The sequence below is a fragment of the Misgurnus anguillicaudatus genome, chromosome 15, assembly GCF_027580225.2.
Source record: "Misgurnus anguillicaudatus chromosome 15, ASM2758022v2, whole genome shotgun sequence".
Lineage (NCBI taxonomy): Eukaryota > Metazoa > Chordata > Actinopteri > Cypriniformes > Cobitidae > Misgurnus > Misgurnus anguillicaudatus.
In genome coordinates, this window is record NC_073351.2 from 18,796,152 (window position 1) to 18,868,240 (window position 72,089).

Consider the following 72,089-nt stretch of genomic DNA (forward strand, 5'->3'; position numbering starts at 1 on the left):
ATTTATATTAAACCTTTACAATGTAATCAGATGTTGTGCAGTTATATTAAACCTTTACTATGTAATCAGATGTTGTGCAGTTATATTAAACCTTTACAATGTGATCAGATGTTGTGCAGTTATATTAAACCTTTACAATGTGATCAGATGTTGTGCAGTTATATTAAACCTTTACAATGTGATCAGATGTTGTGCAGTTATATTAAACCTTTACAATGTGATCAGATGTTGTGCATTTATATTAAACCTTTACAATGTAATCAGATGTTGTGCAGTTATATTAAACCTTTACTATGTGATCAAATGTTGTGCAGTTATATTAAACCTTTACAATGTGATCAGATGTTGTGCAGTTATATTAAACCTTTACAATGTGATCAGATGTTGTGCAGTTATATTAAACCTTTACAATGTGATCAGATGTTGTGCAGTTATATTAAACCTTTACAATGTGATCAGATGTTGTGCAGTTATATTAAACCTTTACAATGTAATCAGATGTTGTGCAGTTATATTAAACCTTTACTATGTAATCAGATGTTGTGCAATTATATAAAACCTTTACTATGTAATCAGATGTTGTGCAATTATATTAAACATTTACTATGTGATCAGATGTTGTGCAGTTATATTAAACCTTTACAATGTGATCAGATGTTGTGCAGTTATATTAAACATTTACAATGTGATCAGATGTTGTGCAGTTATATTAAACCTTTACAATGTGATCTGATGTTGTGCATTTATATTAAACCTTTACAATGTAATCAGATGTTGTGCAGTTATATTAAACCTTTACTATGTGATCAGATGTTGTGCAGTTATATTAAACCTTTACAATGTGATCAGATGTTGTGCAGTTATATTAAACCTTTACAATGTGATCAGATGTTGTGCAGTTATATTAAACCTTTACTATGTGATCAGATGTTGTGCAGTTATATTAAACCTTTACAATGTGATCAGATGTTGTGCAGTTATATTAAACCTTTACTATGTGATCAGATGTTGTGCAGTTATATTAAACCTTTACAATGTGATCAGATGTTGTGCAGTTATATTAAACCTTTACAATGTGATCAGATGTTGTGCAGTTATATTAAACCTTTACTATGTAATCAGATGTTGTGCAGTTATATTAAACCTTTACAATGTGATCAGATGTTGTGCATTTATATTAAACCTTTACTATGTAATCAGATGTTGTGCAGTTATATTAAACCTTTACAATGTGATCAGATGTTGTGCAGTTATATTAAACCTTTACAATGTGATCAGATGTTGTGCAGTTATATTAAACCTTTACAATGTAATCAGATGTTGTGCAGTTATATTAAACCTTTACAATGTGATCAGATGTTGTGCAGTTATATTAAACCTTTACAATGTAATCAGATGTTGTGCAGTTATATTAAACCTTTACAATGTGATCAGATGTTGTGCAGTTATATTAAACCTTTACAATGTGATCAGATGTTGTGCAGTTATATTAAACCTTTACAATGTGATCAGATGTTGTGCATTTATATTAAACCTTTACAATGTAATCAGATGTTGTGCAGTTATATTAAACCTTTACTATGTAATCAGATGTTGTGCAGTTATATTAAACCTTTACAATGTGATCAGATGTTGTGCAGTTATATTAAACCTTTACTATGTAATCAGATGTTGTGCAGTTATATTAAACCTTTACAATGTGATCAGATGTTGTGCAGTTATATTAAACCTTTACTATGTAATCAGATGTTGTGCAGTTATATTAAACCTTTACAATGTGATCAGATGTTGTGCATTTATATTAAACCTTTACAATGTGATCAGATGTTGTGCATTTATATTAAACCTTTACTATGTAATCAGATGTTGTGCAGTTATATTAAACCTTTACAATGTGATCAGATGTTGTGCAGTTATATTAAACCTTTACAATGTGATCAGATGTTGTGCAGTTATATTAAACCTTTACTATGTAATCAGATGTTGTGCAGTTATATTAAACCTTTACAATGTGATCAGATGTTGTGCATTTATATTAAACCTTTACAATGTAATCAGATGTTGTGCAGTTATATTAAACCTTTACTATGTGATCAGATGTTGTGCAGTTATATTAAACATTTACAATGTGATCAGATGTTGTGCAGTTATATTAAACATTTACAATGTGATCAGATGTTGTGCAGTTATATTAAACATTTACAATGTGATCAGATGTTGTGCAGTTATATTAAACCTTTACAATGTGATCAGATGTTGTGCATTTATATTAAACCTTTACAATGTGATCAGATGTTGTGCAGTTATATTAAACCTTTACTATGTAATCAAATGTTGTGCAGTTATATTAAACCTTTACAATGTGATCAGATGTTGTGCAGTTATATTAAACCTTTACAATGTGATCAGATGTTGTGCAGTTATATTAAACCTTTACTATGTAATCAGATGTTGTGCAGTTATATTAAACCTTTACAATGTGATCAGATGTTGTGCATTTATATTAAACCTTTACAATGTAATCAGATGTTGTGCAGTTATATTAAACCTTTACAATGTGATCAGATGTTGTGCAGTTATATTAAACCTTTACAATGTAATCAGATGTTGTGCAGTTATATTAAACCTTTACAATGTGATCAGATGTTGTGCAGTTATATTAAACCTTTACTATGTGATCAGCTGTTACCTGTCATGCAGTTATATTAAACATTTACTATGTGATCAGATGTAACCTGCCATGCATTTATATAAACCTTTACAGTGTGATCAGATATTATCTGTAAGGAATTTCTTAAACCATATGTGAGCTTTGTAGATTCCACTTAAAAGAATTTAAGTCTCCTGATTTAAAGGAATAAGTGTTGGCAAGTTTGCAAATGAATTCTATCATGGTACCACATAAAAACGAAATAGTTATTGGACTGGCTAAGGTGCACATTTGCTTTAAAAAAGACGAAATCACTGTGTAAATATTGGTAGACATACTTTTAATAATTTTCAATGCTGCTCCATCAACTCCTGACAGGACGAGGTAATTAAATATGCCAGGTTACTTGCCGCGGCCGCTTCATATCGTCTAACCACGAGACGATTGATGGGACAATAAAAGACTATCCGAGCGTCGTATGAAGTTTTAACCGTGCTCCTAATTTAAAACATTTACAGCAGTAGCGATATTTGTCATTTCGCTAAAGTTATAGTGAACTACAAACAATCTTCTAACCACCAAACTAACCACTGAATGCACTGTGCCATATTAGCAGCGGAAGTCGGTTGACAAAATGCGGAAGAACGAAGAATTAAAAAGGGGCGTGGCGGAATAAGGTGAATATCATTAATTATTCACACAATGACAGTGCCTGTCGTAACGCTTTCGCTGCAATATAATTATTCATAAGCTTGTGAGCGAGCACTTACCTAATAGAGACAGAGCGCAGTTATGCAAATTTGAGGGCCGCGCCCACCGGGGGGGAGGGCGATCCGGCCGTCTCCATTGACTTTGTGTTGCGGGAGGCCGCCTCGTTCTCATTTCTGGCTTATAACAAAAAACTGAATAATGCCTAAAAGCTGCTGTGTGACAATATGTACAGCTAACAAGCCAAAGAACCCAGAAATAAGTTTTTATAAGCTGTCGAGCCGTAAAACCCAGTCTTTAAGGAGAATAAAGTGGATCGCTGACTGCGTTTCCCCCTAGTGGACGCAGTTCTACTAATGGAAGTGCTGTGAGGGGTTGCCTGTGTCCATTTTTGTGTCTTTAAACGCTCGTTTTTTTGGGGTCGACAACGTATAAAAACTTATTTACAGATTAAACTTAAAAACAGAATAATACCTAAAAGCTGCTGTGTGACAAGGTGTACATCTAACACGCCAAAAAAATAAATAAATAATTTTTTATAAGCTGTCGACTTCAAAAAACGAGCATTTAGACACAAAAATGGAAACAGGCAACTTTTCATAGTACTCCTATTAGTAAAACTGCGTCCAATAGGGGGAAACGTAATCGGCGATCCACTTTATTCTCCTTAAAGACTGGGTTTTACGGCTCGACAGCTTATAAAAACTTCTTTCTGTGTTCTTTGGCTTGTTAGCTGTACATATTGTCCCAAAGCAGCTTTTAGGCATTATTCAGTTTTTTGTTATAAGCCAGAAATGACAAGGAGGCGGCCTTTTGCAGTGCAGGGTCGGTGGAGACGGTTGGATTGCTTTCCCCCCCGGTGGGCGTGGTTTTCAGGTTGTGACGCGCTGCGCTCTGTCTCTATGCTTACGATCATAGATATGTATAAAGGCTAGATGGCTCGTCTGCGCTGCTGGCCAATTGAGGGCAACGTCCGCATTTTGGCGGCCATCTTACGACAGGGCGCTCGCTCACTCGTAGCATTGAGTTTTAATGATGCAGTTACTTTTAAATGACCATAACTTGCTTAATTTTTTACCGATTTTCAAACAGTTTGGTTTGTTATAAACGTCAAAGATGTACCTATGACACTGCATACCTATACTAAAAATAAAAAATAAATTCATGAAACATGTTAAAGCATCCAGAATTATAGCCACGTTAATAACGTTTGTAAAAACCCAAACCGTTTGAAAATCGGTAGAAAATTGAGCAAGTTATGGTCATTTAAAAGTACCTGCACCATTGATGGAGTGTGAAAATAATGATCTGCCTCTTCTATATCCTGTTATATAACACACTATTCTTAATAAATCTCAAACTGCATTTGACTTCCTGATTTTGGATCTTCATTTAATAAGTTGGCTATAGTCAGGGATGGGCAGTATTTCAAATACATGTATTTAAAATACGTATTTGAAATACAAAATAGTATTTTGTATTTTAAAGCCTTTGAAAAAAATGAAATGTAATTTGTATTTAAATACATTTAAGATGAGTATTTTTGTATTTTTAAAATACTCAAAATACTTTGAGCCAGTCAACCAGTCAGTGTGCTGTTTTCATGCATCAACTACTTCAGACCAGACTTAGAAACAGTATATTTTAAGCACATTTTGAAAGTATATGGGGTGTACAAATGTATATTATTTTATGGAGAAATAACGTGGGCTTAAAATTACAAGAGAGCTGTATGTTCCGTTACATTTTATATTTGTAGATGTATACATTTGTAATATACTATTAACATAATAAGGTACACTTTAACTTCACTATAGTCAACCATGTTTTTAAATGTTCTGCCATTTTCTCACTCTCTTCTGAGACATTGGCGGAATGGCCGTATATGGCAGACAACTGGACAGTGACAACTACAGCAGCGGCAGCGGAGGTCGTTTGACGCACACAGAGGGATTTGATGGTTTTTAAAATATCGATAGATATTTTTGCACAGCCCTATACAAAATGTGTTACGTTTTTTTTTAATTGATATTTATTGATATCAGTTTTCGTGAGGTAATCTTGCATATGCTGGGCATATGACAGCTAAATATGAGAACACATCCTGTTTTTAAAGGTGATGTATGCATGTTTCTTTCAATGCCGACATTAAAATATATGTTATTTACAGTTTAAACATTTTGGAGATTGTGTGTTCTTGTGGCACATTTACTTGTAAAAGCTGAATTGCTTATTATTTTTGTCTATCTCTTGTACTGTAGGTGGATCATGAGTGAAGATCTAAAAAGTTGGATAGCTACAGGTCGGCCATGGGCTTGATAATTTTAATAAATTGATTAATTATGAATAAATGTTTCACCAAGCATTCACCTATTTACTGACAAAACAGTTAGCTTGACCACAATCATATTAAAACTTCTGTCAAATCATGTTTTATAATATGTAAGCAAACTCCAGGTTAATATTAACTTGTTTTGTCTCCATGTCTTATCCTTTCACCCATGACCGACAGCCCCAAATCTGGTTCGGTCTGATGCTCAACCTTGTACAGTTTACCAAATGATGACCACCAACCTGTCTCTCAATATCAACATGACAATAGCAGATCATACCCTTATCTGACATCACTGCCACAAAACGTTTTGATGTAGCATATGTCATGATTTTAATTATTTCATGTAATTGTTGTCTTTTTAGAATGATTGTCTTTGCTAAATTTTATTAATTTATTTAATTTTAAAGCTGTTATTTAACATCCATATCTCACATAGTTGTGATTTGTTATATTTGCATAATAATTCATATATTTATTTTAATGTATATTTGTAGCTTAATAATGTGATTTTAATACACATATTTATTATTGTATGACACCTCATGTAATGATAAAGTAAAAAATAAGTCTTTTTCTGATGTCTTACAGTTCTGTTTTTAAACTGTTAAACCTTATAAAGTGCTACAAATAAAAAAGTGGATAAATAACAAAAATAACCCTCCTGAAAGCTGATAAATTAAAGATTCTTTATAGCACCGCTGAGGTTCTATATAGCACTTTTCAAGGCAATGTTCTATATAGAACTATCTAAAGAAGGGTTCTACATAGCACCAAAAAGGGTTCTGCTATTGTTACAAAGCTGAAGAACTCTTATTTGGTATTATTTAGAACAATTTTTCTTAAAGGGGACATTCCATAAAAATTAGACTTAATGCGAATAATGCGAAAATTATTGTGCCTGTTTAAAGCAACGCTATGTAGTTTCCATGTAAAAATTACTTACAGCTCCCCCATGTGGTTGAAAAGCGCAACAGCGCCTGGTATCAGACACTCTTCTGCAGGCAGGGGGAGGGGCGGGCTGTGTTTCCTACCCTCCACCGCCACTTTCAGTGTGTGTTTGTAGCAGCTAGGAGGCTGCTCAGGTTGCAGCAACAGTACAATTTGTCCAGTTAAAAGTTGTTCTATCACTGAAATAATTTTAGAGATATTATTTAAAGGTCAAAAAAATACTAATTAATTAGTGTTGCTTTAAAACTGGTAGCATGAGACCTAAAAGTCTATTTTTATTCCACAATGTTCCCCATCTGCTGATAAACATGTATTTAGTATGCATGAAACAAATGATGGATTTTTAAACTTGTTCAAATATATAATGCTGAACATCGCTTACTAACTTCTTTCATGAGAGAATCTCCCTCTTGATGCTCTGTATTGTCTACAACGCCAGTGCTTGAGACTCTGCCCACCTGAGCAGCTCATTTGGATTTAAAGGGATACATAAAGAAATGGTGCATTTTTGCTCAGACACATAAATTGCCTATTTTAACATGCCACAATAAATTACCTATATGGTATTTTGAGTTAAAACTTCACATATGTACTCTGGGGACATCAAAGATTTATTTTAATATCTTAAAAACATCTTGTGGAATGTCCCCTTTAAGCATGTAAGTTTCTAGTAAAAGCAAGCAGACCTCTTCTTGTCTTTTATAAGTTTTACTAATACAATTTAGTACAAAAACAAGTTTTTCCAATTACGTAAAAATAACAGTATAAACACCCTAATTCAAAGTAGACAAGCAGACTGTCAGACACCAACTCCAGGGGCCTCATTTATAAACCGTGCGTACGCACAAATTTGATCGTAAAGTGTGCGTAGGCAAAAATCCACGGCAAAGTCCATATTTATAAAAACTGTCTTTGACGTGGAAAAGTGCTTAGCGCCACGTCAGGGTCTGGGCAGACGTACGCACTTTTGTTGTCTGATTGCTGCAGGTTTTTGGAAAATAAGCCAATCTTGCTGCTCGAAAATTGGGTTTAAACATTGAGAAGTGCTCTTTTATATGTCTGTGACATTAATTAGGCATCGTTTAAAGGTGGAGATCTGAAACTGCTCAGCTGCGCACAAGTTCAAGTTCATTTGCGATTGATAGATTTGAAAGGGGTACGCGCGTTTTCTGCGCGTACTCGTCAAAACTTTTATAGACGAGTTGCCAAGTCTAAATTCCCCTTCGGTGACATCACAGTCCTTGGGGAAGACCTTCAAGAGAAAAGTATAAAATGCCTGTATTTTTTGTTCTCAGTCTTTGTGCTCGCCTGCACTGCATTCTTCACTGTCTGTAAAATATCCCATCTGATGGTAACTCATTCTTTGTTCCTTTATTTATCTTTTATAGGTTAAATGCATTATTCTTTCTAATAGATGTTTTTCTCTCTACTTTATTGAACTGTTAATACGATATATACTTTTCAAACTCAGTGTTTACAATACTTTTTGTGTAAAAACTACCATTTAGTTTTGGTGGGGACCAAGATAGTGGCGGAGTAGGTAGTTGCGTTTTTGAGAGCTCTCTCCAAGGCCGCAGAAATTTTATGATTATCTAATTTACTCTACCCAAATTGAAACAATGAATATTCAGCAGATTCTTAAACCAGCAATACTGCAACCGGCGACCTCTTCAAAGCCTGCAATACCTGAAACACCAAAGGATGGTGAGCATAGCTATAGTGCAATGGACGTAACTATGCAATCTAAGCGGGAATGCGGACAAGACTCGACACCGCCAACTCCAAGTAAGTCCTTAAAAGAAAAGAAGGCTAAGCCAAACATTGAAAGTGGTCATCCACAAACTTCAAATAACAACATTTTGAAAGCAATTTTGGAGTTGGGTAAACGCCAAGATTGTTAGTTTAACCAAGACTGTGCAGTTCAACTCGGAAGAACTAAAGGAGGTTAAAAAAGAAAGTGTTGGAAGTGGAGAGGGATAATAGCCATTTAAGGGAGGAAAATAAAGAATTGAAAAAGAAAGTGATAGAACAGAAACGATATAGCATGAAACCATGTTTTCGGGTGAGGGGACTAAAGGGGAAAAAAGATGAAAACCTAAGAGCGACCATGATTACAATACTGAAAAAAATTTGTTCCAAAATATGCTGCAGACATGGAGCGCGCGGTGGATGTTGTTCATAGACGTGGCAAAAGAGAGGATAACCACACCAGACAAGTCATTATTGAGACATGTGAAAGATGAAGTATGGCTGAAAACAAAAGACTCGCCAATTTGCAGGCTGGATGGTATCAGTTTTGCGGAGATGTTACCTAAAGGGGATCTGGAGGCACGTAAGCGTTTGTGGCCACTGGTTGACCAAGCAGAAAGGCAGGGAAGCAAGCCTTTTTCCGGGGGCCCGACGCATACATTGAAGGACGTCGAGTTGAGGACAACGGCCTACACTCTCAGAAATAAAGGTACAAAACTGTACCTTTTCTGTCACTGGGGCTGTACCCTTTCAAAAAGTACAGCTTTGCACCTAAGGATTTCATTTAAGAACCTCAGAGGTACATACTGGGACCAAGGAGAGCTTATTAGTACCTCAAAAAAATATATTAGTATCTCAAAGGTACATATTGGTACTAAATATTTACATATCTGTACCTCATGGTCCATACAATTACCTTCTTAAAGGGTGCTGCCCCACTGACAGCTAGGGTACATATTTTGACTTTTTTCTAACAATGTAGGTCCTAAAGGTACGGTAATCTACCCAAAATTGTATTCTGTTTTTTATTCATGTAAAGGTACCAAATGGAAACTTAGGGTGCAGCCCCAGTGACAGAGGGGGTGCAGTTTTGTACCTTTATTTCTGACAGTGTACAGACTTCTTCAGGATGATATAATATTAGGCAGATTTTTTCAGGATGTCACAATTTTGGGCTGAAAGTGGACCCGTTACCGGAGGCCGTAAGATTTCTTTGTTGAACGTCATATTGAGGACAATGGTCTACAGTTTTGTTTGCAGCCAAGTTTTTTATGGTGGAGACTTAATAAGCAGTTCGAGAGCTCTAACATGTAGCATTTTCTTTTCTAGTAACGTAAATAAGTATCATGTAACTTTTGTTTTCCTTGTCTTGTTAGTTCATGCTTAATGTTAAAATTTCTTTTGGTTCTTTAAATGTTAGGGGCTTGAAAGAACTTGCATTGTTTTTATTTTGTAAAGGGCAAAAATCTAATTGTTTTTTTTACAAGAAACTCATTCCTCAGAAGCTTATGTATTGTTCTGGTTGAATCAATGGGGCGGAAAAATCCTGTTTAGCCATGGCTCTTTAAGATCCGGAGGAGTAGCGATTTGTTTCAATAACTTTCCGGGAGAAGTTATCACACATCGGACGGACTCAGAAGGACATTGGTTGACAGCTGTGGTGAAAATTGAAGGTTCTTTCATAATTCTGATTAACATATATGGATATAATAATGATAACCATAATAAATCAATGTTAGAAGATATAACAAAGGTGATTTCTGAACTTAAAGCTCCACTGTGTACTTCTTTTAGTTAATTCTTAGCAAAAACACATGTTTTCTTTCAAAAGTATGTGCTCATTCATGTGTAATTACTTCCACCCCACTAATCAAAGTATTCTCGTAAGTGTAGAATCTGCTATTTAAAATACATACCGCCGTATCTCTCTCTGGCTGAATCCATGTGGTGCCTCCATCTTTGAAATACATTCGCCGACGAGGGACATTCCTGAAATTCAAGCTCCCCCTTTTTGCCCTTTCAGACTACACTCACGCTGGTTGCACGGAGGTTGCATGTGTAGGCGGTATACGTCATCAAGACAGACTTGTTTCAGAATATTAACAATTATAAAGCTGACAATTATTCTTAGTTAATTGTAAATTGATGTAATATGCTTATGACTTGCGAATGTAATGCTCAGTTAATTTAAATAAACCAGGCTTGATGACGTATGCAGCCTGCGACCTGCGTAGACTGAATCCTTCGGCCGCACGCCGTGATAAACCTGCGATATAATGCTTTGATTTAAAAGCCTGTTGAAGACATATTCTCGAGGACATTAAAACAAGTCGCCAAGGAAGCGAAACGGGGATTTTAAACAACGACGTGACAGGAAAAACATCAAGACCAAAGTCAATATTGGAGTTAGTTTTCCAAGATGGGGCTCAAGGGACACTGAAGTTGCTAAGTTACTTTCTATCTTCACCACAGGTAATTCAGCATATTCGTTTACATCTATACAGTCTATGTTGTAAACTTGAAGTTTTATAGTTCCTTGGCTAACTATAGCATGGTTATGCAGTTAGTGTAAACACGCATGTGGTTTTGTGTGCTCGAACAGCCACACGCCGTCTCTCCGCCCATTTATGTAATCTGAGGTACTGAGATAAATGTTTTTCATATTTTCTGACCTCTAGCACAAACACACGGTGACAGCGCTATTTTCATTGATAAAACGCCGCTGATCTGCGCGTCTTTCGTTTCATTTTACAAGCGTGTTAAAGTTGTGCAATCTTATTTCACCAATATCAGAGAAAGCTCTTACATATACACGGACATGTAACATGTTTATTTAAAACATAAGCATTGGACTCTGACATATTAGTTTCGCATCCATTTAAACCTGTGATTACGCCAGCTCATGATTAAATGACAGGAGAGGGACTCGTCCACAGACCATTTCTTCAGTAATCTGGAAAGAAGCGGTCGAAATGGACAAAAAGAGACGGATTTAAACACCAAGTGTAAACGTAATGTGTCTCTCTCGTCCACTTGTGATCTGATCGACGAAATCACATCTAAATACCAAGTGTAACAGCCCCTGTGATATTTTTCCTCGCGTGGATGAAAAAGGAGTGTCTAAGCTACGTTTATGGTAGGGTGACCATACGCGCCATTCCTCCCGGACGCATCCCGACCAGGACCTCGGGTTCGTCCTCCGGAAGTCGTATTTGTCGACCGCATACGTCATAGAGGATTATTATTATTATTACAGAAAAGCAACCGTTATCTTTTAAGTTAAGAATTTGTATGATTGTATGTCTTATGTTTTTAACTGAATGGCGTATCCAGTCAACAAATACGACTTCAGAAAGACACACCGAAATCCTGGCCAGGACGAGTCCGGGAAAAATGGCATGTATGGTCAGCCTAGTTTATGGTTGTTTTTTGTATGTGATTTTAAGCGGACATATCATGACAATCAGACTTTTTACATGTTTAACATAAATCTTTGTGCTTTGACGGATCACACGATTGCAAATTGTTCATTTTTTTCATTGCTTTAGCTACTGGAAGCCATGTTAACCTTGGCATGACAGGGCCACCGTACTAGTTAAAACGCGTTCCGAATGGTGGGGGCTAGAACGTAATAATCAGTTGGTTGTCATATAGAATTTTACCGCTAGATGGGAGTAGATCCTACACAGTGGGGCTTTAAAGGTTGATATCTTACAGATTATATTTTATGTGGTGAAGACTGGAACATGACTCCAGATGAATGGCTAGATAGATGGCCAGCTAGAGTAAGAAAGCCTCAATATAATAGTTTAATTAATACATTTATGGCAGATAATAATGTTAATGACATTTGGAGAAAAATTTATCAAGGAATAACAGGTTTTTCATGGTTTAGACCAAATTGTTAAATCAGGTCTCCACACCATAGACAAAATAAAAAACGATCCAGCCCCAAATGCCAGATCACGTCAGAAAATATAAATTTACTTGTTTAACAGGCTTCTGTGAGTTAAGAGGTGGATCAGTCGTTGCTAGAGAAGAGCACAAGCAGAGGACATGAGACGAAGGTTTAGATGATAAAATAGAACAGAGTTTTATTGATGCACAGCTTCAGTTGCATATGTCTCAATGTTCAAACCTTGTTCAACCCATGTCCATCAAGCACGAATTTAACATGCACTGTGATACCAAAATGCTTAATAGCAACATTCCAAAAACCTTGAGCTTCCATAAACATTCTCTATCTATCTCTGTTTATAGAGAGACAGGACAGCTTGTGAAACTTCACAAATGTGAGACCACTATAAGACTGAATTAGCAATAAAATCAATAAGACATATGAAACATAGAAATATAATGAATGAATAATATAGTAAAATATAGAAATATGATGGTCAAATGCATGAATGTAAATATAATGATAAAAATAATAATAATGAAATGGATAATAATAAAAAATATTTTGTTGAAAAATCAAATAAACAATTATATGGATAACTAATGATTGTAAAATGATTATGATAATTATGTAAATAAATGATTAGGAATAAACTAAAAAACAAAATAATACAAACATTCTGCATGGTCCTTTAAAATGGAAGCTGTAAATCGAGAATTGATTATTGGTTGGTTACTAACAGTATAATAAGTCATGTTACAAAGATATCTATGTCAAATGCATCTTTATCAGGTCACTGTTTCATAGAACTAGTCTTAGAATCTACAAATAAATGACCATTTAGGAAAGGCTTTTGGAAATTTAATGCCAATTTATTACAAAATGAAGAATATGGCTATAAAATTTGAGAAACAATTTCTGAAATTCAAAATGATGACTCGATTATTGGTCATAGTAACAAATTTGAATTTGTTGGAAAATTATTACAAGAAATACATACATGCTGTAGCAACACTAATTTAACACCCAATGAAAGAAGCAGACTAATCGAGATGCAGAACATGTTAGATCAACTTTACATTGACAAAGTACAGTGAGCATTTGTGAGATGGAGAACAAAGTGGATTGAATCAAAAGAACTCCTCTCATTTTTTTAATCTAGAAAAAGCAGACATATATATATATATATATATATATATATATATATATATATATAAGGGGTTTAACTTTACGTGTTTTCGGTACCCAGCTTTCGGCACGGTCCATATGTGAACCGAATGGCCGAATGCAATCTTTTTGTGTGCGGAACATAGGTGCAACATTATATGTTGTGTGCGTTTCCAAAGCAAAGATTAGGAGAAACGTGCAAAAGATAAAAGATGTCTATGTATACAACTCACTCGTCTCTATATGAGTGTATAATAAGTATATCATCATTTTTATACAGAGATGGTATATAACCAATTCAATACTGTGACTTAAAAAAATCCAATAAATCAAACAGAAGCATTTTTTAGTGGCAAAATGTAGGCTAATAGTTCATAAATGTATTCAAAAATTGAATTTGTTAGTTTAGTGCAAGGTTTTAGTAGAAAAAGTTTAAGAGAAGGTTAAGAAGAGTTACCTACTGTTATAAAATAATGTAAAAAGTATGTTATTTAGTGGAGAACTTTGCAGCAGTATTTTATTTATTCTTTTTATTATTTTATAAATTACATTTTAATAAAAAGTGTTTAAAAAGGTGTAAACAAATTGTTAAAAAAAGGTTTATAGTAATAAACAACCTGCAGTTTAATGTTTGCATTTTTCCCCTTACTGTACCGAAAATGAACCGAACAGTGGCTTCAAAACAAGGGTACGCACTGAACCATTACACCCCTAATACACACACACACAAAACAATTAAACAGTGCACACACATATATTTAGCAAAAAAAAACTTATTTTGTATGCGATTTTGTATTTTGTATGATCATTTGATATACTGTATGTTTATATATTTAACTCTTTCCCTGCCAGGATTTAAAAAAAGTTGCCAGCCAGCGCCAGCATTTTTCATGATTTTCACAAAAGTTTATTGCCTTCCAGAAAATGTTCTTCTTTAAATATATAAACAAATAATATCTCAAATGAAAGATTAGACCCTCTGCTTTCAAAAAAAAACTTTCATCCTGCCTTCATTAGTTCTCTTTTTATCACCTCTCAATGATGGGTAGGTTTCTTCAAAAACACCCAATTTTGAGCAAAAGGCTGAGATAATTCCATTTTTGTGAAGGACTTTTGATAGAGATCAGATGCAGATCGATCTTTAAAACATACACAGAGTTCTTTCTCTTTCACGTGAGGCGATACCCTTACGAAAATTAACCATGGTTTTATTGTGGTAAAAGTGTAGTAACCATGGTTTTTTGGTCAATTGATTTCTATGAGCAAAACCATGGTTTTACTACACTAACCATGGTTTAACTATGGTTTTTGAAAACCATGGTTGTCAAAACCATGGTTATTTTGTGGTAACTGTCACCGTGACTATGATAGGGCGGAACCAAAAGCAGCGAAGATTGGTTCCGCCCGAAGATTGTTTCCGACCAGACCAATTTTCACAAACACCTTTTTACTTCCTGGTTTCTGTGGCAACACAATCGGGGCTTATGAGAAACAGGTGTGCGGAGTTAATGTGGCAACCGTGTGATTGGAGGATTTGTTGAAGATGAGACCTACAAATAGATCTGTAGAAAACAGAGAAGCAAGTTGATTTCGGGGTGAGCTCCTTTACACCTAGGGCGGACCAAACCACATGCTCCTTCCTTGGAAGAGCCGGAAAGCGCCGTTGATCCGGGGATCGCTTAAAGCGAGTGGAAAGAGTGCGGTAGCCGAAAGAGGCAAAAAGGAAGGAGTTGTGGCCATTAAAGGAGCACCACGGAAAAGGTGCTTTGTTGCTGTAGTGTTGTGTTCTGTTGGCGGTGTCCAGTGCCGGTCCTAGATGCTGGGGGGCCCTAAGCAAAGCTTTGTGAGGGGCCCTCTGTCAGTGCATTCAGACCCTGATAGCACACATACATCTCGGAGACGTCTATTTGATGTCTGCGTTTACATCTGCAAGATGTCTTATTTAGATTGTTTTCTCATCTGCAATACGTCTGTGAGACGTCTCCTTAAAGATGTCATATAGACAGACATATTGAAGATGTCTGCAAGACGTTTTTGATTTAGAATGTATGTAAAGCAGCTCTTTTCCTTTATAAGATGTTTTTACACACCAGATGTATTCCAGATCTCCAGATCTTTACCAGACATCTTACAGACGTACCTGTGCTATCTGGGTAAAACCCAGTCAATGTTGCTGTTAGTTAGTTGTTAACTAACCACATAGTGTATTATCTTATAGCTGTATATTATTCCCATATGCACATTACTTTGAAACCCTGACTGATAAACTTGCTGATTATAACATGAAACATGTATTTGCTGATAAGTTGTTTTGATTTAAAATGTGTTGTGAGAAGTACTAAAAAATTAACCTGATCTAAATGAATGTAATGAATCAAATTAAATTAAATATAAATACATACTGTTAATACACAGGGGTTAAATTGAGATTTGTTATGGGGGGGCTCTGTGGGGAGGGGTACTTGGAGGGGTAACATGTTTAATACTGATGACAGCAAAGCCACTGGTGTGTTTCAATGACATTCTGGACCTCTGATAGGATTTGATAAGTTTCAGCTTTAAAAGAGCATTTCACCCATTGAAACATTAATCTTTATTGAAAGTGTGTCATATTTGTAGTGGAAATGTAACATACATTTAGAATTTGGTGCCTATTTTACAGAGAAAGGGGGTGTTTGTAATCTCACTCCCTCAACAAAGATATTGCACTTCCTTCTTTCAATGATGCAAAATGATTTTTACATCATTGAAAGAAGGATGTGCAACACTGAAATCTGTATTTGTCCTGTCTCAGCGGCAACTGAGGAAATGATGCACGACCATTCAAAAACATGACTGGGGTTCTAACTATACAAAGCTTAATGCAAATGGGTGAAGTGTCCCTTTAAAGCTGTCACAGACGTTGACCCCAAATATTTTAAAAATAGTGTCTGATTTTAAATATTGCAAATCTATGAGTTTGACACTCTATATCCATTTGTTGCACATGTCATTATGCACACAGTCCCGGCGCCATGGGCGGGCTTTAGGGGGCCGGGCCCGCCCTGTGAGTCACCAGTGCCCGCCCTGGACGAGCCTGCAGTCTCCCTTCACCTGTTCACCAGCTCCATGTTTTTATCAATAGGCCACTGTTATTAATAAAAGTTATTGTTTTGTACATATATAACTCCTGAATAAAAATGAAAATTAGTTTGGTCTGATTTAAAAATATAAATATTTAAACGTATTTGATTGGTTTGTCAATAGTGAGCGCGGATGTGTTTGGTTGTTTGCTAAGCGCGCCAGCGCCACCGCTTATTGAGTGCTGCCTGCAGTGAGACTGACACGTTATGGTTCTGCTGTTATCTTTCACTATTTTCGCTGCTGAAACAACAAAAACAGTCAACATTGCGTCTAAAATGTAAGTGGCTTAATATTAATTATTTGTAGTGAACTGTCATTAAATCTGTCACATTTTCAACCGTAATGTGATGCTGCTTAACTGTATCATGTTATTAAAAAATCCACATTTTTTACCGCAGTATGTTTAACCCACTTTGTTAACTCGCTTTGTGTTTGCTGTGCTTATTTGTGTAACTTTGCGTTATTACATTATGCACTTTCAGTCGCCATTGAGACTAAAGGATGCAGAATCATTATCCTGTTTTGGTGATTGTTATTGGCGTTTTTAATCAGACTAGGCTACTTGTTCGGTCGAGCAAGTAAAATTCTCTTTCACTTGGCCTTTTAAAAAAATCCACTAGTCTCTGATATTAAGCGGACAAGCGTTGATGTCGAGCCCTGCGACGTGTTTTATTTGCGTTTAGATTGCTTCAGTTAGCTAGGTCCAATCTTTACGACTTCTCCGTTGTATTGCGTTAATGGAGAGGTATGTTAGTTCTTCCTCGCTTTTTTGTCCATTTAATTCATAATTAATGATATTATGCATTGCATTGAGGTTGCTCTCATTTGTGCCCCCCCTGAAAAAATGAAATGCCCGTCCGTGAATTTGTGTCTGGCGCCGGGTCTGTATGCACAATTGATCAAACTTTAAAGGAAGTTAAAAGAATCAATCTCCTTAAATAATTCTAGGCATAAGATGCCCAAAAAGACTCAATTAACAAGATAAGGTACAACACACAGTACTGTATCAGCAACATGTCTTATAGAGATTCCCTATGCTGGTCAGCAGCTAAAACAATCATATAGTTAGGTTTGATTTGTGTAATCAAAATACATTATTTTAATAAACTATACAATGAGTTATATCCAGTGTTATCCAGTTAACATACTGTAATTAAACGAGTGACATAGGACTTTAATCCTTTACAAATTTCAAGTCTTCTAATAAGTTTTCTCAACGTGGGCACCATTCTTACCTCTCTCTCTCTCTCTCTCTCTCTCTCTCATGATGTCAAATTATCCTGCGCGAGAGCGCGTTCTTGAAGTTCAAAGGGAAAAGCGCGTGTTTTCGCGGCAATTGCGTCACCCAATTCGCGTCATTTGCATCGCCCCATGCTAGGACGCGTGTGGATGCGTCTTTGCATTAACTTTGTATGTAATCTGCTTGCTTCACGTTTTTCCCCTTTATTCTGCCCCAGACCGATAGCTTTGCCTTTGTTTTAAATCAATGGTGGGCATATATAATGCGCATCGTTACCAAATCACCCTTCTGCGTCATGCACGCGGCCGTTTCTAAATTTGAAGGCTGCAACCTCCGGATGTCGCATATGCGCGCTGCATACGTCATCAAGCCTGATTTATTTAAGTTAAATAAGCATTTCATTTGCAAGTCATAATCATAATATAACAATTAACCATTAACTAAGAATAATAGTCAACATTATAATTGTTAATATTCTGAAATACGTTTTTATGACGCATATGCAGCCTACAAATGTGACCTCTGAAGGCTGCAGTCTTCGGATTGAGAAACTGCCTGCATGTTGTTGTCCGAGTACATATCGGTGATTTAAGAAATCATTAAGTATTTTTAAAAATTCGGAAGTTTGCAAATTATTTAAATTATAGCGTCTTGTTTTCATTAAACATAATAATAATTTTTCTTTGATATAATGGTTTTAAATAATTCTGAGATCAAGGGGGCCCTCTAGTGGTGCGGGGCCCGTATGCAAATTGCGTAATTTACGTATAGGAAAGACCGGCACTGGCGGTGTCGTGTTGTGCTGTCGTGCTGTTATTGCCACGGAGGAATCGGAGTTGGATGAACTGAGCGAAGAAGCGTGGGCGAGCCGGGGAGCCACGCTGGAAGTAAAGAATATATGTGAGTAGCATTGAAGTCTGTGGTGTATTGTGAATGCAAAAGTATTACCAGATCCTGTGTTGTGAGTTGTCACGTAGCGTTGCGGCCCCACTGGAGAGAGAGGCGTGGGCGAGCCGGGAAGCATCAGAATCACCACAGGGGGTCCTGTGTCCATCTCATATCCACTTCTTCCCCTCCACAGGGGTGCAAACTCCTCAGGGGTGAAAAAGGTGACAAAGATACAATTGCTATATATATATATATATATATATATATATATATATATATATATATATATATATATATATATATATATATATATATATATATATATATATATATATATATATATTTATATATATATATATATATATATATATATATATATATATATATATATATATATATATATATATAATTTGTATTTTCATTTTCATTTAAATTTTATTAATTATTTATTAATTGTAAATCTTATTAATTTGAGCATTTACTTGTCATGACCTGATCTCTCTATTTCTCGTCTTATCCGAGTTTGAGAGATTAGGTTGTGACAGTACGTGTCTGCCCTGAGAGAGTTGTGTGACATGCCCTTCCGCGGTCCACGTTTCTCTCAGGGTTCGTCAATTGTTTCCCGCTCCCTTATGTTTGATTAAGCTCCAGGTGTCTGTTATTAGAACTCCCTATTTAATACCCTTCTGTCCTGTCCTCCGTGCGTTGGTATTCTTCTGTGTTCCCTGCAAGTTTCCCTGAGTGTATTCCTGTTCCTGGTATCCTGTGCGAGTTTATGTAGTTTAGTGTTCTCAGTGTTTATGTAGTTAGTTTAGTTCTTGTGTCTGTTTATTGTATGTTTTACCCCCTCGTGGGTGTTTTTGGTTCTGTGTCTTTGTATATATTAAAGTATTCTTCATTTTAGTCTGCGTTTGGGTTTCCCTCGTCTCCTGTGTTTCCCGATCGTGACAGAATACCAACGCCTAACGAAACCCAGCGGACTATGGACCTCAACCCGAATATTGACTACGAGGCTTTTCGTGGTACAACACTGGTTCGACGCGGGGGAAGCAACGCGTGGACAGATGCCACGGCCAGAGGGGCATTCCAGGGAGGAAGGACCTCTTTTCCAGCCCCTCTGGCAACCATCCCGGACTCATGGGAGTGTTCTCTTCAGACAGGCCATTCTCGTCTCTGCCACCCGTGTCCTGTCCACCCAACAGTCTCAGGGGGAAACGTGATCTGGCTCGAGTTCTGGCTCTGTCCATAGTTCACGAAGTGTGTGTGTAGTGCTGTGGGTTGAGTTTTGTCTTCATTTGTGTGTGTACACCAAAAAGCTTGCAGTGTCGTGCTGTGCTCATGTCGACAGAAGCCACTTCCAGGCCAGAGGAGTCGTGAGGAGATTCTAGCCGTTGAGGTCGGTGGAGTGTGGGTTGAAGAAAATTGTAAGTTGGGATTTCCTTGAGCGTGAAGTGACGAAACCTTCCCTTGACGAGTGGATGGGCGGTGGTGAAGCATCTGGGCAGTTGAAGTGAGTAGACCAATTTATGATCAATGCTTGCGACGAGTGGTTGTTGGGCTGACGACTGTGAGAAATAACTATCTTTGTGTGGAGCCTCTTCAAAGGTTCGCCCCTGTTCCGTGTCCCTGATACTGTGAGTGGAGGAAGAACAAGGGAAGCGTTCGGCTCTACACCGTTGTCCTCGACGTCCCCTCCCCTGCCCTTTTGGAGGCCGTAAGACAAAGCACATCGTGCAAACCTCCATGTTGTTAAGTCCACCGCCCTCGAGTAAAGAGGAAATAGTGAAGAAAGCCCCAGTCTTGTGTAACACTTACCTTTGCTTACAGCACGAACCTAGAAAAGGAAGAAAAAGCCCCAGCCTTGTGTAAAACTTACCTTTGCTTACAGCACGAACCTAGAAAAGGAAGAAAAAGCCCCAGCCTTGTGTAAAACTTACCTTTGCTTACAGCACGAACCTAGAAGAGGGAAGAAAGCCCCAGTCTTGTGTAACACTTACCTTTGCTTACAGCACGAACCTAGAAAAGAAAGAAAAAGCCCCAGCCTTGTGTAAAACTTACCTTTGCTTACAGCACGAACCTAGAAGAGGGAAGAAAGCCCCAGTCTTGTGTAACACTTACCTTTGCTTACAGCACGAACCTAGAAAGGGAAGAAAGCCCAGTTTTGTGTAACACTTACCTTTGCTTATGGCACAAACCTGGAAAAAGGAAGTACGCGTCTCTGCTCGCAACACGAACCTGTAGGAGAAAGGAGAAGGCCGGTATTAGTATTGGTATACAGTGTAGTAATTACTTTCTCTGATTTTGCCTCCAGGAGAAGGGGAGAGCGCCACAGGTTCAAGAGAACAAACCCCAAGGACCCAGTCCCCCTGTCCCCGTGGAAGCCCCGCCTGGAGGCGCGAAGGAACTATTGTTTTAAATTGTCCTTTCCCCTTCCCCCGTTGATTTTAAGTAATTTAATAAAGATTTGTTTTAATTATAATTCATTCCTTGTGTGTCTGGTCATTGGGGTGGCTTTGGGACCTCCTCGAGGTGAAAACTAGGAAGGGGCGTGGCTTGTTACATTCTGTGGTCCGCCCCGACCTGTGACATAACCATGGTTTTACTACAGTAACCATGGTTTTTTGGTCTTAACTGTAGTAAAACCATGGTTAATTTTCGTAAGGGTACTTCCGGGTTGTACAAGTTGCGGAAGTGCACCACCTGGTGGATAATAGCGGTATTGCGGAAAGCCGGAAATTCTCGTTATTGGCAGGGAAGCGTTTTCTCTTAATTGCGAGTTCTCTCGTCAATGGCAGCAAAAGAGTTATAGAAGAAAATTTTCTGGAAGGCATTAAAAAATGCTGCCAGTGGCTGGCAACTTTAAAAAAAATGCTGGCGGGGAAATAGATAAATGATTTAAAAAATGAACCAATTTAAACATATCACACATCAGTGTTGGGTAAGTTACTCAAAAAAAGTAATTAATTACTAGTTACTAATTACATCTTGAATCATGTAATTAGATTACTTTACAAATTACTTTCTCCAAAAAGTATTTAATTACTTATTACTAATTACTTTCTAAATCCTATTCAATATATGATACAAGAATAGGCTTGAAATGGGTCAAAGAAATAATATATAAATGTACATCGACTATTCTTGTCCCACTTTATGGTCCAATTCTCTCCAACTACTGCTTATTAATACTAAAGAATTTGTTAATTTTAAGTATTGGTAGAAATGGGGAGGGTTAAGGATGTAGAATAAGGTTTTGCAAAATCAGTCATTAATATGTGCTATTAAGGATTAATAAACAGCCAACATCTCATTAATATTAATGCTAATAATCAACCAGTTAATAGTGAGAATTGTAAACTAAAACCATGTTAAATCCACTATCATATTATAGTATACAAAGTATTTAGTTACATCAGAAGTAACTGTAATTAGATTACAAGAAAAATAAGAGTAATCCCTTACTTTACTTTTTCAAGGGAAAAGTAATTAAATTACAGTAACTAATTACTTAGTAACTAGTTACACCCAACACTGTCACACATCAACCTTTTTCCCATACGACTCCTTGAATCTTGACAAAAGGTAATCAAGTGAATTAATAGGAGGATATTTGTCCGATCCATCACAGCAAGTAATAATGGCATCATTATCGGGGTGAACAAAGAATGTCATAGACTGACGTGTTTTGGAGTTGCCTTCAGGGGGCAGCAACACCCTGTGGACCTAAGGGTCAAAAATGAGAAATAAACATCACCAAACAATTACAATAAATGCCACAAAACAGACCAGTGAAGAGACTTACAGAGGACACAAAAACGTCGCTGGTCCATCTTTGCATCAGATCTGCTATGTTAATTAAAATTGTTCCAAGAATGGGAGGGGCTGAAATGTACTCTCCAGTCCGACTGAGAACCTGGAGAAAACATACACATCCATACAGTAACCAAAACAACTTCATATATATCTTAAATGATAGAGGACTAATATATTTATACTAATATATATATGGCCACTAACCTGCAGTCCACCCTCTAGACTTTGAAAGACAAGAGTGATACTGCCATAGTCCGAGTGTTCACCACAGCGCACCTGATCTTGTTTCACACATTCGCTCTTTACTGGAGGGTAGTACAAAGTCCGCAAAGTGGTTGGATTCACATCAGCTTAAAAACACACATAAAGTCTGATTATACAACTGTTAGGTCACATATATTATTAGGTTACTGTCTCTGAGCACAAACTGGTTTCTGCCTCTAATCTATACATAAACTTAAAGACATAAACAAATGCTTTTATTAGAAAAAGAATACTGTGGAGATTATTTTGTTTGTATGTGCCCTGTCAAGAACAGAAAGATTTGAAGTTCGCCTGCTTTTTGAAACACGTCTCTCCATGTATGCACTATTGAGTGCACTTAAACGTGCGCGCACACACAGATAGAGAGTGAATTTCAAATGGCACAGCATAAAGCTTTGTTTATACTAGTGCTTTGGCAACGTGAGCCTCCACTGAACGCAAGCACGTCTCAACCATCGGAGGAGGGTTTATAGTTGACACTATAAGACAAAGATTCTGAATTATATGTTGAATAATTTGTGTTATAAACTGCAAAGTTTCCATACTTTACTTTAAGAGTGTCAGATAAAAACTGTAGTATATGCATTGTTTTGCATTAATTGATCAAAGAGATACGTCACAGGCTTGCCTGCTCGGACAGAATCGCCTCGAGTTCTGTCATTTTTAGATGCAGAGCCATGCGGGTGGTTACAAAAATTGCCGGGCACACCTCCACGCGAAACGGGGTCTCGCACACACAACGCACACGACCGTCCACTATGTGAATGTACTTTTAGTTAACGCAACTCTCTCTGAAGTTTACACATCAAGATCAGACCTGAAGGGCATAGGGATGATCATGTTTGACTGAAGTTGGACCGGACAATTTCAATAGAAAACTGCTCACTTTATCGCCTTTTTGTGGTTAAATTGTTTAAAATCACTTGAATGTTAACATTTGCAAGCCTTTGATACACATGCAAATGATAAACTTTCCCTATTTAAATTTGCATATTAATCTGCAAATTGCATGCAAGCCAAACAGTGGGTAAACTGCGATCCATCACATCAATACAAAAAATAGGATGAAAGGAAAAGATATATACAAAATTTATGTTAGTAATTAATATTGCTGTGGTTTAGAATTAGTAAAAGGTGTTCAGAAAAAAGTGATCAAAATATTGATGTACCTAATAATTCTGCACACACTGTAATTGCTCTTGTGGTTCTGCTACATTGTAACATTTATCATAGGTCAGTTTATGCATTGTGCACCCTGGCTAAAACAATTAGCAGATTTTTAAAACCTGCAAAGACTTTTACAGTGCTTGTATTATGTTATTCTAATGTCACGTGTCAGCTCTTATACTTTTCTACTTGTTTATTATATGTATACGAGCGTTTAGGACACTCAATGGGTTCAGGTGAAAATGCACTCAAGATGGATGTGGATGTTTCCGGTTAGAGAAACGGAATAATGAGGCATAGTTCAGCTTTTGAATCAAATGAAGATCTGTATATGTTTATTCACACATGGTCTATAATAAACAGAAGAGAAACAAATAAATAATGTAAATATATCAGAAGATACACAATGTAACATTAATAAATAAAATATACACATATGTATGTATATATATATATATATATATATATATATATATATATGTAAACATTGCCATTGTGCGTTGTACATATTACTAATACTTTAAACAAACAATCACAAACAAACTGCGTGATCATTGCATATATTGACGGTCACAATTAAATAATTAATGTAAACAACTTAACAACACTGTAAAAACCGCGTGAGGTAGGTCATACTATTATATTTGTAACTTAAAGTTTAATATGGATGAAAACCGTTAGTTTCGGTTTCTGTTTGTGACGCAGTTTAACAGGCGATCACATGGACAATGAATAATATGCAATATGACCAATATAAGAACAGCAAAATTAATAACAAGTCAAATTACATATATAAACTCACGCCTAATCAAGTACACACGGGAAAAACATATACAAATATGCATAAACCATCCCGCTAGCCTCCTTTCACTCTCAGTTGCCGAGTCTGCATGTCTGAACCATAGACCGTAAAAAAATATGGACGTAGTGTCCGTGACGTCACCCATTGGTTTGTGAAGATCGCTTTTGAAGCTTAAAGTAGGCGTTGCCTGCCGTCGCCATCTTGGCCGCGCGTCCCCACGAATTACTCGCGGAAAACCGAAAATGGGTAAAGAGGCGGGACATAGGTGAAGCTGAGGTGAAACCACGCCCGCCTAGTGCGAGTCTAGTGACAGCAATGGCTGTTCAACCGACACTCAAGCGGCCACGCCCTTAATTATGCAGAAGTTTAAGGCTTAATATAATCTAAACGGATGAGTTACCAAAAAATTCACCCCCCTCACAGTTGTCATGTAGGGCAAAATTAGCTATATAGACCAAAAACACTTTTTGTACCAGGCTGTAAACATATTATTTTCTACTGTAAAATTGGCCATTTTTAACATGGGAGTTTATGGGAATTGACTCCCTTTTGGAGCCAGCCTCAAGCGGCCAGTCGATGAATTGCAGTTTAAGTCACTTCCGTGTTGGCTTCATTAGAGAGATCGGAAGGTTGCCCCTCGGTCTAAACATGTCTCCAATAGAGACAGAGCGCAGCGCGTCATAACCTGAAAACCACGCCCACCGGGGGGAAAGCAATCCAACCGTCTCCATTGACTTTGTATTGCAAGAGGCCGCCTCCTTGTCATTTCTGGGTTATAACAAAAAACTGAATAATCCCTAAAAGCTGCTGTGTGACAATATGTACAGCTAACAAGCCAAAGAACCCAAAAATAAGTTTTTATAAGCTGTCGGTGTTTATAAGCCTTTAAGGAGAATAAAGTGGATCGCCGACTACGTTTCCCCCTATTGGACGCAGTTTTACTAATAGGAGTACTATGAAAAGTTGCCTGTTTCCATTTCTGTGTCTAAACGCTCGGTTTTTGAAGTCGACAGCTTATAAAAATGTATTTATTTATTTTTTTTTGGCGTGTTAGATGTACACCTTGTCACACAGCAACTTTTAGGTATTTTTCTGTTTTTAAGTTTAATCTGTAAATAAGTTTTTATAAGCTGTCGACCCCAAAAAACGAGCGTTTAAAGACACAAAAATGGATACAGGCAACTTTTCATAGTACTTCTATTAGTAAAACTGCGTCCACTAGGGGGAAACGTAGTCGGCGATCCACTTTATTCTCCTTAAAGACTGGGTTTTACGGCTCAACAGCTTATAAAAACTTATTTCTGGGTTCTTTGGCTTGTTAGCTGTACATATTGTCACACAGCAGCTTTTAGGCATTATTCAGTTTTTTGTTATAAGCCAGAAATGACAAGGAGGCGGCTTCTCGCAATACAAAGTCAAAGGAGACGGTTGGATTGCTTTCTCCCCCGGTGGGCGTGGTTTTCAAATTTGCATAACCGTGGTCTGTCTCTATGCGTGCATGACGTACTACGCAAGGGGGCGTGGTTAGGGCTTTCTCACAATATGGCTTTCAGTTGGTATACTATACATTGTCTAGGTTGCACAAAGATGGGTGGTATTTGTGATCCTATGTAGTGGGCCGTTCTGGGCAAAAAGGGCAGATTTTTTTGTCCCAGTCCAGCCCTGGGTCCAGTTGATGTACGATTAAAATGATGGTCAGCAATATTTAGTTTTATTATGACTAAGCGAGAGCTTCATTATAGTAAGGGGAGAAAAATGTGCCCCCTCTTAAAGAAAAACAGCACTGTTTTTCAATATTTTTACGATGATCTTCCCTCGTCTTAGACGAATTAATACAAACCTTTCTTTTCTCAATGCATGGACTTAATTGTTGTACAGGGCGTCATGAATATCATTGCAGCACTTCAGCCTCTGTCCGTGGCTGCAGTAACATCAAGTTTAAGCAGGAGGCAGTTGTCATGAGTGATGATGTTACTGCGCCTGAGGTCGAAGTGCAGCAAACTTGCGCCTGTTTCACACATAATCTATATGCAGTGTTGCAGTATGTATGCTGTCAGATCCGTCAAGCCCTGTTGTGCACAACATTTTTATAACACGATCCCACAGTGTTCGTGCGAACTTTAGAGAGACAGAGCGCAGCGCGTCATAACCTGAAAACCATGTCCACCGGGGGGAAAACAATCCATCCGTCTTCATTGACTTTGTATTGCGAAAGGCTGCCTCCTTGACATTTCTGGCTTATAACAAAAAAAAGAATAATGCCTAAAAGCTGCTGTGTGACAAGATGTACAGCTAATCGTGTTATAAAAATGTTGTGCACATTTCACACATATCTGTTTTTGGATCATTAGAGAACTTTAGAGAGACAGAGCGCAACGCGTCATAATCTGAAAACCACGCCCGCCGGGGGTGAAAACAATCCATCCGTCTCTATTTACTTTGTATTGCGAGAGGCTGCCTTCTTGTCATTTTGGGCTTATAACAAAAACATAATAATGCCTAAAAGCTGCTGTGTGACAAGATGTACAGCTAACAAGCCAAAAAAACCCAGAAATAAGTTTTTATAAGCTGTCGACCCCAAAAAACGAGTGTTTAACCCCCTGGGGTCCAAAAACGCGTTGCCGCGTTTTGACGTGTTTTCTCTTTATCATGGCAGAATCAACTTAAAACACTCCATCATTAATAATCATACACTTACGTGTTAGACATCATCTGAAACTGTAAAGGGTCTTCTTTAATTTGTGTACATTCACAATAACAACAGATCTTTGTGTTTTTGTCAAATAAAGAAAATAAACAGGGTGCACATCCAGACATTTCTGTCTCCGCCAGCTGTCTCTCAAATCATGTTACAAAAATCGTTGAAACTCTGCGAAAACTCGTCACACAAACATGATACACATATCCAAAGAAAGCCTGAAATGTCTATTTTTAAACAAGCTAATTATAATCGAAAACAAATATTGCCGGTTTATATAATTTGCATTGAAGTAAAGAGAGTACCGTTATTCTTGGCTGACTTTATTATCTTTAATGCGGTCAGACCCACAGGCGGTACATGCTGTTGACATGGTAATGAATAGACGAGCATTTTATGCCATAACAAGCGAAGTGTAGAGTTTTATCGGATTTAAAGACTTTACCCCATGTTTGGATGATAAACTTTATACACACACGTGAGGAAGATCTTCATTTATGTCTGGACATTGAGGAAGAGAAGCGTTTATGTTTAACATTAACGTTACCTAAGAAGAACAATGGATGTCGCACTGGAGGAGGATATATACTTGAAGTAAGTAACAGTTAATCTATCCTCATTTATATTTGCTATCATGTAATATGCTTATGGCTTGTGCAGTTCAGCCTACACAAGCGACCTCAGCAGACTGCACGCTTCGGATTGAAAAACGTTTGCATTCACTGTAAAAAAAAATAATTTTAAAAAATTGTGGAAACTGAAAGTTAAGTATTGACTAAACATATTGCTTTCAAATAATTCTCCCCAAACAAAAATATGCATTGTGGTAATTAAAACCCATGGTATTGGGGTAAAACTAAAATATATGAAGAGTTTGGTTCCAAAACGCAATAAATCCATTTTGACAAATTTTGGTAAAAACGTGTTTTCTATACCAAGAAAGTGACAAGATGAAAACAACTATTTTCTGTTACAAACTTTCACACAGCATCTTTAGGTTATAAAAACATAAAAAATTCAAATCCATAAGTTGATTTTCAAAGATTTATTATAAAAACGGATTATTTTTTCCACAAAATGCAATAAATCCATGACAAGTTTTTATTCAAAATGCTATAAATCTATTGAATCAATAGCCTATATAAATGTGCATTCATCTTTGCCATGTTATATTCATTTAGTTGACTAGCCGTACACACTAATTAAAAATATAAACATTATTGTTATTAATCAAAACACTTACTTTGTCATATTAAGAACCCTGTCATTGCGGTTATTCTTGACGTCGTCGCTTAACGTCTTTCACAGCGATCAGCTGTAAAATGTTTTTGGTCCTGCTCGATTTTCGTTGACTGAGTAAAATTATGTAAAGTTTTTCATAAGATCCTCTGGGGTCAATGTGTTAGCATGAGAAGCTTGATGCTGTCGGGAGAACAAGCGGCCGCCTCCCGAGTGCCTCACAGGGAAATTATTAGATGTTGATGGCTTACGTTTCTTTCCCATCACAGAAAACCATCACAGGTTTATCAATGCAATTAAAGTATTATTTTGTTTTGTTTGTTGATCACAAAGTACAAAGTAGATGAGGAAAACTAGGACTCCATGTACTCAGCGCGCCGCCATGTTTGTTTACATTGCGTGAATGGTGCGCTGTGGGATTTATTGCGTTCTGTAAAAAAGGGGGAGTGGCGTTTATCGCATTTTGGGAAAAAAGGGAGAAAAGATGACAGAATAACACGGCGGATATTGGATTTTGCGTAAAATTAAGAATTTACTTTTAACTACTGACCTGATATAATGCTGATTTTGGCAGTAACTCATTTTTTTCAAAAATGGCGTTTATCGCGTTTTGGAACCAAACTCTTCATATATTCACAGAACATATTAAACTCTGCTCAGCCAATTCATCGTGTCAAATGAAAAATCTGAGTTGACAATGTAGTTTGAGACAGAAAAGCGTATGGGCATGCACCGTAAATAATTGGCTTCAGTGTGGATACGCAGGAGTTGATGATCAACATTTTCTACAATAAAGTTATGGTAAGTACTTAAATATTTACATTTAAGTCATTTTTAAGTATTTAAAGTCATTTTCAAGTTAAACTGAGTGAAAATCTGAATAATTACAGCATACAAACAAAAAGCATATTGCCGAGCCAGAGGAACTGAAAGCAAGACAGATTTTCCGATTGTTTTAATGTTTTAAAACGAGTGTTTAACTTTATTGTGATTGTATTGATTGATTGAGAGACTAGGTTAGTAGTTATACGATGTTTGTTATAAAACTGATATGTTTTCTCCTCAGTTTAACGCACCGAGCTAACGCTTCATTTAGCGATGAAATGGCAAGGCCACTACAACTTTCACAGTGAGTATATTATATTTATATTTCTTATATAACATAATTGTGTGAAAACTGTTCGCTTTTTCGAGATTTATCTATGTTATTTTTATTAAGAGTCGCTGCGCCGCGCCCGCACACGTGCACACATAGACATGAAAGGCTGCTTGCAACCTGCACCTTTCTAGAGAGAAATTGACGTGTTTTTTAATTAATGAATATATTGCAAGTGTAGGGGCATCTGTATTTGGCCTGGACGTAACGAAAAGAACGCATTGTTTACAAGTATTCGACCGTATGCAGCACTGCGCAGACAAATCAACCCATGACATCAAAGTTCCGCGAGAGCCATTCAAAAGCTTATTACTCTCGCGATACATTGATCTCATGTGTCAGTCGGTCTGTGCCGCGCATGCTGCCGTCGTCATCTTGCGTCAGGAAATCCACGAGGGCTAGATATGAAAAGGACGCTCTTTATCAGCTGGTGTTGTAAAGCTGCAGGTGATACTCAACGGCGCGAGTCTCAAATAAGTGCAAGGACACCGCCCAAAATGGATGAGACGTTTAAATAATCAGCGCGTTAACTGTACTGTAAGTAACGTTAATCGAATATAAAACCAACACGAAGTAGCTTAACATTAGTACCTATAAGTTTGCTTGAACAATTAATCTCTTAGAAAATTAACCATAGTTTTACTATTGTTTGTGTTGGATAAGCATAACCACACATTTACCATAGTCTCACTAAAGGATATTTTCAGTGAAACTATAATAAAGTAATGAAAAATGTCCAATACCAAAATAACTGTACTTCTATATTAAAATTGTTTTATTTTTCATAATGTTGAACAGCAATATAGCTAAGAGCAGCCGTTTTTTTATGTTCAGAAGTGTAAACTTAGAGGATATTCTGTATTGATCTGGTTTTATTTATTACATTGGCTTCATTTGGTAGATGTACACTCAGTGATTCTTTTTTACTTCTTAAAGAGTACCAAGGCTATTACACATGTGACATAAAAATGGGAATTCGTGAAACTCTGAGAAGTTGCTGATCCATGTCAAGATTCATTTCCAGTGAGCACGTTGTGCTGGAAATTTTGTGAGACTTTATGCCTTTAATTTGTAGAATGTTTTAGGTGTTTAATGTTTAAACTGTTATGAGGCATTGTTTAAAGTGTTTAAAGTAGTTTCATAATCTCTTACTTAGTGTGAGAATGTTAAATTCAAGTGAAATTGTGATTAACGTTGGGTGAGGAACCCTCCCCACTTTTACATAGATGTTTTTGGAGATAGGCCTATTTGTAAAATGTTTTACATGTTTAACGTTTGAATTGTTAGGTGGCGGTTTCATGAGCTTTGAGTACTAAAATCTATGAATCTTTACTGAACACTTGGGCGTTTTCCCATACAGGGTCTAGATCAATCTAGAGGACTAGGCCTTAGTTATATTAGGACATTTAGGTAGTTTTTACAAACGTACCTTATAAAAAACATTACTGGCGTGCATCTTGAGACAAAACAAGGGCATTGATATTGGTTAAGATATGTCGGTGAAAGATGATTTTAAATTAAGACAGCTTAAACATGCTTTTTAGTCTGGAACTAGGATAAGCCCTGTCCAGGAAATCGTCCCTTGGTATGGTACACTCAAGGGGTTTTCACACTGTGCTTAACCCTGGGTTATCTTTATTCTAAACCCCGCTTTTAACCCTGGGTTAAGGAGCGTTTCACACCTGTAATTTGAAAGCGGTGTTAGCACCGCTTTTTACCCAGGGTTATGAAACCCTGCTCTGGAGCAGGTGTGAAACGAAGCAGGGTTAGAATGTTATGACCCTAATTAAACACAGATGAAGTGGCTAATCAAGGCTTGATAATTACAGACAGGTGTGTTGAAACTGGGTTGGAGACTTGGATCTGCTGTAATATGATATTGTTTACATGCAACGCATTCCATACATTGCGCTTTACACGCGACACCGTTTTGTTATGAGCTCCGCGTTGTTTACACGGAGACGCGAGCTCGCGCACATCCATTTGCGATGTGTTTTTAAAGTTCATACTCGCTTACAGAAACGCGTTTAAAACAGAAGCTAGACAATAAGGGGATGGACATCTGAAAACAGTCATCTGAAAAACTGCTTTTTATATAACTAATCACTGTAGATGTTTATCTGAGATGTTCTGAATTTAGTTTATGTACTGCGGGCCGCCACAGAATCAACACTGGCCGCCACAAATAGAGTTTTCATGATTCCCATTTACATTTTAATTGTACTATTTAAAACGACTTAATTCATTGCAGCGAGCGCTCAGCGCGCCTCCATCCTCACTCTCTCGTTGTGTGCAGCGCCTCAACGGCCCCCTCCCCTCTCTTTGCTGCGCGCCTCTCTCACATAACAGTGAAAAGTATGTAACTCCGTGTTCCTCTGTGTACTTTCTCGTTTTCGCATAAACGTCAACAGTCATGGATGTTACTGACAGAGAAGACGGCTGATCAAGTTCATCATGAGTGACTTAACAAAAGGTTAGCAGTATTGTTTCCCACACATACCCGTTCTGATGTGAGTCTGTGTCCGAGCTCTCTCTCTACCTATGATGCGGTATGCCTGTGCACGTGTTCTGTAGTAACAGCAACCGTGTATTCTCTCATATTTCTGAATTTGCAACAAATTGTCTGCGCTATACGCGATATGCAATAAAACTACCACTCGTATTTCAAATATAAAAGCGCTCATAACACAACAACACTGATGAGAACAGCAACATAAGTACAGCCTCAATGTAAACGTATGATGATTTTTTTCAGACAATGTCGTGTTTTTAGTAGCAGTTAAAGAAAGAGCTGATTGAATTAAACAAAGAGTTACTGGGCCCTATCTTGCACCCAGCGCAATTGACTTTGTCAGTGACGCATGTATCATTTCGTATTTTGCACTGGCGCACAGCGGGTTTTTCCCTCCACAGACGCACGTCGGCAAACTAGGGAATGAACTTGCGCTCCCTGGGCGGTTCAGCGCAAAAAAGGAGGCGTGCTCCGGCGCAAACCATCTCTTATGCTATTTTGCAGTTTCACAAAACAATTGCGCTACTAACCAAAAAAAAACTAGTCTAAAGTCAGTGGCGCGTTGCGCGTGGTTCATTATGCTATTTTAAGGGCGCATGCTTGACCATAATGTATAGCGTGCACAACGCGCATTGCTTATCTAATCTACACAGATGCAACAGTTATTTTTGCAAATCATAAATTGTTACAATAAAAAATATAAGATAAGGGAAATCATTAAATCACAAATTGTTACAATAAAAAATATTAATACATAAGGGAAATCATTGTGGTGAGCATTGAGGTGATAGTTTTTATTTTTTTTGTGTGGCAGCGTTAAACAATTATCATGCAAATAACGGTTAAAATATTTTCATAAGTTTGTTGTGTAACCTTCATGTATGTGAACTTGATTTGTAAGTGTACTTTGGGGTTGAACCTTGCTTGCGTTTCTTGTATCCGATTTCAAAGCCCCCAAACCCTTTCAGCGGTGAGGGTGGACGCAGCGATGTCCTCCTGTGTGCCTGGTTATGCTGGCAAGCTTGGGATCCCCCCGTCTCCTGACATCATTGTAGTGCTTGGCGCAGCTGATGAGACAATTGCGGCTATTTCCTCTCACGCCTGTTTAACCGACGCTGATTTGGGCGGGTTTCTCCCATCCCCATACAAAACAACTTCTCTGTCTTTGACTGCTCTTACAAGAACGTAGGTCTCCTCGGCTGTGAACCGCTCCTGGCGTGCGCCTGTCAAATCAGTCATAATAATAGCAACCCGCCATGGAACTTGCGCCCTTGCGTTTAAAGGGAATGTTGGATAGCGTTCTGATTGGTTTATTTGACGTTACGCCCAAACCACACCTTTGAATAATGAACCTACTTCAGACCAACCCCTTACTGATTTGCGCCCGGCGCAAGACTTATTTCTCCCGCCGGGAAAATAGCAACAGTGCCCAAGATCCGCCCACAAACTCACTTGCACTTTCCGCTTCGGACTTGCGTTTCAGATCGTTAAAATAGGGCCCACTGAGTTGTGGGTCGTTACTGGGTCCTGTTTAGTCACTATTTTATAGACAACAGAAAAGGAACTATGTAAAATTAGCATTCAGTTGTGTTAAAATGCAATATAATGTGACGGATCAAAGAGTAAAACACGACGCAATGACGTCACATATATGCTAATCAGTGTGTGACGTCATCACCGCCACAGTATCTCAAAATCCTGTGGGAAACACTGTGATAGTTTATCTGAATATAGTGCTATCAGTGATATTTACCCATCAGTTATTTCTGTGGACAATTTATGCTAACAGCTGTTTATAACTCTCTTACAGGTCTGCATCCCTTTCATCAGTACAAAACTATGAAGTGGAAAGACATATTCACACTTTTTGGAGTTAAAAGTTATATGGTAACATGAGCCACATGAAGTTTACAGTTCAGTTGTTTATCAGTTTCTTAGTTTATACAAGTTAAGTTTTTGAATAGGGTTTGTTTCCCTTCATTTCTATTTTGATTATATTGTAACTTCTTAATAAACCTCAAACAAACATGTACACATTTATTTGTCCTTACATTCTTTACTGTAGTTTCTTCTCACATTCCTGCCTCATTATGCAGCTCATTATTAGGGCTGGGTATTGTTAGTAATTTCACAATTCGATTCGATTTCGATTCTTGAGGCTTCGATTCAATTCGATTCGATTCAATTCAATATTGATTTACTTCCTTCGATATCGATTCGATAACAAGTAAATACACAAGCAATTGAGTACCCGAGTGTGTTTTTGAATGGTGTGTGTAGTGTTGCTGATGTTCAGAGGTGGAAAAAGTACTAAAATATATTACTTAAGTAAAAGTAAAGTTACTGGTAAAAAGTAAAAAGTAAATCATTAAAAAGTTGCTTTTTTTTGCAGCGGGAGAGGTGGAGGATTTTGTAGGAGGTCAGCAGCTTGTAAATACAATCACTATAGTAAGGTTGTAATTGATGTATTGCTGGTAACATACATTATTTTATTAAACTATATATCTAGTTTAAATGAGCATATAATTAGATGAGTGCCATGTCATACTTTTGACACGTTTATTGTCTTCTAGCGTCCCTGACCTGGGTACCTGATGTCAGACCTCTCTCGCTCTCTCTCTCTCTCTCTCTCTCTCTCTCTCTCTCTCTCTCTCTCTCTCTCTCTCGCGCTCGCTCTCTCTCTCTCTTTCTCTCTGCAATGTCTAATGACCTGCGGATTCTTGAGGACGTTCTGAAGTTTTGTTTGACTTGACGCAAAGCTGCTAGACTGCGGAGGATAATGCGCATTGTATTAAAAACGCGTCGTGCAAATGAGCGTTAAAACCCGGTCTGCAATTTCGTATGAATCTTACCTTTCATAGAAATGAAACACTCGCTTCGTGTCAGTGGAAAGAGGTCGCTTATATATAACCAGGGGTTTCTTTCATAAGATTTGAACTGAGGCGGGTCTGCATTAGCGCGCGCCTGTCTCGTCCGTCTCCATGGTTCTTTTTGCGCGTTCCCCCGCCCATCAATCATCCGTTGCGCGTCTTTATCACCTTGCTTTTTAAAAAAAAAAATTACTCTGTAACGGATATGATTTAAAATGTAGCGAAGTACAATACTTCAAACAAAACATACTTAAGTAAAAGTACAGATTTTAAAAACTACGCAAAAAAGTAAAAGTACACAAAAAACTACTCATTTACAGTAACGTGAGTAAATGTAATTTGTTTCTTTCCACCTCTGCTAATGTTTGATCACGTTGATGGTGCAGGCTTGAATGAAGTACTGCTGTTTGCCATCTTTGATCTTTCTGTTTTGATATAGCGCGTCTTGTACAACACTAAACCCTCTCACTAGAGTGTTGCCCACAGCGCCGCCACTGGCCGGGGGGGCTGAATCGATTCATAGGATTTGATGAATCGATATTGAATTGAGAAACAAATAATTGCAATGCATTGATGAATCGATATTTTTACCCAGCCCTACTCATTATGCAAATCTTTTGTTTGCTAGCTGTCAATCAATCCTTCTCGCATACGGCCCCTCTAAACAAAAAGTGTCTTACAATTTCTAAATCAATATATTGTTTTATGGGAATGAGTAGGCAGGATGATTTTCACATCATTTTAAAGAAAAAACTCTAGACTACTAGATTCTGTTTAGAAAAGTCTTGTTAAAACATGTTTAGTATGGGTTTTGTGGACTTGTATCAGTGATTTAAAAATTTAGCTTTTTAAAAACCACACATAAATATTTTTCTCTCAAAAATACAAACATGTACATACATGTAGCTCATATAATATTTTAGCCCAGTTTGTGCTGAATGCAGTGTTATGAGACACTTGCCATTAATATGTTTATAGCAACTGAAAAAAGACCAAATGTAAGAGCATGTCAGAACCTCTGACAGTGTCCCAAAATGGTAGGACCCCAGAGGGTTAAAGACACAAAAGTGGAAACAGGCAACTTTTCATAGTACTCCTATTACTACACTCTCAGAAATAAAGGTACAAAAGTTGTCACTGGGACAGTACCCTTTCAAAAAGGTACACCTTTGTACCCAAAGAGTGCATATTGGTACTTTGAACTCCCAATATGTACCTTAAAAGGTACATATTTGTACCTAAATGGTACATATTAGGACCTTTTTTAAAGGGTACTGCCCCAGTGACAGCTTTGTACCTTTATTTTTGACAGTGTAGAACTGCGCCCACTAGGGGGAACATAGTTGGCGATCCACTTTTTTCTCCTTAAAGGGGCTCTAAGCGAATCTGTGTGACATTTTTTAAAATTTCCGTGCCGCGGGACCTCCTGACCCACGTCAACGTGTCTTCACATTGACTTAACATTGAAATCACCTGCGCTTTACACCTCTTCCACGGTTGGTGTAAACGCAGCATTACACCACTAGTTTTCAAACATCACTGTTTTCAAACAAACAGAGCATAGCTAACTCCTCCCCCTCTGTTCCGTGCTTTCATGAACGCGCCTAACCCCCACCCCCAAATCCTTCTTGTCGTTTATTGGCTGGAACACTTTGAGGCTGTTTACACTTGGCATTAACATGTGTTTTCGTCGATCGGATCACAAGTGGACGACGTTAATGCCAGGTGTAAACGGTGTTCAAAACGTTTTGAGCTCGTCCACTTTCGACCACTTTCAACCACATCCAGAGGTGGTCGAAACCACTTTCGATCGGATCGCTTTGGAGTTGCGGAACGCTCATGTGGTTGAATGCGTTCGAACAGCCACACGCGACCGCCTTCTCTCCGCCCATTTATCTAATCTGAGGTATTAAACACAAGTTTTACGTCTTTTTTGAATTCTGGCGTGAACATTCGGTGAACAGCGCTATTTTAAGCCTTTCATTGATAAAACTAAGCGGCTGATCTCCGTAGTTTTGTTTTGAAAGCGTGTGAAAGTTGCGCGATCCTATTTCATCAATTGCGCAGAAAGAAAGCTCTTAAATACTCATGTACAAAACACTGTGCAGCATGTTTACTTGCTAAACAAGCAGTGCACTCCGACATAATATTAGTTTGCGCCATATAAACTCATAATTACTCCCGCTCGGGTTTGAATGACAGCAGAGAGACTCGCCCACCGTCTCACAGACCACCCCCTCATAGTATTCAGCACAGAAGCGGTCGAAAGTGGACAAAAGAGAAGGATTTAAATACCAGGTGTAAACGTAATGTGTCTCTCTCGTCCACTTGTGATCCGATCGACGAAAACACATCTTAATACCAAGTGTAAACAGACATTTTGTTATCGTTTCTGGTGGTAGGTTTGGCCACTTTGTTTTTATTGCAGTTTGTGGAGCCTAGGCTGTCTTCAGAGATTGTTTTTTTTACAGTTTGATCAGCGGACAGGCAGCAAGCAGATAGTGAGATGTTGTTTGCTGAATGTAACAAAAAAATGTTTTATGGTCTAAAACGAGTGAATTCGCTTAGAGCACCTTTAAAGGTTGGGCTTATTAAATCAATTGCTCTGAAATGAGCATGTTCAGTGACAACACAAGCAGCTGTAAGAGCACATTCTTCTCTGGTCTCGCTCTGTTATGTAATAGCTGATTGACAGGTGTGCAACCCCATTTCTTAAACAGATATCATGTTGTAATTACTCCCTTAGGAAAATTAGCCATGATTTTATTATTGTGAGAATGTTTTTTTTTTTGCAGATAGATTATGATTATGATTGTATTACCCTAGTTTTACTACAAATACCATGGTTATGGTTATTGTGGTGAGACCATAGTAAATTTGTGTCTTTAAATAGGAAAAACATGGTAGTGTTTGGTAGCTTCTAAATTCATGTTTAATGAATGCTAACACATTTATAACGCGCTCTACAACATTAAGTGTACTAGGGTATGAAAATTTCATATCATGATTATAGTGACCAAAGATCACGGTTGTCACAATTATCATTGTTCAAAAAGAACTGATACACACACTGATAACATTTTTTTTAAAGTTTTATTTTTGAAAATCACAATTTAATATTTCATGTCCCTGAAATTATTTCTGTAGTAAAAAAATAAATAAATCTTTCTACTAAGTTTACCGTGAATTAATACAATGCATTATTCCTTAAATGCCTTCTTGTGCAAAAAACTATGTTGCATGTGCAAACTGATTCTGGCTGGACAAGACAGGCTGGTGAGTTTTAAAATCACGGTAATCAAACACGGTTGTAATGATAATTAAATTTTAAATGATAATACTAACCGTCAGGACATTTTAACATGATTAATCGGGAAACCGGTAATCGTCCCGTCGCTAGTGCATGCATTGAGAAAAGAGAGGTATGTATTAAGTTGTCTAAGTTAAGGAGAGAACATAGTAAAATATTGAAAAACTGGTGTTTTCGTTTAAGATGGGACACATTTTTCTCCCCTGACTTTAATAAAGCACTTGCTTGGTCATAATAAAACAAAATATTGCTGACCACCGGTTTAATCATACATCAATTGGACCCAGGGCTGGACTGGGACAAAAAGGTTTTCCTTTAAGTAATTTTTTTCTGATTTACCTAAATTTATCTTTTATCATAAATAATGTAAAGAAGATTCTGTGAAAATATATCCAAACAACATCTTGATATCTTTAATATTGACTGAGTAAATTGACAATGAGCAATGACAATGAGTTAAGAATGTATTAATGTTAATACAATTGTTCATGTCAGTTTATTGTGCACTAACTAATGTTAACATGTTACAACATGAACTAAAATGTATAAATGCTTAAGTATTGTTCATTGTTAGTTTATGTTAAATGCATTTTCTAATGTTAACAAATACAACCTTATTGTAATGTGTTACCAAATAATTATTAGACCTGCCAACAGATAGCATGCTATATCCTTGCTTTATTTTCCAACAGGCCCATTGACATGAAGCTCTACTGGGGCACAGGCCTCCCACTACTTTTCTTTAACATACCTAACATGAACAATATTAATATGTTTTAAGGCATAAATGGCATGTTAGCAGATTTGCATTCTACAGTACTGATGATAATCTTTTACAAAAATTTACAATAACATTACTTAGCGGCTACTACAATAAAAAGCATATGTGCATGATCGTTTGTGTATATTATCTGCATTAGGGCTGCAACTAACGATTATTTTAATAATCGATTAATCTGTCAATTATTTGTTCGATTAAGCGATGAATCGGATAAAAAACAAAAAACAAGAAAAGCATTCATTTCTAAACCCTTTATTTAAAACAGAACTAAGATCTTTAGAAATTGAACAAACATGTTGCTCCTTGAAAATACCTGAGCTGTTACAATAATAATAAAATAATATAAAAATTGACTAACACAAAAAATACACATTCATGCTTTACATCTGCCAAATATATAGACCTTTTATGATGCATTTCCCATCAAGAAGCCTCTCTTGATGGGATCAAAAAGATAGTATATATACTCTCAGAAATAAAAGTACAAAAGTTGTCACTGGGACAGTACACATTTGTATCCAAAAAGTGCATATTAGTACTTTAAAAGTACATATTGGCAGTTCAAAGATACATATTTGTACCTAAATGGTACATATTAGGACCTTATATAAAGGGTACTGCTACAGTGACAGCTTTGTACCTTATATTTGACTTTATGTGTTTTCTCTGATCGGATATCTCATTTGTTAAAACTGTTCCATTTACATTTGGCCACATAAATGCGTCTTGTGAAAATGAAAAATGCGTCTTCTACTCCGCGCAAAATGCAAATACACCACTCATTACTTCACCTTAAAAAATGTAAGACGATGTTTATGTAACAAAAGGGAGCACTTATGCTGCGTTCCAGGCAGGTTTTTGAGCCTGTGAATTACGACTTCAAAACCATGACTCACGACTCTATGCGTTCCAGGCAGCCTGTAACCCGTGTTTTTACAACCTTCTACCTGTGCACTGGAACGGCAGTCAAACCCGTGACTTCCCACCCGTGAACTCGTACTAGATCGATGTACTCCCGGTTCAGAGTTGTGAGTCGTGGTTTTGAAGTCGTGATTTACGGGTTACGGGTTGCAGCATAACTGTATGTTGTACTGTATGCTGGGCCGGGCACGTGCGTCTCATTGCTCGGCATGAGCTGGGGCACGCAGTACAGAGCAGCAGGAGAGTGACGTCGCAATAATTTAAAGGAACAGTATGTAGGATTGTGGACAAAACTGGTATTGCAATCACAAAACTTGTGGCTAAAACTGGTACTGCAATCACACAACTGGAGGCCAATACACAAAATGACAACATAAACATCAATTGAGGGCTGCAACTCCACTTTTTAAATGACAATATCCTGGCCATACTACTGTTGTCAGTAATACAAGTATTTGAAATGAAAATGATTTCTTAATGTCTAGTGACATATCAGGGCCATTTTATGATTAATTAATATACATTTCTTACATAATGTTCCTTTAGGTCCATGACGGGGAAAAGCGTGCATACAACTCTCTCTCAAAGTTTTATTTCTTTGTTTAATATCATTGGAGTTTGTCATTGGAGTTTTTTTACTCGCTGTCGTCGCTCCATAAAGCATAAATTTCACTAGGGGGGCCAAGGAGGGGCCAGTGTTTTACCAGAGGGGCACATAAAAAAATGGCAAGAAATTATATTTAAAGATTATAGGGGTAATTACAGGAATTAGTTTAAGACAGGACTAGGCCTTAGTTTAATTAGGAAATATAACTAGTTTTACCAAACATGCCTTACTACATTTCTTGTGTGCATTTTGAAGCAAAACAAAGGACACTGGTCTATTTTAAGATATGGCATTGCAAGTTGTTTTCAGTTTGGACTGCTCTTACATTTATTTTAGTCTAGGACTAGTCTAATCCCTTTCCTGGAAACTGCCCCGTAAACGTTATTTTACTTTACAATCACATAAATATTTATTTAATACAAGAGTGAGTGCAGGTGCAAAAGGGGAGCTGGGCTCTTTTCTAAAGCCCCCCAACCGAAAATCATGCGAGCCTACTCAATAAACTTTATGAAATGCAAACTTTTATAAAGACAAATTTTAGTTTTAATTTGTTTTAGTTTACATATAAATACACATTGCTAGACAGTTAGGGACCATAATCTAATCAGTATTTAAAATAATATTTATTTAAAATTGTAAACATTTTTATATGGAACATTTAATTATATTCCTCCAATTTTATGCACGTATATGTAAGAGCATAATTACAGCGCTTTTTACAATGTGTAAACTTTAAAAAGTTAGCGAGATGTTGGTTTTGCCGGTTGTTGATGAGTAACAGCTGTGAATGATCACCGCGCTTAAGCAGCCACGTCACAGGAGAACAAGTGAACAGTGTCCCAATGTCAAGTGAGCTAGAGTCCTTACCAATGCCAAAACCTGCATACACATTCTCAACATCGGGAGATTGCAGACCTGCAAACTCCTCAGAGTAAAAAAGGTGACAGTGTCACGCGCACGGGGGGTGGGGGGGGTGCTTTTGGGGCGGTTACCCCAGCTCTATTTTTTGTGTGATTTTAATATGATTCTGGGCGTGACTTAACAAAAATCACCATACTTTAATCAAAAATCAATGTTAAAACATCCTTGAAGCTTAAGGAGAATGACACTTTTATATTTAACAAATGTTTTTATTTACAACTCACGGAAACGCCTGGAAGTGTTGTGAAGCATGACACTGAAATAAAAAATAACAAGAGACAGACAAAAAATATATATATATATATATATATATATATATATATATATATATATATATATATATATATATTTTGCCGATGTTCGTGCGACAGAGCCACTTTTTCCTCAGCCGGCGTCTGTGCAATTAAGGATGACGATGACGGGCCATTGTGAATGGCAGTGAGTGCTCCACCAAAGTGCCCAGAACCATTGCCTGAAAGTAAATTAAAATCATTAAAATGTAACCTTGCAAACTATCATACATAGGACTAATATGATAAAACAACGTGCCATACTGTATGGCTGATATGCAGTGAATATCAACATACATTTCTGTTCAATAATTATAATAATAATGCATTTTATATGTAGGGCTCCTTACATTGAATAAACAATCTCAAAGTGTTAGTGTTCATAATGTAAATTCAACTTACAACACAATGTAAAGATTACATTGACAGACTTTGATGCAAAATGTAGCCCTTTATTATACAGAAATTTGCTGTTGGTGTATTAGCCTAGGACAACACGCTCGCCAGATTGTTTTGTCTAAACAGCCCTATGTTGTTAAAAATTACTGTTTACCAGGTATACAGCCACCAGGAATGAACGGGGCTAGGCTAAATCACATTCACAACGCGATGTACAAAGATTAAGTGCATGCATTTAAAAAAGATAGGTATGTATTAATTAGTTTAAGTTGAGGTAAAAACGGTGGGTTTTCTTTAACATTACTCTCGCATCAGCTATTGTGTAAACAGTCACATTTACCCACATCACGAATGACTGCCTGCGCAAGCGCGCACCACAGCCACTGTAATGAAGTTACTCAGGGTAACGTTAGCTCAGAATTCGAGTAGTAGCCGTATATCTCGGAACTCAGGGCAGAGCACCCGGGTAACGATAAGCCTAGCTAACAATCGTCCTGCTAAGTTAGCTAACATTAGTCATTTTGCTTGAAGCATAGGCAAACTTTATGCAAGGTCTATGTTTGTGCATTACTCGGCGTAGACTCGTTCCTAAAAATACAATATAAGCGGTAGCTAACGCTAATTTAAATCAAGCAAACAAATAGTTGTTGTTTTTGGTCCAAAAAAGTTGACTTATCTTTAATAAGATGGTTACTTCACGTTAAAAGTGTCCATCAGACTCGCGTGGTCTCTCATCCAAAGGACCGCGCCTCGCTGTCTTCAAGATTCTGAAGGAAGTGCTAAGATTCTGATTGGCCCAGAGAAAAGCAAATGCCAAGATTTCGATTGGCCCAGAGAAGTGTCAATTATAAGAATTATCCAATAATGTTTGGCAATTCTAGCCCGCATGGCATTCAGATAAAGGGCAGCCTCCCGACCCCCCCCCCCACCTCCTCAAAAAAAAAAACTCTCCGGTTCTACGCAATTCACGTGAATGACCCAATTGACCAAGAAAACGGCGATTGTCGCCGAAAAGCGACAAGTTTGCAGGTCTGGATTGGGAACGAATTGAGACACTCGCCGAGCAGCACCCGCAGGCATCTACAGTGGTTGGGTGCACCGCTCTAATTTGCCCGTGTAGAACTTTGCATCGCATTAGTTACGCTTTTCGCTCTCGCGTGTAAAATCAAAATAAATGTATACTTTTTTTATTTGGTCAGCACGGGGTGGCCACAGGGGTGGCCAGGGACATGTCTACAGACGCACGGGCCACCCTTGGCCTCCGTGTAGAACCGCCACTGACGCCGGTTTCACACCGCATGCGTGAGCAGCGCGTATGCGTAGCATCAGCAGCGCGTGAGGAGAGCGTTGCGGCGCGTGGCCATTGTGCTTTCATACCGGCTGCGTTTGCAGCGCATACTGTGCAGTTTAATAACAATATAAAAATCTCAAAATCTCTTCACATTACTTTATTGTACATGCATTAATGAGCAAAACCTCTTCAAGACGTTTTTTGACGGTCATTGTTATTTATAAAACTGTGATTTGTTTAACCCACATTGTTTTCGTGCTGTTCTGGTCCGTGTAATGACAGATATAGACACAATACATAATTATAGACATAAAAAGCCCATGGCACATTATTAAATCTGTTTCTCTGAAGTTTTACAATAAAATAAAAAATATCACTCAGTGATTGACAGCATAAAGCAGTCGATCGTGTTTCCCTTCAACAATTTAAGCATAGATTTATAGGTGTATGTCTCTATTTCTCTGAAGATTATAGATGAGGAGTCATTTAGTGCTGGGCAGACAGTGAATGACAGCGCAGTCTTCTGGTGTTTTTAAATATTTCATTGCTTTCTTTTAAATTGCTCAAAGTCATGACTGTTTTAAACACACTTGGCGTCACATTTATTATTTTATGGTTAAATTACACTTTTTCGCGTCAATCCACGACCATTTAAAGCATAAACAATGCACTGTCACTTTAATTGAGCGTGAGCAGCGCAGCAAAAATAGACCCGACGCCGAAATGATCACAGCACTGCTGCTTCAGCGACGCTCCTGCCACGCGAGCACGCGCTGCTCCACGTGCGGTGTACATGCTTTAACTTGTTAACATGGGCGCCGAAAAAAACACGCCCCGCTTACGCGCTGCTCACGCTTGCGGTGTGAAACCGGCGTGATAGTAGGCGAAAAGCACTACTTCAGTGCTGGACGAATTCTCTAATCTAAAATGACGTACTCTTGTTTATCAGTTGTTTCGACCTTGTTTCTCAAAATAATCGTGGCGAGAACAATCGGGGTATAGTCGCAGGATTGCCTTTTTTAATTAGGAAACTGAGAAAACGAAAGTTAACTAATCTGAAATGACGTCCTCTTGTTTATCGGTTATGTCGACCTTTTCTCATAATAATCGTGGCAAGAACAATCGTGGCATAGTCGCAGGATCGCACCTGGGCTCTTAATTAGGAAACGAAAGTTAACTGAGAAAACGAAAGTTTAACTGTGTCTTATAGCCTTGTGTAGAAACAATAGGCCTTAAGCCTAATATAATATTAATACAGTATAAGATTAGTAATATACCCAACAAAAACTACTATAAGCGGCGACAGAGTAATACAAAAATTAAACACAAACGCGCCACTCGCGGACATCAATTTGTCTTTTCCGTTAATGTGGGACTGCAACGTGTTTACAAGTGTGAATTACTTTTCATATAGCTCAGTTTTTGCCGCTATTAGCAATGTAAATTAATATACTGGCAAATAAAAGTAAACAGTAAAAGGGGTCTAGACGCTCTTGGTTGGCAGGCTTATTAAAATTTATGCAATTCACAATTCCCATACCCTGCCCATTTACCTTTAAAACTGTGTTTAGAACCATCCTCCCATGTAAAACAAGTCACAGTATGAAGATGGACTGAGATGAAAAACAATTTTGTTATTTTCGTTATTCGTTTTGGCGGCTCCCTGCTCTCAGCTTTGAAGAGTTTGAAACTAGCGCTATGAGTGGTCGACGTCTTCTTTTTTAAACAGGGTGCTGCCCAATGCGTAGACGAGTTGCCTAGTGTGCAAATGCATAGAAAGTTGAACATCAATGGCTTTTCGCGTATTTTGAAGTGACAAATCGTTGCAGCATAGTTTGGTGTCTAAATGGGTATCTGTTACGCAAAATGCGTAAAGGTTGGCAGGTCTGAATTATATTTAGAAGGCACACCCAGATGAGAGAATTAGGAAATATGGTGCAAATCTATTTGCCTCAAATGGTGAACATTCCAAAATTCTTCTAGATGCAGAAAGCTAGGATGCAAAGCAGAACCTTTGTGAGATGGAATAATGGCAAAATGTTCCTTTGTGTCTACAGAAGTCAGAATGCTACATCAAATATCTTCTTGGATCAAATATCTGTTCCTTTAACATGCAGTGTTTACATGACAAAGAGGAAGTGCAAATCATTTTACTTACATTCAATTTGCTTATGGGCTTTGAGGAAGACATCTGCATCCAGACCTAATCCAAGAGCCATCACTCTCAAGACCCTGAGAGAAAGATCCTTACAGCGCAGATAAAACGCCGTATGGACTTCTCGAAAATCCTCAACTCCTTCAGAGGGCCAACTCTAACCAACAGAAGAGATAATGTGTTTCCAATCATAAATGCTTCCTATAATGCAATACAATGCAATGCAATGTCTATTCATGCTTACTGACATGCAGTGAGGTTTACACACAGCACAGCTTTCACACACTCGCTGTCCTTTGTCAAGCTTGCAAACCTGGAACTGTGCGTTAAAATGGGTGTCATTTAAAACAGTGCTTTACGATTGTTCAATGTCAGACTGTATTAACATTATCTCAGCTGTCATTAATGTCAGACTGCATGACGGTAAACACAGACACATGCAGGAAGAGTTTTTATGTTATTTGTTGTCATAGAAGTAGCCAAACTGCAGAAATGAGGAAAAATTAGTTTGCAACAATCATTAATCGTCTGTCTAGCGATCAAAGATGACAGATTTTAGCCTACAGTAGAATTTCAGATTTTTTTGGGGGGGGTTCGAAATTTGCTTTTTTTATATTATATAATATAGTATTATATAATACAAATATTGACTTTACTAATGATTCACCTGTGAATAATTGTTCTCTAATAAAAGACTTCTCTTGTAATATAAAGTGAATATCACTGAATAAAAATAGATAGAATATATAAATGTAGTGTTATGATTAATTAATAATTAGGAGTCATTCACTATTTATGGGTCATTCAATATTTTAGTCCATAATACAGTTGCATTTTAACTGAAAAGTCATGTGTAGTTAAAATATTTTACTAACTTTTCATGTTTAATATAAATTTAATGTACAATTATTTAGTTATAGAGATGTCTGTGTAACCTACCTTTGTAACATAGCAATGATGACTAGACAAACACTGTACATATAATTGTTGTTAATTGTTTATATATCATGCCAGCCAAAAATACATAAAAAAAAACAATAATAGAACACAACTTTATTTTTTTAAATGGTTACTGTAGGCTATTTTGTCTTTTGCACTGTATCTTCTGATAATAAATGAATGGCCTGTAAAATACTGAGCCGTGAAGCAGGGTCACATAACAAAAGAATAAGCAACTCATACCCGAAGACTCGAGAGGTGATCTAATCATTTCTCTTTTCAGTATAGAAAGCATAGCAACAGCCCAGTGGGTTGTCATGTATGAAGAGAATGTGAGCCCCCGGGAGAAGAAGGAGATGTGTTGGTTTATTCAAAATGTCCAAAAGCGGTAACACGGCTTGTGGTTAAATTGCGCTAGTTTAACGTCATTCCAGTTAACGACTAACTTGCTGTTATGCTTACGTTACTTTTAAGTTACTTTTTCTTACTTGGCTGAGGCTTGATCTCTTTTAGGCCTTGCAGGTGTTTTTTATGATCACAAAAATGTCAAGCTCTGGCCTGCCATCTCCGTTTCTGACTCAAACTCAAACAGGCACACAAAGTGCGTAATTCTGCATTAATATGTTCAGTTTAATTCAGTACATTATTTTAGGTTTAAATGTAATTAATTAAACTGAAAAGTAACTCACATTACTCTTTTTTAAAAGTAACTCAAATATTAATGTGTACATTTATAAAGTAATGCGTTACTTTACTCGTTACTTCAGAAAAGTAATATTATTACAAAATGTGCATTACTTGTAATGCGTTAACCCCAACACTGCATATTCATACTATATACTACCTATAGGTTTAACAGTCGATGAGTAGATGCTTTATCTTATTCAATACCTACTGTCACAGTATGCGATTTCAGATGCAGCCACACTCTAAAAACGGCTGGGACATCCTTGACCCACAATGGGCAAATACTGGACAGAACACATGCTGGGTTAAAATTTACCCCATGCTGGGTTAAAAATAACCCAATGTTGGGTTGTTGTTATGGAACCATGGGGTATAATAACCCAGCAGTTGGGTTAAAATAACCCAGCATTGGGTCCATTTTCAACCCAGCAACCGTTCCGCCCAACATCCACCCACCATGAGTCAAAAACAACCAAGCCATTCCCAGAGTGCAACAAATCACTCTCTGAGACGAATGAACAATAAACGAATCTAAATGAACACCATCCCTGTATTTAAAAACAACACCAATCCTACTTAAGTTTTCTTGGATTCCCGAATGAATTGAGTCAAGAAGTGGATGATGTGGCACTTTTTACAACATTGCAGTGTTAAAAAGCAGCTTTACAAGAAAAGAACCCATAGAAAATTGGAGAATTATTTATATATAGAATAAAAAGGAATAAAATAGAATTGAATATATGGTATTACTGCACAGTTTTGTTTTCTCACAAAAAAAACGGTATTAACTAATAAAATATATATATTATAGTCAATATGATTATGACATGCATATTTATTTAATGTGTAAATGATTGTGTACTACTTTAATCACGGCATATTGAGATAAATTTGTGTTAAAATGTTATGCAAGAAAACATAAACTCAGTTGTCATTTGCATGCTGTCTTTACTATTTGGTTGTACTGCTTGCTGACTGAAGCCTTAATATGCGTGTCGGGCTCGCAGTTTAGCAAACAAAACTTATCAAACAACGCGCAAGTAAAGTATTGAGATCTGTTTCACGTTTTTTGTGCTTGAATTTAAAAAAATAACGGTTTTAACGTCTTTTTGTTTTTACCTCAGAGACTTACATTATTTTAGCGTTTCTTTTTTCTCTTTTTTGATTTAGTAACTTACATTTTTTTTAATATATGAGTGATTTTCGATCGATTTGAGGAGAATATGATGTTAGAAACTTTTTATTGTTGTAAAAACGGATAGCCGCCTAACTGTGGTAAGATCTTTTTACCTAAAGTGAATGAAATGTTTATTTATTTGTCATTTCATTTTTACTTCAGAGTTTAACATTATGATTTGTTTATCTTTCTTCATTAGTAACTTTAATATGTGAAAACAAAAATATATTTGAATGATTTACATGAAGAGAATGTGATGTTAGAACCTTTTGATTGTTGTAAAAACTGAGAGCTATCCAGCTAACGTTAAACTGATCTGTTATCCTGAAGTGAATGAAATGTTTATTTATTTGTCATATATAGCGGTTTCTATTTTCTTTCTTCATTTAGTTACTTATATGTGAGAACTAATATAGATTTTAGTGATTCCCGTCTACATGAAGAGATGATGTTTTTGATTATTATAACTTAATAATGGAGAAGCGGCTAACTGCTGTGTTAAGATCTTTTAATCTAAAAAAGATTAAATGTTTATTAATTTTCAATAAATATAATAAATATTACAAATAAATAATTTCAATAAGTCTTCTTTATTGTTTTGAAGTCACTAGTTATTTATAAATTTGATAAAATACAATGCTATCTAAATACAATGTGTGATGTGTTGAGGTATTTTTATTTAAAATATAATATTTCAATAGACATTTTACCAGTAATAAAATAATTTAATTTATAAATTTTGTTATTAATATATTGTTTTACTCCTCCTTATATGGAAATGTGTTGTACTTATTTTAGATAGATATAGATAAAAATTATAGACGTGCGGTACTTCACTACAGCTGGAGTCTTGAGCTCTGTGCGCTCTTTCAGTGCGTGCACCCCAGCCAACATTGATATTTGCCCATGTGGGATAATAATGTGGGGCCCTCATGGCTCCTATGTGGGCAAAACATTTTTATGCTTGAAATACATCTTTATACACTTAAAATAATAACTTTTGGTTCATTGTCAGTTTTATACAAAGAACAAATAATATAACATATGATTTGATCAGTATAAAACATTTGAAATAAAAATACATTAAAATACATTTTATTAACATTGATATGTGGGCCTCACATGGGTCCCATATGGGCAACATAGGTTTCATGTGGCCATGGGCTTAACATGGGCAATATATATATTGACTATGTGGGTCCCATATAGGTATGCCCATGTTGGATGATAATATGGGACCTATGTGGGAAACATAATTTCATGCTTAAAATACATTTTATATACATTTAAACTCTTAAAATTATTACTTTTGGTTGTACTTTCATACAAAGAGCAAATAATATCACAGATATGATCTGATCAGTATAAAACATTTTAAATAAAAATGCATTATTATTGTTTACATTTAATTGTGATATTTATAATGTTTACCTGCCAATTTACATTCCAATTCAAATACGAAACAAACGAAAAACCATTGCATACCTGGAATGAGATGAAGATCTGGTACAGATTCCTCAACATAAAATAAAAATGCATGATGCTGTGCCAGGACAGCATCATGGGGGTGCATTTCTCAATATAGAAAGTCCCGCCTGAATCTTCTACACATCTCCTTAAATAACCAGAGAACAAAGCATATAGAGACAGAGCGCAGCGCGTCATAACCTGAAAACCACGCCCACCGGGGGGGAAAAGCAATCCAACCGTCTCCATTTACTTTGTATTGCGAGAAGCCGCCTCCTTGTCATTTCTGGCTTATAACAAAAAACCGAACAATGCCCAAAAGCTGCTCCGTGACAACACGTACAGCTAACAAGCCAAAGAACCCAGACATAAGTTTTTATAAGCTGTCGAGCCGTAAAACCCAGCCTTTAAGGAGAATAAAGTGGATCGCCGACTACGTTGCCCCCTATTGGATGCAGCTCTACCAACAGGAGCACCATGAAAAGTTGCCTGTTTCCATTTCTGTGTCTAAACGCTCGTTTTTTGAAGTCGACAGCCTATAAAAACGTATTTGTTTTTTTTTTTGGCGTGTTAGATGTACACCTTGTCACACAGCAGCTTTTAGGTATTATTCTGTTTTTAAGTTTAATCTGTAAATAAGTTTTTATAAGCTGTCGACCCCAAAAAACGAGCACTTAAAGACACAAAAATGGACACAGGCAACCCCTCACAGCACTTCCACTAGCAGAACTGCGTCCACTAGGGGGAAACGCAGTCGGCAATCCACTTTATTCTCCTTAAAGACTGGGTTTTACGGCTCGACAGCTTATAAAAACTTATTTCTGGGCTCTTTGGCTTGTTAGCTGTACATATTGTCACACACCAGCTTTTAGGCATTATTCAGTTTTTTGTTATAAGCCAGAAATGACAAGGAGGCGGCTTCTCGCAATACAAAGTCAATGGAGACGGTTGGATTGCTTTCCCCCCCGGTGGGCGTGGCCCCCAAACTTGCATAACTGCGCTCTGTCTCTATAGGAATTTGGTACTGATCGGTTGTTGTAAAACTAAGGGCTGGCCTTAATTTGTATACAGTGGGTGATTGGTTTATGCTTAGAATGGGAGGTGTCTATCAACATTGAATGAAGTTTCACATATACTTTAACATTGAATTCTGTTGTTATATGAGTGAGACAATTGTAACCACTTGCAATGAGATATTTCAATATAAAACAAATAAGATCAGTTTTAGATTCTTTGTGCATGTAGAATGTGGCATTTCATATGCAGTTTGCTTTGAGAGAATGAGAATACAAATGTATTAAACAGAGAGTGCCTTTGTGATAACTAATCACATATTTGAAAACTACAATACTAATTGTAATAATAACGTTAGTTTTAGGTTAGTTTAACGTTAAACTAACCTAAAAATAAAATTCTATTTCCGTAAAGAAACTTTCCTGGCTAACCAAATACAAACAAACAAAAAACCGTTATGGGAACCAAAAACTAACGTTAGAGTAACGTTTTTGGAACCAAAAACTAAAGTAAGGAAAACGTTTTGGGAACCAAAAATTGTTAGGTGGCTAGGTCCTTTACATGAAAAGGTTAAGTAACAAAAATGGATATTTACAATATCTTCCCTCAGCGATGTTATATTAAAGGCCTCCTTCAAATCACCGGGACGCCGAGGATTCAGGCTGTGACAAGACAAGAAAAAAATAACTTAAAAAGCATTCGTAAGTTTATTAATACATGGTTAGACTCTTGGAATATTTATTGACATGCCTTTCAGTTTCTAGTGAAACCCAGCCGTGATTCACATCACAGGAGAAATTGCCCCTGCTGAACGGTGCCTTCACGTTTTCAGGCAAACTAAAGAACTTTTTGGAAACACTCATGACTTTGTCCACCTATTAAACAGAGGAGACAGTGAAGAAATAATAGCTCGTCTGCATACATCAGAATATCATAAGAAATAAACGAGTACAATAATAATTACAAACCTCCTCTTGATCTATGCCTGTGTTTTTTAGGTAAACAAATCCCACATCGGTAAATGCCGCTCTCAGTTCTTTCCCAAGCGTTTCTAATTTGTCGTCTGATACATGTGTATTTACAAGTCCATAGACACTGAAATCTACGATAGGTAGCTCCATTTTAACGTTTTTCTTGTTTTTGAGAACTGCGTCACTACTTGATCCGAACCGAAACCAAGATTTTTACCGCGCATGTGCGAAAATTAGCAAGTGGTCCTCGCTGCAGACTGTAGCGCGGTGACATCACACCTACTGACGTCAGTATGTCTTCTGTGCGCATGCACGTATGTCTTTAATATTCATGTCTTTTAACGACGTGTGACACGCCTTTGACACGCATAAAACAATTATAGGAAATTACAGAGCAAACTCAGCATTATCGGTTGTATTTTTTAAACGTGTGTGTACAGAGCAAACTCGATTTTGTATACTGGAACAGTGAACATTAATGACACCTTGTATATATTTTCATCTCCCCTCTGTCATATGGTTCTTTTATGGGTTTTATATTTTTGGGCATATTTGTTGCTTTCAAAAAAAAAAGTTAGGCATTTATGGTAAACTAATTTAAAGTTAAATCAACTATGTACAGTATGTTTTCAGTTTCCACATCCTTTATTTTGGAAGACACATCAAAATCTCAACGATAACACGTTGCTTTGTTTTATAAACAGGACACATAAAACGATACATATACAGGGTATACACCGCGTTCCAAATTATTATGCACATGCCATTTTTGTTTATTTTTCCAATACAGCCAGTAAGTTTTCAAATTCTATTTCACCCTCAACAGTTATATGACCGTGTGGATGCTGTTATATTTAAATGAAATAAAAATGTCAAAAGATATTTTAATACTTTGAAAAATATGCTGTTCCATAGTATAGAGCAAGTTGTGGTCCTCATAAAGTATGGGTATAAAAAAGTGTGCATTATCGTAAAAAAAGCAAATTATTTTGTATAACAATTTATATTTGGTGGACCTAAACAGAAATCATTAAACTATTATAATTATTCATGAGTGATTCACAATACAGAAAGATTTGACTATAAGGCTTTTAAAATATATTTTAGGAAAATATTAGAAAAAGGCATCATTAAAAAACACCAAGAAAACATGTATTTAAACCTGCTGGTGTCCCTGGAATCCCAAGAACCTCTCGATACAGGATCCTTCAGTGCATAAAGCTGTATTTTTACCCCTACCCAAACCACAACATTTGATGTGAGCTAAGAATACACAAAGACTATTTTAAACAGTTTTATTTATTGACATGCAAAAATACACTGAATAATGTAGATGAATGTCATTCTGGATAATTGGTTAATAGCCACTATGTTCAAACAAGACTGTAACATTAGGGAGAGGTGGCAAAGTAATGATTTTGACTGGAATACTGGGAAGATGGTAGGTCCCTTTATAGTCCCTGAGGGGGTCAAATGGACATCTAGAAGATATGTAGAGTTCCTAAAATATTGTTTTCACTTTGAGATATAAGGAATTATGTCTTCTGAAATAAATTTACTTTCATGGAGGATAATACACCATCACATACTGCAAAAAGCATCACTATTTTAATTATTATGGGCATAAAATAAGAAAGAAATCAAGGGGTGACCCCATCATCATCTGACCAAAGTCCTATTTAAGAGCCTGTTTAGCATCATAATATGAAAGATCTGTGAGGTAAACTGTACTTTAATTCGAAACATCAATTTAGGGATGCAATACTAGTAAAATAACCTTTTGCATATTTTTTCAAAGTATTAAAGTATGTTTTCCTCAAGTTCTATAGCCAATTTTTATTGCCTAGTTGCATTTCATCCATCCTTTATTAATAACTATATCTATTCTGTCTGAAATTCCCCTCCATCATTTGAAAAAAAGGCAGTGGAGAAACAGCCTTCAAACTCCTTTTCAGAATAAAATCCTTAGGACACCCCTTCTGCCATCCCCAACATTGCCAGGTGGACAGTCTTTGAAGATTTCTGTGGAAGCATTGAGTCACAGAGTAGGGCATCCGAAACTGTTGTCTGTAAAACACAATCCAGTTCTCATGACCTAATTTAGACAGATCAAACAATATTCAATTATTTTAAAGAACAGCATTAACATGTCATGTTAACATAGTCATATAAGGAAAACATTTTAAATGAGATTACATTACACAAAGATATGCTTAGTACAATTTTAAGTTCAGGGTACTTTTATAGCTGAAAGGTTTTGAAGGCAATACAGTCTACCAGATAATAAAGATGTGGACAGACAAAGAGTTTTCTTAAATAATTTTTAGAGTATTATTAAGGATTAAAAGAACTTACTGTCAAGACACAAAAAGTGAGCCTGTTCTTTAAATTTGGGCTCACTAACAATGTCCCTAAACATCTAGCATTTGAGTGCAAGCCTCAAGACAGCCACATCGCCATCAACCTTGACTACTCCCATCAGGATCTGCCACAGGATCTTAGGTGGCATCTATCAAAAATAGACAAAAGTCAGTTTAAAATGCAACTACATCAGACAATAAAAAGAGAAACAGATAGATTGAGATCTTGACCATTATGCCATGTCAAGAAATAAAAGTGAACAAATTCTATAAGAAACCACATTATAATTTATATACCGTACCATTAATGCATACAGAATACTTAAATCAAGGTAATCAGTATTACCTGAGGTTCAAAGAAGAATATTTTAAAATCTTTTAACATTCAAGGACATATTTAATAGTACACATACTACTGTACTTCACTGCATGAGTAAAGGGTAAAAGGTAAAAATATAGATGTATGCTTGCGGTTACTCACTGTTCATTCTACATCCTGAAGCAGTCCTCAAGTAAAGGAAGCCTTCCTCATAAGCACTGTGGTTCAAACAGATGACATCAATTCATTATCTGGTCCGGTTTCGTTTAAGACATGGTTTAGTTAGAAAAATAACACTAACATATTATGTGTCTCTCTTTTTAAGTCATAAAATAAATAATACATTAAAACTAACAGTTATGCAAAAAATAACTAACCTGGCTTAGCTGGACTGAACCTGGTGACTGTTTCCAGTAAGTTAAGCCTTCCAGAAACATGCATGTAGATCGAAAATCACATATGCAATCAATTTCAGCTTTGCTTTTTGTATATTTTACATAAACATTTTTTTGCCCGTCACATGAACGTAAATTTTCTTTGATAAATATAGGGAAACTCAATTCCTCAACATGATTTGTGAATGTAAAAAACTAGGGAGACACTAAATTCGTTTTACAAGCAAAAAAAGTTCGAAAGTACAATTTTGAACAGAAATCATTTTTAATAACAACTAAAAGCAAACATAAAGCATAAATATTTATTTAATCTAATCGATTTACCGCAATCGAATTAATCCCTTTCGAAAAAACGCTAATCCATAGCCTACTGCAGACGAGAAACTGTCAGGCGCATAACCGCCATCTACTGATTAAAGTGAAATATTTTGTACATGCGCATTAAAGACATACGCTACGTAGGACATACCTGACGTCAGTACGTGATGTCATGGCGCTACAGTCTGCAGCGAGGGAACGAGCCGGTGTCATGAGCAATCCAGTCCCCCCCCATAGACATTTGGGTACATGAAGAGGGCTTAGACAATGATGAGGAATGTATTCATTAAATATTATGGTTTTTATTCAAAAATATTATTTTCTCCACAGTCTTTGGTGACAGACGATTTCTTTTTTTTTTTAAACTATTTCACCAGCTTTAGAGAATATTCTCTCGCATGGCACAGATGATGCAGGGGTACACAAAAACAGTTTAGAAATCTGGTATAAATGAGGATATATTGCTTTGTGGGTGGACCAATAAGCAAGAGGGTCAGCAGAACGCTGCAGTGGGGGATCGGTCATGTAGCGCTGGACCTCTATGGTTGCATCTGATGTTGCACTTTTGTTCCTCCTTGCATTACTTGCATCATTGTCCAGCAGTTCCCAAAGGTTCAACTGATCTGCAAGAGAAATGAAAAACAAAACCAACATGTTACAAGTAATGCATTTTTTTAGTTACATTTTTGGATATTTACTTTACCTTGACCTGTACTTTCAAGATTCTGTGCTGTATCTGGCTGTGCTGAGTGGCTAGATGTTTGATGAGCAGTGTCTCTGATTAATGCTGTGCATTCAGATGTAAGTCGTCCAATTGCCGTCTGGGCCTGTATATGATTATGAAAACCAAATGTTTTAAATCTTGGATCTAGTAGTGTAGCTAGTGTCAAAACACTTGTTGATTCAAGGGCTGAAAATTTATCTGCTAATCTTCTTGACAGATTCTGTCCCAGCTGCATTGCAGTGTCATTGGAAATGGTTTTGAGGGTTTCATTTATTGTGTATCGCAACATTTTCATCATGGGAATGACCTTAGAGCCAGATACTCTCTTCTCCTCAGAAAGTTCAACGGTGGCCACCTGGAATGGGGCTAGCACTTTCATGCACTCAGATATTGCAAAATATTCTTCTGATGTCAGAGGAGCCACATCAGTTCTCAGTGTAGCCAGTGCTGCACCCACTGGTTCTCTCTCTTCATATATACGCTGAAACATTAAATAGGTACTGTTCCAGCGTGTATCAACCTCCAGAATCAGCTTCTTCACTGGACGTGCCATTTGTTCCTGTTTCTCTCTGAGCCGCTCTTTTGCTGTGGTACTGGTCCTAAAGTAAGTCACCATCCTCCGTGCTCTTGTTCTAACATCTTCCAGACCAGGAGTTGCATCAAGGGACTTCTTGACTACCAAATTCAAGGCATGTGCGATGCATATAACATGCCTAATCTTTAAGTTGTTGGCAGTGGCTATCATATTTGAGACAGCATCAGTGACCAGGGATTTTATTTTGCTCTGTATACCCCATTCTTCAAAGAGCAACCTCTTGGCCTCTGCAAGGTTCTCCGCAGTGTGAGCTTTTGGAAATGACCGTACCCCCAGAAGTACTGTGGCAAGCTTATCCTTGTCATCTATGTAAGGGGCAGAAATGTGGCCCCATCCATCCGTTTGGCCCAACGACGGAATCCAAACGAAGGGTAATAGCGCGTTCAGTCTTTTCCGGCGCTTGCAAGTGACGTTTTGGCATTTATGCAATTTTGTATTATTATCTGACTCCAAGAAAATGTTAATATTAATTGGATTGATGATTACTTTTAACAGTTACAGAATTTGGGTGGATGTTTGGTTATTCTTGTTTAGCCCTACTTGTTATTGCATCCGTTCATTCGGCTACTCATGTCGCTTTGGACTCACGCACCGGCCGTTTATTAATATTTAATAATCATGCGGGCCCACGATCACAACCGAATCAGGCTTGGTCGCTGCTAGAGGTTTGACCATATGTTCAGAAGGCCGCCTTTTATGCGTGCTCATCTCTGAACATACTTTATTTAGTCCCCATAGAGGTGCAACTTAATTATTACAATATTTATTTCTAACCAGAGGCTCACGACCACTATCATAAAACAAACTGACCGTCTTCTCCAATGATAGCTTTGTATAATCGTGACATAATTTAATATGCAACTTAGATAGATTAATATTGAAATAACCAGAGGTTGAGGCTCGTTTGATTTAGAGTGGTCAGACAACATTTACATGTTACTCTAAACAGGAAATTAGCCTCCACGCATCTAATTTAACTTAAACTAGCGCCAAGTGCTAGTCGGATCTCTAAAATCCTCCGCTGATGTACTACTATGCCATCTAATCTGGGATTTTAGTCCGTAAAAAACTAGCCTGATTTTCAGACGTTGCGGAAACAAGGATACATCGTAATTTACTAATCATGTCAATAACTTTCGTAGCCACAGAATAAATCCAAACATAACAATTTATTAACCAGGTAGGAAAAACATAATTCAAAGCCAATTAATATATCCAATTCAAATACAAAACAATACAACGAAAAACCATTGCATACCTGGTAAGGAGATGAAGATCTGGTTACAGATTCCTCAAAATAAAATAAAAAGAAACATGATGCTGTATCAAAGATACAGCGTCATGGGGGTGCATTTCTAGATATTGAAAGTCCCGCCTAAATCTTCTACACATCTCCTTAAATAACCAGAGAACAAAGCATATAGGAATTTGGTACTGATTGGTTGTTGTAGAACCAAGGGCTGTCCTTAATTTGCACACGGTGGGTAATTGGCTTATACTTAGAATGGGAGGTGTCTATTAACATCGAATGAAGTTTCACATATACTTTAACATTGTATTCTGTTGTTATATGGGTGAGACCATTGTAACCACTTGCAATGAGATATTTCAATGAAAAACAAATAAGATACAGATTTTAGATTCTTTGTGCATGTAGCATTTCATATACAGTTTGCTTTGAGACAATAAGAATACAAATGTATGACACCCTAAAGGTGTGTCTTTGAAACCCAAATGTTTCTCAGTGGGAAGTCCACTGTGAATCGTAGAGAGTTGCTTTCCCGAGCACTCACTTTGCCCCCATGCAGTATCCTTTGGGGAGGTGCTATATTTATTCAGGAAATTGTCTTACATCTACATAATGGCATGTAACGGCCAGATACGCATCCATATTAATAGAGGTCCACATCTGCAGTTAGGCTCACACCCTGTGTCTTCTGTAGCTCAGCCGTGGCCTTCTGCTTCTGCTCCTCATATTTGTGGTCCACCATGACCTTCAGAGCCTGCCTGGATGGTAGTGCATAAGTGGGGTCAAGCTTAGCCACAAATGCTTTAAAGCCACTGTCATCCACAATAGAGAAAGGCTGTGAATCCTCCACAATCATGTCCACTAGAGCCTCATCAAGCTGTTGCTTGCGATTCACTGGACAGAAAATATGCAAATACATGTTAAACTTTAAGTAAAGTTTATTCATACTGTAACAGTAGAAAACTATTCCATAAATGACCTACCTTGAGAGCTGGAGTTTTCCATTGACCCTCCAGACTGCTCATGCTTAGCCCTATAATGCCTCAGCATGGAAGACGTATTATTATTATACGCCAATTGCTGATCACACACCAAGCACTGAACCTGTAACAACAATGTTGATCTGTGTGAGAATCATTGCAATTACATATAGGCAAGGCAATTTTATTTGTATCACATTTCATACACATAGGCTATGTTTACATTAATGCATTCATCCTTTAAAACGCGTTACTTTTACTACGTTTACGCATTTCATTTACGCTACACCACCGTTTTCGACCCTCATAAACTGATTCGTTGGCAAACGCTGCAGACACTGTTTTAGTTTGAGAACTCAGATGTTGCGCTGCAGTGTAAATGAACGTAGACCGATTCTTATAAACGAACAACTGATGTTAACGTGACAGTGCATCGTTTTCAAAGTAAAAATTATTTTTATTCAGGTAAATGGAGGTTTGCAACGGAGGTTTTGCCAAAAATAGTAAACATCTACCAACCAGATATTAAAAACGTTATATCAGATTGTTTTAACATGTATCCTTATAGATAATGTCTGTTTTATATTTGTTTGAGTATTGTTGGGTTTGAATATTGTTGTAATGTTGTTTATGTTTTGTTAAATTTAGTTAGCTTATTACGAAAGAGAGACTGTAATTATAAACGCCAACTAGGGAGTTGTAAAGGCCAATATGAAGGGAGAATTGTAATGGGTGAGACATTATTTTAAGTTTAATTTAAGTTTTGTTTGCTACTTTAAAATAAAATTTGTTTCATATAATTTGTCTCTTAATTTTAATCGATGTTTTGTTGATAAGTTTTGTGAATATCAATTAATAAAACAATAAAATCAACGTCATATTAATATTTAATGCCCGTTTGCGCTTTTTGCTATTTCTCTGTTGCTAGCGAAGGACGTGCGTCATTTTAATTTTTATTGATCAATTGCAAAATTCAAAGTGCTTCACGGAAATTAGAAATCAACCTAAGAGAAAAAGCATTTAAAAATCACAAATCATACAAATTGATTGAGACTTTGAAATAACAATGTAAAGAAAATATTTGTGTTTTGATAACATTAGTTTATTAATTATTTTTTGTTTTTACAAAAAAATCACACAAAAATAAAACTATGCAGAAATGCCAAAGAAATAACCTTATTCGGGGAAATAAGTTGAAAGTGTTCCCAAACTTGGGAACGACTCCTCTTTCTCGCTGGCTCCATCACAACAATGAAATAATCTCAATACAATCTCCCCAACAACAACGACAATCCAAACTCCGACTACTATAACCCACGGTATCGCCATGGTTTGGCTTCACTTTTATAAGAAATACAGCCGCCATGTTTCAAACCGGTCAACCCCGGATCGGGCTGTCAAAGCAGTCAGGTGGTTCGCTACAGGAATGAACCAGTGTATTTGCTTCACACGTCATTTTCACGTGACTACTGACGTAATGATACAAGCTCCGAAGCACTGGTTCATTGTAAAGACATTTCGAGTTTGAAGCAAGCTTCGGAGCTTCGGTGTCAGACGTAACATCACTAGGGGTGGCACGGTTCACAAAACCCTCGGTTCGGTTCGTATCACGGTTCTATGGACACGGTTCTCGGTTCAGTACGGTTCTTGTTGTTATTTTTTCTTTTAATTTTTAACACTCCAGAAATTTATTATCTTATTAATGTATTAATTATCCATAATTTAGGATACAGTATTAAAAAAAGTTATATCATGTAATCATGCACAAACTGAATTTGACTTCAAGCACATTATTGGGAACATCCCTGAGGAAAGCCAGGTGAGATTTTGATACAGGAAGAGGGAAGACATTGATGATTTCAACATGCTTTTCATTTATTTGGCAAAAAAGAGAATGTGTATTGCCATCTACATGAACTTATGTGCCTTTAGCACACAAATGATAACTTGCATTTATCAAAATCCCAACTTCAGTGTAGCTCATTTATCACTGAGAGGCTGCTTTTTTACTGCAGAGAGTATATGTGGACGAGAGAGAAACATAACGTTTACACCTGTAATATTTAAATCCGTCTCTTTTGTCCACTTTTGACTACTTCTGTCCTGATTACTTTATGAAATAAGATTGCGCAACTTTCACGCGGTAGCAAAATGAACTACGCGGAAATCAGCCGCTTTCGTTTTATCATTGAAAAACTAAAAATAGCGCTGAATACGAAAAGACGTAAAACAGTGTTCATTACTCAGATTAGATAAATGGGCGGAGAGAAGGCTGTCGTCGCGTGTGGCTGTTTTGAACACATTCAACCCATAGCATGCAGTTCTATCTATTGTTTTATTTCCGCTGTCATCATAGGTAACATGAAATAAAAAATGTTTCCACACACCAAACTTATACGACGCTGGGGCATCCTCCAACTCCGGAGATGGTCCTCACTGCGGAACACAACATCCAGGGGGCGGGGTTGGATCTAGATCCAACTCCTCCCACTTTATATACTTTGTTCCGCCAAATTAACCAGTATATTTGCGTTGTTGCAGCCCGCAATTAGTTGCAACCTGTGGTCGCCAACGTTTGCTTTTATCAATTTAAGTGTATGTTTGATTAATAATATAGTTGAGAAAGATTCATAATTTAGAAAGTATCACAGTTAGGTGTAAGGAGAGGTACGGACACGTTCCCGATAGTGTGATATCACTGAAGGGATTTATTTGTACATTATCTCACTTATTACACTTATACGAGTAAATATAAAAACACAAATGTATTTGATATCTTTTATTAGCAAATAGTAAACCATCTACGAGGGAAACCTATTTCCTAATGGCTGTAAGCAAAGACACGTTAAAACAAGTTCAAAGTCCATACAAGATAAACATTCAATTTATTTATTTCTAAATAACATGCCATAGCCTATATATTTTAATAATTATGCATATTTATACTGTATCCATTAATAGGTCTTAAACTGCATGTGGTAAGATTACTCATAGTAGGCTTACCCGAAATGTTTTACTCCAAAACATTAGCAAAAAACTTACATTTCACTCTAAATGCACTACCTTTATTGTAGTCATAAGTAAAGTTAGTTTTTATGTCAAAATAATAACTTAATTTAGTTACGACTTAATGCGGAAATGGTAACGCAGCAACACGTGTATGACGTGTCTTGTGGTAAAACTGCCGACCAATGGAATCTCTGGATCGGGATCCAGCTCCGCCCCTGGATCTAAATCCAACCCCGCCCCCTGGATGTCGCGTTCTGCAGTGAGGCGCTACTGGAACTCCGGGCAGACTTCCATTTCTCTCCCTCTTGCCATTTCTACACGTAACATGACCGGTGTTGTGTGAAATTCTGTCCCCGTGAAAAACTGTCCCAATGGGCGGGGCATACATGCATATTCATAGGTTTGCTCCGCTTTGGAACCAGCGATTGGACCGCAAATTCCTGTGTGTTCTCCAGCTCCCCTTTTATATCTATTTAAGGTAACAACGCCGAATGATCACACGCCCTGTTCACATGCACAACCGTTTTAATTATGCTTTGCATGTGCGCCTTGCAAGAACACTCCTTCATGGCCAAACAATATGCTATTTAGCCTAGATTTACAATGACAAACACTACAGCACGAATCGAGCACATATTTCTCCCCACTGTTCTGTTGTATCTTGTCCATAGTTAATGTTTTGTCCTGTTGTGTACCTTGCCGCATCCATCGCATGCACCGCAACAAAACTCAAATCCCTGCCGAAAAAACAATAGAGACCACTACGCATTCTGTAATGGTTTTTAAAGTTTTAATGGTTAATGGTCTGTAATGGTTTTGTAATGGAACCCTTAATTTCTGTAATGGTTTCTATTGTTTTTTTTCGGCAGGGATATGGCTAACTGCATGTATAAATAAAAACCTTTAAATGTTCTCTGGTGTTATCTTGTCTCATTTTTGAGTTGGACTCTATAGAGCCTCAACGAAAAGACCATTGCAATCATTCAAAGGACATGATGCATGATTACTCTACTAAAGCAGGATTCCCGCAAAAAAATGGCCCAACATCCTTTTTAAAGGCTATCTACCTAATTGCAAGACCAACATTGTTCAGACCAGCTTAAATATGTTTATGAGTGTTTTCCTGTGTTACTAAAAGGCAAAAATGGAAGAGAGACCAAAATATAAAAACAACATTTTAATTTTCTTCCCGAATGAGATAATGACATGTTTTTAAACAGAGTGATAAAGAGAAGATGAGAATGAAAAGAAACTGACCATGAGTGTCAAGTGGTTGTTCTCATTATTTGACCCAATCAGCACATCATACTCCCCTGGATCCAGCAGCAGTACAGATGCATATTGTAACAAGAGTTTATTTCACTAATTCATTGCTAACATAAAATATCCATTACAAGAAATCAGCATTTCTTAAAGCCTTTTCATTAAAATGGCACTGCCCTTCCAGAGGTTCAATGGCTGAAAGGATTTTTCAGTAAGTAATGTCAGACTTGCCAGATAATGCATTGATAAGTTTTATTCACCCTTCTATCTAAACAGAGGATTGATTTACACATAGAAAGCAATTGATTAAAAACAAAAAAAAAACAAGTGCAATGTTTAGATGTATAAATATGAATGGGTTGCATCACCTAACTTACCTCACTTTTATCACTTTCCCCAAGTGTAAGGCATTTAACATCACATGTAAATACTCTGTGTGGGTCGATTTACATGCAGATTATGCCACACTTTTTTTCTGGCCCATATTACAATACATACAGATTGCACTACATACAGATTTCTCTAGAGAGGACGCTCGATGGTGACAGCTCAGACAGGAGCAGTGGTTGCATCACCCAGTTTTGGCAGTAGCCTAAATGTACAAAAGTTGGATAGTACATCTGTGTTACTTTAATCATTTATGTTTATTTTGTAACATCTTGTGTATGTGCATAAACAAAGAACATATGGAATGTAATTCTTAATGTATTTGTCCAGTAATTACAATGAGAAAAGTTGAGTCTTCATGTGTGTTGTGTGTGTTTTCAAGTGCTTTTTTATGGCCTAGATTCAAATCAAAATTACCTTTTTGTCTTGGTCCAAATTAGTCTCTTAGCACACAGGGAAACAACCACATTTTGCATTAGGCAAGGCTTGTATTTAGGTAAATAGCTTTTCAAATATGTTAGACCATTTTTATTTACAGAAATCCTGTAAATAGAGTAATGTTCACATACATGTGTATAATTTATAAGAAAGTATGGGTATGCTTTAACCAGTGAGCACATTGTGCTATGTGTAGTTTATGTTATGTTTGATTGTGGTTGTTTATGGATGTTTGTATATTGTGTGAGCCTTTTATATCTTATGGATGTTTGTTTATTGTGTGTGTTTTTATATTTGGACTTCGAGTCTGTCAATAAAGATAACTAACTTTATCATGATATGTGATTAATCTGGCCTTCGTTAGTGAGTTTCTTGTCTTCAACAGTAAGAAAATCTGATTTTGCACATCTGAATAAATAAATGTCATTTTGAATTATTGCAAGGCTGTTTCGTTAAGGCTCTATAAATTCCAACTGGGGTTAAAAACTGGCAAGAGGCAAAACAACACCAGGAAACATTATATAAAAATGTAATAAATAAATATAATAATAATAAAAATCTTTATTTGAACATGCAGTTAGCTACATATATGATTTATTGCAGTGCATGCAAATAATGCAGCAAAATACACTACAAAACAAGAGATGAACTATCGCAACAACAAAAAACAATGAGGAGAAATATGTGCTCGTTCCGTGCTTTAGTTTGCTGTTTAGCATTATAAACGTAGGCTAAATAGCAAAAATGATATTGTATAGCCACGAAAAAGTGTTCTTACAAAACGCACATGCAAAGCATTTTAACCTATTATGTGAAGAATGTAAACAATTGTGCATCTAAACAAGGCATATGATCATTCGGCTTTATCACCTTATAGAAATAATATATCAAAAAAGAGCTGGAAAACACACAAGAATTTGCAATCAAATCGCTGATTCCAAATGATTTATAAAATGAATCAATTTAAACAAATCACACATCAACCTTTTTCCCATAAGAATCCTTAAACCTTGACAAAAGGTAATCAAGTGAATTAATAGGAGGATATTTGTCCGACCCATCACAGCAAGTAATAATGGCATCATTATCGGGGTGAACAAAGAATGCCAAAGACTGACGTGTATTGTTGTCGCCTTCAGGGGGCAGCAACACCCTGTGGACCTAAGGATAAAAGATGAGAAATAAACATCACCAAAGATTACATTAAATGTCACAAGATCAGTAAAGAGACTTACAGAGGACACAAAAACGTCGCTGGTCCATCTTTGCATCAGATCTGCTATGTTAATTACAACCGTTCCAGGAATGGCTGGGGCTGAAATGTACTCTCCAGTCCGACTGAGAACCTGGAGAAAACATACACATCCATACAGTAACCAAGACAACTTCATATATCTTAAATGATAATAGGACTAATACATTTAACATAGCCACTAACCTGTAGTCCACCTTCTGGACTTTGGAAGACAAGAGTGATACTGCCATAGTCCGAGTGTTCACCACAGCGCACCTGATCTTTTTTCACACATTCACTCTTCACAGGCGGATAGTACAAAGTCCGCAAAGTGGTTGGATTCACATCAGCTTAAAAACACACAAGGTCACATTCTTGATTCTGTATGATCGAATGGAGTGCAAATCTGCAGGCTAACCTCACTGCCACTATTTATAGGTCTGTATCACTGCCCATATTGAAAATTCATAGAGGGGACTTGGGCGAGACTTGCAGCAATGAAAAAAATCAATTTGAGCTCAAGAAACTACGTTTATGGTCTAGTTCAGTAATTCTCAAAGTGTGGTCCGCCAACCCCCCCCCAGTGGTCAGCCAAAAGATGACCTAAACTAGGCAAGTGTTTATACAATCTTCACTTATTTAAGTAGATTTTTAATGCACTTGTAAAACTGTGATATCAGTTCTTGCCATTCTGTTTTAATAACGTAAAAAAATGGATCGATAGCTAAACCAAAGAGGAGTCAAAAGAAGGATCAAGCGTCAACTGAAAGCAGCTAAAATCCACAGATCTATTAGTTTTGTAATGTACTAGTTTTGTTTCATGTGTAAAATATCTGTAATTTCAGTGATTTTGAACATTAAGGGGAACATTTTCTTCAGCATTTTATTGTTACCATAGTTACAACCATAGACTTCATATACCCATCACCTCAGTTTTAAACTAAGGGCTCTTTGGAATGACAGTGGGACCTAGGCTGTTATACTATGTTTAATTGCAGTTTTTTTTCATATGTGCAGTTTGTTGTTCATATTAAAGGTATTGCAGAGGATTTTCTTTTTCCAGGTGGATCATCAAGACTATTGGTCCTCCTAGTTGTCAATCACGAGTGTTGAGCAATTGCATTTTTTTTAAAGTGGAGAAGGCGGTTCTTTTCTAAAATTCGAGAAAATCCTCCGCTACACCTTTAAGCTGTAACTCATTTCACATTTACTTGTTCAAATTAAATAAAATTCATATAATAATTTCTGAACATAGCATTGCATTTGTGTTTAAAAAAATTTGTTTTTGACTTGAAACAGTTGCATATTAAACTTAAATTTAGCTTATCCTTTCTATTTTGTTGTACACAATTGGTCCTTAGAGTATAATATTGTACCCCATAAGGTACAACATTTCAATGTGTTTTATACCCATAAAAGGTACAAAAAGGTACCTTTTAGGGTACCACCCCAGCGACAGAAAAGGGAACAACTTTGTACCTTTTTTTCTGACAATGTAATAATTAGATTATGAAACTTTAACCTGGATTTCCCAAGCAGGGTCACAAATTATTAAGGCTTTAGACTTCATTTATTGTAACTGCATGGAAAAAAGAACACATTCTTCCAAATTTTACTATCCGCTTGTTAAGTCATAACATAAGGAATACCATTTCAGCTCCCCCCACATTTAAACCGCCATTTATGAGCACTATTTATTCATAGCACACATTTAAGTGAACATTTTATAAACTCAATTCTAAACTGCAGTCTCAGGTTCCCAGAATCAAAAACAACAATATATTAATAATTCATAAAAAAAAAATCCAAGTCCATAAATCCATGTCTGGTCATCTCGGAATTTGTTATGGATTAGGAAATTAGGATTGTGTGTTTTTGGTAGTTTTTTCATTTTCATTATATATTACTTTTTCAGCCGCGTTTCAAAGTTTTGGTGTGTCCAGCCCCTCTTAATCATAAAGACAATAGTACCTTTTTGTCGCCTTTTTGTTTTATAGAGTAGATTAAGAAAGCGAAAGTTGCAGCAGCCGCGAGGACAGTTGAAAGTGCTGGCAGTGACAGTCAGTCGCGTGAAGGAGTCAGGTTATAATTAAATTAAACTATTATTGGATGAACCCCCCCCCCCCCCCTAACGTCAGACCACGGTCCCGAATTTCAGCCAATCTCATCTGGTCACCCTACTGTCCGCTGATCAAATTGTAAAAAAAACGCGATCTCTGTAGACAGCCCAGGGTCCACAAACTGCAATAAAAACAAAGTGGCCAAACCTACAAACAGAAACCATAACAAAGTGTTTCAGCCAATAAACGACAAGAAGGATTTGAGGGTGGGGGTTGAGCGCGTTCATGAAAGCACGGAAGGGAGGGGGAGGAGTTAGCTACGCTCCGTTTGTTTGAAAACAGTTCAAACATCAACCAAAAGTGACGTCATACAGATTCGCATAGAGCACCTTTAAATGGAATTTAGTTGGACTTTATAGCAGAGGTGAACAATAAATTTTCCAAGCATCTGTGCTTTATTAGGGTGTTTGTAGGGAGCATGGAATCATACTGTGTATTTCTGTAATATTGCATATTAAAATTTGTTTATTACCCAATTACATTAAATTTTTGTTAGTAAAAGTATGTTACTTTACTTAAAATTAAGTGTAAAACAAAAACTTGTATTTATGAAATGTAATAGTAAAAATTATGATAATATGCTTAAAAACACAGATAAAATACAAATACTTGAAAAAATACCCTAGCAACTTATCAACCCACCTGTGGTCTGTGGACGTTGGCATGAACGATTAATTTACTTCTCCTTTCTGTGTTTTTTGGCAGTCTGTAAAACCATAGCTTGGAATTCTTGTTAATCCGTTAGTACAGTATATCGCACAACAGCGGTTTCCCATTTAGACGTGTTTTTACCGTGTTTTCGCTAATTTCCCACTGTACACTCATTCTGCCGCTCTGTCATTTGCTACTCAGTGGGTGTAACCGAAGGCACTTTTGCCGAAGGTGATGCACGTTCATACCCTCTATTTTTTGTTATTTCTCTATGACATGTGAGCGGCTGGACCCGGAAGCAGCACATGACTTCATACTTAATAACCGGATTGTGAAATTATCAATCATAACATTACAAATTATACCATTAGCCAATAATATAAAGAATAAATGTTAAAGTTCCTTTAACATGCAGTGTTTACATCACAAAGAGGAAGTGCAAATCATTTTACTTACCGTCTATTTGCTTATGGGCTTTGAGGAAGACATCTGCATCCAGACCTAAACCAAGAGCCATCACTCTCAAGACCCTGAGAGAAAGATCCTTACAGCGCAGATAAAACGCCATATGGACATCTCGAAAATCCTCAACTCCTTCAGAGGGCCAATTCTAACCAACAGAAAAGATAATATGTTTTCAATTACAAATGCTTTCCTATAATGCAGGGATGCCCAACCCTGTTCCTGGAGTGCTACCGTCCTGCAGATTTTAGCTCCAACCTCAATCAAACACAGCTGAAGCAGCTAATCATTGTGTTCAGGGTTGCTTGATAATTACAGACAGGTGTGTTGGAGCTGGGTTGGAACCGAAGTCTGCAGGACGATAGCCCTCCAGGAGCAGGGCTGGGCCCCCCTGCTATAATTCAATGCAATGTCTCACTAACACACCAACCCATTTATGCAGTGAGGTTTACACACAGCACAGAATTTCACACACTCGCTGTCTTTATCAGGCTTGCAGTGCGCGTTAAACTCTTTATTAAACTACTGCGTTGTTGTTTGCGTCTGAGGAAATGCAACGCATTTTTGATTGCAGCGGTCTAATCGACTGTCTAATAAAGACTGCGGAATTTACCTAGATGTGCATGTTTCAGTAATATTACGGTGTTAAAACCTCATGCGAATGAAAAAAACATAACAGACTGCACAGTCCGCATATGAATATTTAGTTTGACATGGTTTTGTGAAGAAAGACAACCATATTTAGCCTGCTCCGGTCAAAGCCTGTTCTTCATTCTAGAATGCCGGCTACGGAGAAAACGCAATCCGCTAAGGTGGTTATTCGGTAAGAACATTAGCCAGATCTAACAAGAATATCTTATATTAACATCATGGTAACACTTTATAATGTTGTTGTTGTATTTGTTAAAGTTAGTTAATGCATTAGCTACACGAACAATACTTCTAGCATTTAGTAGGCTTATCTTTTTTTCATGTTATTTTTAGCATTTACTAATAGATTGTTAAAATGAAAAGTCATAACTGTTAACATTCGTTAATGCACCATGAACTAACATGAAACTACTTGGTTTTGCAAGTCAATTTAACCTACTATCTTAGGGTTTGGCTTAAAAAAGTTAACATAAAAAATTAACTAAGTTAAGTTAAAGTAACATGAAAATATGTGTTGAGGTTTTGGCTTAAAATAGTTGGCATAAAAAATTTACTAAGTTTAAGTAACATAAAAATATGTGTTGATTTGACAAAATGCTGCGAATTTCTTACAGTGAGCTGAGTTGATACCTTATTGCTAACTGTGCAAAGTTACAAACTTAATTTAACAACACTTCGCAAAGACAGAGCCATTGCTTGTTTTACTGTTTGCTGTAGCCCACATCATTCATCTGCAGTTATCCTCATTCTAACAAGAGCACCGTATATAATAATTGTTTGAGCCGTGGAAAATCAGACAACCATGCAGTGGTATTAAAACTTTAATGGGGGTGGGTCAGTTTCCCAGACAGGGGCTGTTTCTCAATATGCGTTCTTCAGCGATCTTGCGTCCTCGTGTCCTCGCTCTACGTCATCATTAACGGTCGAAGTTCATTCCAATTCTCAAGAACGCAAGGACAGAGGACGCATGAAAATACCCGGATGTGTTCTTGATATCGAGGATGCATCGAGTGCAGACTTGCTGAAATCGCTTTACGCCCCAGAAGTCATTGCGGCAAAACTTCCGAGTTCGTTCTTCCCAGGTCGCCTGGCAAGACCGATCTCCACGAGGACGCAAGTCCGTTCTTTGCGTTCTTGGAATTGAGAAACAGCCAGGGTTTAGATTATTCCAGGACTAGACTATATTAGGACATTAAAGTAGTTTTTACAAACATACCCTAAACCCTTCAAAGAGCAAACTTCAGGGGCTCTGCCCTTCGAATAAAGTAGGGCATAGGGAAGCTCGTGTAGAAAAGGTATTTGAGACAGAAGGACAGCTAGCCTACTATATATATATATATATATATATATATATATATATATATATATATATATATATATATATATATATATATATATATATATAGTGAAATGAAGAATGCGATATAGTAACAATATTAATAATAATAATAATAATAATAAATGCTGTTTAAGTACCCCCCCAAGAAAATCAAGACTTATAAAGAGGTATAGTAGGACCTTTACGCGAAAGAGTGAAGAAACAAAAATTGATATTTACAATATCTGCCCTCAGTGATGTTATATTAAAGGCTTCCTTCAAATCACCAGGACGCTGAGGATTCAGACTGTGACATGACAAGAGAAGAAAAAATAACAGAAAAATCATTTGTAAGTTTGTTACTAAATGAGGAGACTATTGAATATTTATTGACATGCCTTTCTGTTTCTAGTGAAACCCAGCCATGATTCACATCACAGGAGAAATTGCCCCTGCTGAACGGTGCCTTCACGTTTTCAGGCAAACTGAAGAACTTTTTGGAAACACTCATGACTTTGTCCACCTATTAAACAGAGGAGACAGGCAGTAAAGAAATAATAGCTCGTCTGCATACATCAGAATATCCTCGGCTATACATTTTATTATAATAAGCTAATAATAATAATAAATTATATATGAAGAGTTTCGTTGCAAAACGAGATAAATCCATTTTTTAACATTTTTGTCAAAACATGTTTATTATTATTTGTTATCATGTTATTATTTTGTTTTATGGTGCTACTTAGCTTTATTTTTTAAGTTATGAATGTTTAAATCAAAACAAACCAACTGCAGTTGCACTGAAATTAATTGGAATGCACAACCAAAAAACGAGATTTCTGAACAATTAAAAAAACTATATGAAAATATATATATATAAGTAACAACTAGCCTACAATAATAATTACAAACCTCTTCTTGATGTATGCCTGTGTTTTTTAAACAAACAAATCCCACATCGGTAAATGCCGCTCTCAGTTCTTTTCCAAGCTTTTCTAATTTGTCGTCTGATACGTGCGTGTTGGCACGTTCATAGACACTGAAGTCTACAATAGGTATTTCCATGCTGCTTTATTCTCGTTTGAAAACCCCAGAAGCCTAGAAAGTAATAGACAATTAATACATTTATCCCCAAAGGAAAGGAGTCAAACTATAATACTTTCTATATCAAATGTACTAACTTTGAGTTCAGCCAAAAGAGGTCAAACCGTGTCTGTATCGACCACACGTCTTCCTTTGTGATTTGGCGGGTCAGAGACGACAAACACTTTTGGTTCCGCCTTAAAAGACAAGCTTGCAGTTTCGTTTTCACTCAGGAACCGTATGTGGCGCTTTTTTTCTTATTCGAGGGATCGTGTTTCTTTTGTTTCTGTAAAATTTGCATATAACTGAAAATAAACAGAATAACAGAGTTATTAGAAAGCGGAGTGTCATAATGAATCACTCTCTCTCTCACTCT

General features: G+C 36.9%; 3 protein-coding genes across 3 annotated transcripts; all 3 read right to left on the reverse strand.

The window, feature by feature from the left end:
* Window positions 1-19,093: 19,093 nt before the first annotated feature.
* On the reverse strand, window positions 19,094-52,397 carry LOC141349720 (uncharacterized). Its single transcript, XM_073853529.1, has 7 exons — window positions 52,155-52,397; window positions 51,937-52,061; window positions 51,782-51,848; window positions 45,906-46,059; window positions 22,724-22,869; window positions 22,509-22,619; window positions 19,094-22,429 (listed from the first exon to the last, which is right to left on the reverse strand). Exons 1-7 carry the CDS (start codon window positions 52,305-52,307, stop codon window positions 22,241-22,243), a joined length of 945 nt encoding a protein of 314 aa, XP_073709630.1. The 5' UTR covers window positions 52,308-52,397; the 3' UTR covers window positions 19,094-22,240.
* A 943-nt stretch (window positions 52,398-53,340) lies between these two features.
* LOC141349721 (zinc finger BED domain-containing protein 4-like) lies at window positions 53,341-57,178 on the reverse strand. Its single transcript, XM_073853530.1, has 6 exons — window positions 56,253-57,178; window positions 55,701-56,172; window positions 55,214-55,260; window positions 54,999-55,054; window positions 54,513-54,666; window positions 53,341-54,252 (listed from the first exon to the last, which is right to left on the reverse strand). Exons 1-2 carry the CDS (start codon window positions 57,016-57,018, stop codon window positions 55,910-55,912), a joined length of 1,029 nt encoding a protein of 342 aa, XP_073709631.1. The 5' UTR covers window positions 57,019-57,178; the 3' UTR covers window positions 53,341-54,252; window positions 54,513-54,666; window positions 54,999-55,054; window positions 55,214-55,260; window positions 55,701-55,909.
* Window positions 57,179-65,122: 7,944 nt separating this feature from the next.
* Window positions 65,123-71,941, reverse strand: LOC141349722 (uncharacterized). The gene is made up of 8 exons (XM_073853531.1): window positions 71,812-71,941; window positions 71,543-71,728; window positions 71,029-71,153; window positions 70,871-70,937; window positions 68,656-68,809; window positions 65,633-65,778; window positions 65,430-65,540; window positions 65,123-65,355 (listed from the first exon to the last, which is right to left on the reverse strand). The coding sequence occupies exons 2-8, from the start codon at window positions 71,693-71,695 to the stop codon at window positions 65,167-65,169; spliced, it is 945 nt and encodes a 314-aa protein (XP_073709632.1). The 5' UTR covers window positions 71,696-71,728; window positions 71,812-71,941; the 3' UTR covers window positions 65,123-65,166.
* Between the last annotated feature and the right edge of the window lie 148 nt (window positions 71,942-72,089).

What these genes read in the sequence shown, in the direction of transcription:
- LOC141349720 (XM_073853529.1), bottom strand. Translation starts at nt 52,307, where the DNA reads ATGGAGCTACCTATCGTAGATTTCAGTGTCTATGGACTTGTAAATACA. An exon ending in CAGGCATAGATCAAGAGGAG is followed by an intron (nt 52,062 to 52,154) that starts GTTTGTAATTAT and finishes TCTGTTTAATAG; the next exon opens with GTGGACAAAGTCATGAGTGT. An exon ending in GTCTAGAGGGTGGACTGCAG is followed by an intron (nt 22,620 to 22,723) that starts GTTAGTGGCCAT and finishes TGTTTTCTCCAG; the next exon opens with GTTCTCAGTCGGACTGGAGA.
- LOC141349721 (XM_073853530.1), bottom strand. Translation starts at nt 57,018, where the DNA reads ATGATAGCCACTGCCAACAACTTAAAGATTAGGCATGTTATATGCATC. An exon ending in TCTTGAAAGTACAGGTCAAG is followed by an intron (nt 56,173 to 56,252) that starts GTAAAGTAAATA and finishes TTTCTCTTGCAG; the next exon opens with ATCAGTTGAACCTTTGGGAA.
- LOC141349722 (XM_073853531.1), bottom strand. Translation starts at nt 71,695, where the DNA reads ATGGAAATACCTATTGTAGACTTCAGTGTCTATGAACGTGCCAACACG. An exon ending in AGCCCATAAGCAAATAGACG is followed by an intron (nt 65,779 to 68,655) that starts GTAAGTAAAATG and finishes TGTGTTTTTAAG; the next exon opens with CTGATGTGAATCCAACCACT. An exon ending in GCGACGTTTTTGTGTCCTCT is followed by an intron (nt 65,356 to 65,429) that starts GTAAGTCTCTTT and finishes TTTTATCCTTAG; the next exon opens with GTCCACAGGGTGTTGCTGCC.